The sequence below is a fragment of the Tetrao urogallus genome, assembly GCF_951394365.1.
Source record: "Tetrao urogallus genome assembly, chromosome: 14".
NCBI classification, from domain to species: Eukaryota; Metazoa; Chordata; class Aves; order Galliformes; family Phasianidae; genus Tetrao; species Tetrao urogallus.
In genome coordinates this window covers 17,032,234-17,103,718 of record NC_136827.1, presented here as the reverse complement: position 1 = coordinate 17,103,718, position 71,485 = coordinate 17,032,234, and the positions used below count along the sequence as shown (strand labels likewise).

The window sequence follows — 71,485 nt, the reverse complement described above, 5'->3', positions numbered from 1 at the left end:
TAAGCAAGTCTAATTGGACAATAATTGCCCACTTACACACTGGAAATTAAGAAATAATCCTCCCATTGTCATCACAGCAGAACAAGGAGAGAGCAGCACTCCCATCTCTCCTGTCCCACTGCTCAGCCAAACAGCCCACGTGCAATGAAAGCAGAGGGAGCACGAGAACAGATAAAAGCTGTTCTGTTTTGTTTAACATGTGTTCCCCACTGCTGAGTCACTTCAGGACAGAAAATAGTTGTGCAGTTTCCTTAGAAATGCATTAAGAGACGGTTTAAGTGAGTCCTGCCCGTTTGTGAGATGTGTGTTTTGGAGAAATGGAAAGGAGGTCCTGCAGAGCTGCGGGGCCCCATCTCACACTGCTGCACTCACTGCCTTTTCCTCTTCTCTTGCTCATGGCAGCAAAGCCCAGCACCACTCTGGGGGTGGTGGTGTGATGTCAGCACTGGTTATCCTGAAAGAAATGCAGGTTGCGTGAGGAGGGCACTGATTGCAGCAGCAGAGTGCTCTCCTCAGGGCTGGTGATGCTCCTCACAGCGCTGTCGCTGCAGGACCTGGTGTCAGCTTGGGGAATGGCAGCAGTTGTGTTTTGTGACACCTTGGCAATGAGATCCAGAACCTCTCCTGCCTTCTGCTGCTGCATGCTTCCCCTGTGCTGAGCAGGGAACCGCGGGAGGATACAGGACCTGTGTGCAGCAGCAGGGTGCTGAGAAATACCCCACTCTAAGCCTGATTTATCCCCCAGACATGAGGGGCTGTGAGCTCCCCAAAGCTGCGTCCCCACGGGGATCAGTGTGAGCAGCAGTGCTGGGCACACCTCAGCGTGTCCCTGTCCCCAAAGCTTGGCATGGTGAAGGCAAACAGCACAGGTGTGCTCTGCGTGCTCCTGACCCGCTCCATGGATGGCAGTGCTCACATCTTGCTGCAGGCTGCCCTTCTCCAAGGGGTTCTCTGTGCTCTGTGCTTTGCTGCACGCTGAAGGAGAAACTGTATCTCAGTAGTTTTAGAGGCTATAAAGTAGTCAGTGGTGAAGGAAAGCCCACGGTCACTTGTTAGTCCTGATCCGTGAGCCGACGGCTGCAGGGGATGCAGGGGCTGTGCTGCGCTGGGTGTTTCCTGAGGGCATTCATTCCAGAGCTGAGTGTTCCTCTGCCACCCGTCTCCTTCCTAATTGCCTTCTGCTGGATGTGTGGGAATCCTGGGTTCTACATTGAACTGATTCACAGTTCATTTACTGCACGCTTCCATATGTCTGTGTATCTGCAAAGTGTGTGAGCGTGCAGTGAGACACCGGTGTTGAACCAATAAATAAAGCACTCTGTATAACGTGGTAACTATCTGGGATCTGAAAAATGAACAGGAATATAAATGGAAGCGTTTTATTTGTTCTGACCCCTCCAGCAGAGGAAAGCGGGGCAAAGCAGAATAGTTTAAAGGACCACAACTACCCAAATACGAAAGCATACCTACCCTATGGTTAGTTTCCAATGGAAACACTATGCTAATTTATTTCTTCTGAACATTTAAGCTTTCTTCTACCAAGTAAATAGGACTATTACACAAGTGACAGCCACTATATTAATGTAATGTTTTGAGTATTATTTCCCAAGTGACCTGTTTCAAAACAAAATTTTTTCTTCCAAATCAGCATTTCAAAAGGTGTTTTGATACACAGTGGAACTCGACTTTCAGTGTTATAAATAAAAGAAGACCAGCAGATATGTTGGAGATGTTATGCCTCTTTCTGGGTTAGCATTTGAAGTTGGCTTCATCTTGTTTCCAATTTTTAAAGCAAAATGCCCATTTGAAAGACGGCGCCCAACAATCCGCTGTATTGAAATCATTCATTTGAGTTTTCCCATAGGAAATGAGAAATCCAGCTTGAATTTGGGTTTCTGTGGGTGAGCGTAACTCTGCTGGACGGCTCTGCTGAGCGCTGCCTCTCCTCCGAGAGCCTTCCTGTGGGGCTGCCCTGTGGGATGAAATGCTGAGAAAAACTTCAGGGTGTTCTGTATGATTTTCATTTCTTTCTGACATAAATATGCTGCTCGCTCTTTGCCATCCTCCAAAGGCATTCTTGCAGCATCCATCACGTTGCCACGTCTCCATTCAAAGAAAAGAAGCAAGGCTCACATGTAATTGATTTTTTAATTCACAAAGGCAAAACAGCTGTAGCATTGTGCCCAGGTTATTCACTGTGCAGCTTTTTGATTGAAACTTCGCAGTACCCGATCCTCGCTTGGGGGCTGCTCCTGGTCTCATTTTTCCAGGTGTAATAATGTGGTTGTTGGAGTTAAGTCCTTAATTTGAATCCCTGAGCTCACGTGGTGCACTGCAATGGTGCGTGTCCGTGCAGTGCTGTGCAGTGCTGAGGCAGCTGCAGCAGCTCCTCCTCATTGTGTAGGAGCATCGTGGCAGCACTGCATTGCTTCATGTAGAACGGAACACGTGAAACTCAAAAGGAACGTAATGGTGTTTTCCAGATCTGTATCAAAAATCGATACTGGACGATGTAAAATCCGCTTTGTCCAGAGGTGAATTGTGTAGCGCTAATGTAACTTTTGATTAAATTCTCTACAGGAGATAAATAAATCTACAGAAATCTATTATTTGCAATTAAGCTCCATAAAGCTGCTGTATAAAGTGCGTTCACAAACGGGGAGCTCAGACAGCTCGGCCTTTTGGTGCGCCCTGTTTGGATGGGAGAGCTCCTCCTGATAGAAAGCGATGACAGAAATAGATTTGCTGTCACGGTTGGAACAGCCTTTTTTTAATGCACTCCGAAGATTTCCATGAGGCTTCTGCTCTTTAGATACGTGCTGCAGTACATCAGCGGAGCTCCATGGAAGTCAATACCCCTTGCCAATGAGTAACGTATCAAAACTGATGAGCTGACCTGCTCCTCGCTGAGCTATCCATCTCTCCGGCTTTGTTCTGCTGCTGGGTGCCCCACATCGGGGGGTTTCCTTGGGCAGTGGCTGTGCTGTGCTGGGGGCGGTGCTGGGGGTGGGTGCTGCGCTCCCCCCTGCAGGCACTATGAGGGGATGGCCCTTCCCCTCCCGAGGAGCGAATTGAAGTGCTCTGAAGTTGGCTTCTGTAAATCAATCTGCTCAGCCCGGCGCTGGAGGAACAGGGCTCCTGCTTCTTGCTTACACCAGTGATGCTCGGAGTGGGAAAAACGTGTTTTTAGATTATAGATTTTAATTAAGACTGAAAATACCCTCTCAATTATATAACTAAATTGGATGGAAAATTCAGTTCTGCATACGTCTGAATTGCTTGTTTCAGTGATTTGGGTGATGAAAAGTTGAATTGGAGATGGGAGATATTTGTTACAGGGTATCTTAAGTCCTACTTAGTGCTGTTGTGAGTAAATAAATACAAGTGGTTGTCACAGGGTGAATGAAAGGAGTTACCTGCAGCTCTGCCTCCTGAAAGCACTGCACCACCCAGTGACATAGCTCAGTTTTAAGCATTTTCTAAGTCGCCATCAGTGCTGCCGAATCCTGGAAAGGGCACTGAGAGCTGTGTGCCAACTCCTGGAACGGGGGAGAGCTGAATCTGAGGGGTTCTGCCTGTCCCTGACCTACCAGCAGATCTCCTTCCTCCTGCTGTCTCCTGGGGTGCATCCAGAGGCCTCTGCAGCCCACCGACCTGCAGGGGAGGAGCAGGGTGCTCTGGGCTGTGCTGAGGCTGCCATCAGCTCAGATCCATCATATGCTGAGCATCAGGAACACATCTCCTGTTTTATGGGAGAAGGCAGTGTAGAGTCTGAACCACCTAAGAAGGCAGTGCCTTGTCTTCTCCATCTTCCGTAGTCCTTTTTTTTTATCCTCAAACTGTGCTGTCTTATGTGTAACCGTGCTCCCGCTCAGCTCTCTTGCTCAGCTCACCATGCCCATGCTGACAGCACCTGGATGGGCAGACAAGGTGCAGCTCTGCAGCAGAGGCTAAAAATGAGGTCAAAATGCCTAGGTGACTGTTTCCCACCAACCAGAACTGACTGCACCATTTCTGTGTTTCACCCACAGAGTTTAGTGTTAGAGGTTGCATATAGCACTGTAGCAGAGGGATGTGCCAGCAGGGGCACTGGGTGGCACTTTGCCCCCTGCCCAGCAGCCAGGAAAGGAGCACTGCCATCACAGTGCTGTGCAGGGATTGGATGCAGCTGGCAAAGTGCAGGCTTTTCAGGACTAGAAAGGAGCTGTAAGCCAAATTGCCAGCAGGGAAAACTGGGAAAGGATTGTTTTCTTTCAGATCAAGACAATTTAACCCACATTTCTCAAATAACTTGTGTGTTATGTTTTGTTCATCCTTGTTTCTCCTGGAGAAGGACAAGCTGCCATCCAGCACTATCTGCTCTGGCACAGGGAGCATTATCTTGCTCTGCAACCTGTTCTGCATTTCATAGAGCAGATAAATGAGAGAAGGTGGCTGACTCTGCTATTTACATGTGTACCAGCTTTGTTTCCGCACACATGCTCTGTCTTGAGGGCCAGCCATGGAGGGGCTGCAGGTGCCAGCAGAAGCATAGGATCTTGCACTTCAGGAGAAGAGAAAAGGGGGGGAAAAGTCCATAGTCTGAATGTGTGGAAGGGATCATGGTTTTCCAGATGCATGGAGCATTGTTCAGAATGCCACCTGCACTGCCAGGCTGGTACCTCAGGATCGTGCGGCTTCTCCGAGCTTGTACGATGCGCAGAACATTTGATGGAGTCTCCAGTTTATGGATGCAGGAGGCTTAAGAACCAGAGAATGGTAGATGTGTGCCTGAAGGGATTCTTTGAGATAAAAAGAGGGAAAGGTGTCTGCTTCATCAGAGTAACTACCATTAATTTTTATGACTTAGTGGATGGAATTCCCAAATGTGTCAAACCCCTCTGGCTGCCTGCAGCCCCAGGACGCTGCTCTGGGCACTGGCTGGGTATCCCCATGTCATCTCCCATTTTCAGAGGTGCTCTGCAGAATGCAGGCTGGGGGTCTGGCAGCAGCCTGGGGCAGGGGAGGGCGAGCAGTTCTCCACTCCTTTGGTGGTAGGGATGGGCTGTGTGGTCACTTAAACGATTGGGTTCAATTCTACTCTGTTCTCTGTAATCATTAACAGTGGTTTCTAATCCCAGTGACATCTGCTGATGGATGATAATTGTCCCCCAGAATTGAAATGGATACCGACTGATATCTTCAGTTCAATCCTTATTAAAACATCAGTGAGCGCTGTTTTTTAATACACGTTTTCAGACGTGAAAATTGTAGCTATATGCATTACAGTCAAGCCCTAATGTGCTCAACTTGGGACAAAATATCGTGGAAAACGCATTTCAAGCTATTGCCTGGACTCTCACCTAATACATCTTACCTGTGATAATTGCTTTCCCTTAATAGATTGGGTCATACTAATATCACTGCTAAATTTTAGGAGAGAGAATTGGAAATAGAGAACAGGCATTTTTCCACGCTTGTACTCTGGCGTGCATCAAATCCTGCTTTTATAACTTACTAATGATAAATTGATCTCGGGAGATACTACCTCTGTATTTACAGAGTGTTCAGACGCGCCAGAGGCTGTTTTCAACGTACCAGCAGCTCGGTGCTGATTTAAGCACACAGCTGTTCCTATAGCACGGCATTCGGATCTGGCGCACCCCCAGCGTGCAGTGATGTGAGCAGAGCAGCACAGCAGCAGGCAGCGCATTGCCCCTCTGCTGCTCAGGCTGGGGGTTGAGGCCCGGCTCCGGGTCCCCAGGCAGTGGGGGTCTCCCAGTGCTGTTCCCCAGGTGTGGTGCAAGGGCAGGGCATGGGGCTCGGTCCTGACTGCGTCCAGCCACGTGGCAGCAGTGGCAGCAGCTCTGTGTGGTGTGGAGCTGCTGCTGTCGTTCGCTGTGTGCTTGCAGCTCTGTTCTGCCCTTGCTTTGTGTTTTCGAGGCACGAGCTGTAATGGGAGGTAATGTTCAGCGGTCTTTGAACCAAAGGACTGTGTAGTAATGATGGCAAATTGGTGTCTGGCACAGTGAATTGCATGGCGTGGAGATGTGTCTGAATCACTGCTCCACACAGCTCCTGGTGTCTTGAGCCCCAGCCAGGGGTGACAGCCCTGAGCCTTCACTGCAGCACGAGGGCAAGGCTCTGCCCTCTCCGCAAAGCAGCAGAGGCTGTCATGGCACTTGTGAACCAGCCCTGAATTCCCCCTGAACTTTCAGTGTGATCTTCATTGGGAAAGAAAAGTCATTTAACTTTTCCTGCTCTATTGGCTACTTTAAAACAATCTTTTTGTTGTTAAGCACAGTGAAAACTTTGATTAACAGTGAAAGAGCCGTCAGCACCGGCACAGCTGCCCGGGGAGCGGGGCAGTCACTGCCCATAGGAGTGCTCCACAACATGGAGATGTGCTGCTGGGGTTCGGGGTCATTGGACCTGGTGAGGGGCTGAGGCTGAGCCTGGGGATGTGAGAGGTCTTCTCCAACCAGAATGAATCAGTGACAAAGTCCTTCTGCAAAGGGGCTGCTTTCTGCAGGCTGGAGTGGGATGAATTGTATGAGGTTTCACCAGCACATCTTCATTCCAGATCAGCCTCAATCCCACTGTGCTCCCATGGTCTGCATGTCACGGTCTGAATATTTTAGGCCAACATCTAATTTTTGCAGGGGGATTTATATGGCCTTCCACTTCTTGTTCTGACAGTGAAACCCCCGGATCCCACCCCCAGCCATTTCCTCACAGTGGTGGTTTATGTACATGCGCTTCCTCACATTTATTTTTGATCACCGTTCCTCCTGGCAGAGCTGTGAGCATGCTTGGAGCAGTTGATGTGTTTGAATACCTCCTGGATTTGGGCTGCATGCTTTCAGCAGCCAGAAGAGATCAGGGCCGTGTGAGACCCACAGTGAGTGGTTTGCTGCTCCTACACCTCACAGCAGCCATCCAGCTGCCTGGGGAAACGGGAACTGAGGCCAACAGAAGGGCTGGAAATGACTCCAATTGGTATCTCGTCAAAGATCTGGGAAATATCACAAAGAATAGAACAGGGGCTCAAGAAGGATTTTCCTAGACACGCTGTTATGGAAGCCTTTACCACCCCCTGCAGAGGTAATCAAGACTAATGGGAACATTAGTGCAGCAGAAGGCTGCATATCAAAGAGCCCCCGGAGCAATCACACCCAGCAACAGAGCATCGCTGGCTCCGCTCCGAGCCACCCTCCTGTCGCAGAAATGAGTAAAAGGGTCATAAACAGCAGAGACAAAATTTTTGCCTTGTGACTGCAAATAAGCACCCAACAGAGCTGTTAAAAGTTACTTGCTGAAGAGAAAAATATGATTCTTCCCATTTTATGGGCCATGTTCAGATAGCTCTTACTCCTATGCCATAAATCCCATTCTCACATAGATCCCACAGCAGAGCTGTCCCAGACCCTGTGGAGTGTCACCTGGATTGCCACACATGCTGTGCAGCCAAGCTGAGCCCGGACTGCCACCCACATGTGGGGAAGAAACACTGCAGGGGCCCCTACAGCACTGCTGGGAAAGCACAGTTCTTATGTCAAGGCCTGCTTGGATCCCTCTGTACTTTTTAGATCTGAATTTAATGAAAAGCAACACCAACAATTTCTGCAACCTTGTGATGGAGGTTAAGCTAAAACCACACCTCCAGAGGTGGCCTGGGGAGCACCTGCTGCCTCCAGAGCAACACGGAGCTGCAGGCGGAGCAAAGCCCTGGGCACAGGTGCTGGAGCATCAACTGGGGTGTCCCTAAATGTCAGCAACAGATCCTGCATCCGAGTGGTCTTCAGTGTGTGGTGGGGTGTGCTGTGCTGCATGGTGTGTTGTGTTCCTTGCTTGATGCTGGATGGAAAGAAGCACCCATCACTGATTGGTGATCTGAATAGCTGAGCAGGTGGTTGACGCAGCACGAGGCGTTCTGGGGGTCGTTCCCCACCATGTTTAGAACAAAGGAAGGGATAAATCTGCAGCCCACCAGGTTTTTTTGTGCCCTTTGGCAGTTTGGGAACCCTTAGAAAGATCTGTGCTGCTTGCACTGTGGTCAACATGCTCCTGTCCCTGTGTTCAGCTCAGACCACACTGGGCTGTTACCAGTGCTCAGGGTGTTGTTGCTTCTGCTCTGCACGTTGCATCCCTGCTGGTGGTGGTAACTCTGCCTCACCGTGATTGCTGATCCTCTGCCATGTTTGTTGGGTGCAAAGCCACCAGTGAGTGTGTTCTGTACGGCTGCAGCATTTACAGGGCTTTAAGGGAGGGCTTAAAGACAACTTGACTTTCTAGCTGCAACTACTGAAGTGAAGAGCGACATCCCAGGCATGATAAAATCAGTGGGGATGGGGCGTTCCTTCGCCGTGCTGTGCCCCATATCGCCCAGGGGTGCTGAGCCCATGCCCTGGTGTTCCCCAGCTGCTGCACCCACCGGGAGCTGTGGGGGGGCTCTGGGCAAGGCGTCCTGCTGGAGCAGCGCAGTGTGGGTGCAGCGGTGCTGGCTGTGCCCACAGCTCAGCGCTGAGTGCGTTTCGTTCCCATGAGCCTGAAAGCTTTGGGCTTGAATCTCATGTGAAAACGGGTGGCTAAAAATAAAGGTGGCACGGTTCCTGGAAGCGGCGCTGGGTGTGGGTGGCAGAGATGGGGGATGTTTCTGAGATGTCACCTTTTTTCTCACTCAGAAAAATTCAAATTCAAACAAATTTACCGAAATTCAGCGCTACGTGTTTGATTTTGCAGCAAGATCATCTCACTTTGGTGTTGGCGCATTGAGAGTGTGGGAATTGAATGTTGTTTCTGCATCAGAACAAAATAAGCATTTTGTTAATTTCATGGCATCTGCTACCTTTATTAGAGATAACAGTTCTTTTCAGGGGCCTTTCCACTTTATTGGGGTTCTCTGGTTAGTTTTCATTGCTAATCCCCTAGATAAATCTTTCCCAACAACACATACTCAGTACATAAGTAATATGTATGTGTATATATGTATATATCCATAGAGATTAGGTAAGGTAAGTGAAGTAAATTATAAGCACAAAGACTGAAGCTCCTGTCTGTCCAGCCACCTGAAAAATTTCTGGGCCTTCAGTTAAAGGGAAGCTAGATGTAATAAATATCTTTACAAATCAGAAGCCCCTTGATGTTGGAAAACTACTAGCTTTTGGTGCTGGATAGACAGGACCTGAGTAATAGAGAATTAAAGGGGGAGAAGTTAAATAATTAAAAGCATATATATAAGCTAGTAGCAATTTATGTATAGCCAGCATTGAAAATGTATGTCACACACTGCAAGAGTATCCTGGGCAAATTAAAAGGATAATTTGTTGCATGCCTCAGGGAGTGCCTGAAGAAGGTATCGAGGAAGATCGGGCAGCTCCCTTCTCTACTCCTTGTTTAACAAAGACTCTGAAGAAAGTCACCATATCAACAAGAAGAGTGTTGAGACATCTTGGGGACGACATCAGATAAAACAAATTAACAAGTAATTAACAAATGTAAACTTTCTGATAAGGTTGTGAACCTGGAGTACCCAGCCAGTGGGGAAACAGGGGAGGCAAGGGGGGAAAACAGGGTATAAAGACTGTCATGCTATGTCCATAGGTGCTCCTGCTTGCTTGCCTGCCATTGCAATCACGATTAAAATCTGCTTTTATCAGAAATACCGTCCTGACAAAAATTATTAGGGTATTTCCAACATGAGGCGTTTGGGTTTGTCTTTGGAATGCTTTAAAGTCACAAATGAGCAACAGCTTCTAACGTGTGAGGTCTCTTCACAACAGAAACCGTTTATCCAAAGCATCTGAGGTAGCAGCTCGTCACTGCCCATCATTCACTGCCACGGCACAGCTCAAAATCTGGCTGACCAGCTCCAACGTGACGCCCAAACCCTGCGTGGTGTGCGGCCGCACGTGGGGATGTGATCCGTGGGGCAACATCCACGTGTGTCCCCTAGCCCTGCTGCTCTGCAGCTCCCACATGGAGTTCTGTGAGAGCTCTCTCAGCACAGCACCGATCCATTCGTGGTTTCCTTTGTCTCTGATGTGCAGGCGTTGCCTCCCCCAGGCTGCAGCCCATTCGCACACCAGTTGCATGCTGTGAACGGAGCTCTGCTTTGGGCTTGGACTGAAGGCTTACAGCTCTGATCAGATACTGAGTGCTGGTTGGTGCTCTGCCATGCACAGAGGGCCGCGTGGTGCCTGCAGGTGATGGGCAAAGCCAGAGCAGCAGAAGTTGTTTCCTTCTCCTTTCTGCTATCCTATGTGAGCAGCCTGTGATGTGAGCTGCAGAGCTGGGAGGATTACTTGGCACAGGGAATCTCCAAATACAATGCCTCACTCTAATAAAAAACTGATAAAAGAACAGTACAGACTGTTACTCATAATTAGCCCTATCTTGAACTGTGGAGGCCAACAACATCCAAAACAGCAATTTAACTCCAGAACAGCAAGCATCACAATAGGTGGCACAGCAGAGACAGAGCTGCTCGCTGCCTGGTGCTGGGCTTGGCATCATTGCTCTGCCCCAGCCTGCAGAGATCTGCCTGCGTTCCCCTCCTCCCACAGCTGGAAGTGCTGAGGAGCAGCAGCTCCAGGTATTTCCCTGCTGGGTTTGCAGCACTCACCTGGAAACCTGGATTTCAGCATTGCTGTAGCAGAGAAGGAACCGTGATCAAGGATCTTGCAGTGGAAGAGCTGTGATCTACTTTGAATTATTCTGCACCAAACACAATCTTCAAAAACATCATTTTTGTCTCTACTTGAAAATTGCATTCTCTGCTCTTGAATTAAGCAGAAGAAACACGGAGCGGTGTTTGCATGATGAATGAGAGATTTCTTTACAACGTACAAAATGAAAATTCATTACAAACATAACACAACAACAAAGAAGCAAACGTTCAGACATAGGTAAATGGAAAGTACCTTCAGCAGAAGTTATGCACTTAGTGGGAAATGACACAGCAGCGGGGTGCCTGCATGACTGAGGTGGGAGGCAGCACATCCCTTCAGAGCAGGGCTGCGACTGGCAGCAGCATGCAGGAGGAGCAGAGCTGGGCCCTGTCTGCTGGCTGCGGGGCTGTGCTGCACTGATGGCCAGTGGTGCATCGGGGCTGCTGGGCCAGGCAGCCTGGCTGGGGAGCATCCTGTGCTGCAGAGCTTGGGATCATCAACCTGCACTTCTCCTCCTGCCCGCCCCGCTGCTGCCTGGCAGATCTGAAGTGAGCTGCATAAATCAGCACAGAACGGCTCTCATGCAATTGCTATGCTAGAAATGATCCCTCGGAGGTTTGAGGAGGTTGGTTTCTCTTTGCCCCTTTTAACCTTTTCTCTTCTTACAAATGAAAAGAATTGTTCCAATCAGCTTCTCTTTCTTATTCAGGTGAGCATTCCCATGCTGGGAGATGGAGCCACGAACCAGCGGTGGCTCCGGGGCAGTGAGCGCTGCGGGACACGGCCATGTGTGGTTGGAGGGCTCTGCACCCCGCACAAGGAGGGCTCACAGCTCTGCAGCTCAGATCCCAGCTCGTTGGACTCCGAGGTGCTGATCCTCTGCTGACTGTCTCAGGAAAGCAACAGCCATAGGGGACGTATGAGGCGCTGTGCTCAATTCAACAACTATTTCAGTGTACTGCAGCTTTCCAAGCACCAGAGAGGATCTCACGTAGGGCTATCTCACTGCCTGATAATGAATCTGGTGGAGAAAGCATTGCCATGCATCTCATGCACTTTTAGGGTAAAGGGACCATTATGTGAAGATGAACCATTCTGAAGCACCAACACAGCATGAAAAAGCATCAACACTTTCAGGACTGCCTCTTGCTGCCAGCAGCAACCTGTTATATGGCTTCAGTTAGTTATTTTTGATATACCTGGGGACATTTTCGTGAGTACATTTTGTCATTGTTAATCTGGGGCTGAGAGGTGGTTCAGGGTCACTGCAGGACATTTTGCATTCATCATATTTGGTGCTCATCACTCTGTTCCCTTCTGCATGGAGCTGCTTTGCAGGGGCCAATCCCTGCTCCTGCGGGTCTGACAGCAACAGGACCTGCTCCTTTATGAGTGGCACCTAGGAACAGCATAGGGAAAAGGTCCAACTAATTGTCTGCCATATCTTGCAGCCACATTAGGATGAGATCATTGTGTTGACACAGAGGAAGTGTCTTCCATGGCCATGCATAGATCAGGGGAATATTCTGAAAGCTGTCACATCCTGATTCTGCTGTTCATTGCAGCTCAGGCTCGGGCTCCTGTCGTTCCTGTCCCTTCACTCCATTAATTCTTCTTCCTTACAGCAGCACTGAGCTCTTATCTCCCTCACTGGCTCAGCACATCCATTTGTGCTCAACCTGCCTCGTGCCTGAGCCCATGTAAAAGCCTCTGCACTCAGGGGCTTGCTGCAAGGTTTTCCATTTCCTTTTCTTATTTACTGTAGAAAATTGCTGATGGAAGGAGAAAAAAAAAAAGAAAAAGTAGTTCCTCTTTTGTTCACACAAATGTATCAGCAATCCAGCGTGGCTTCAGGGCAGAGCTGAGCTCCGTTTGGTACAGCAGGAGGGCGGCACCGAGGGGACGCGGGCACTGAGCTGGTGTAACACAGCACTGTGGGCACCCAAACGGAGGCACTGAGCTCCGTGTTGCAGCAGTTCCTGTGCTTCGAGGAACAGCTATGGAAGCTCTCTGAGCCGATTTGATGGGGAATGCTGTGTGGCTGCTCTCTGCTCTCTTCTCACAGATTCTCGTTCCTGATCTGTCACAGCACCTGGAGCCCCTTCCAGTCCTGGCTGGGGAGCTCTGCACTCCGGGACTCAGCAGTGGGGTGGATGGGTGCAGCTGCGTGTCCCATTGGGTCATTCTTCTGGTGCAGATCAGCATCCATTAGGAGCTGTACCCAAATGGCTGCCGAGCATATTTGGCACTCTGTTCTGATGGGAACAGAGCAGCATCTCCTGGGGTGCAATAGGAGCACTAAATCCTGTACAGACACTGCACAATTTTCAGTATCTGTGAATTTTCTTCTGTGTAGGAAGGCACTTTCTGCACGGCAACGTGCTGAACAGTGCTGAATAATTCAAGTGGCCGCAGGTACTGCAGATACAGGCACATGTGCTTCAGCTCTGCGTGCCCCTGGGCTCCTCCCTGAGCACTCCCCTGCTTTACCTTCAGCCCCAGATGAGGCTTCCTTTGCTCTCACCCCATTGCGCACAGCCCCTGCAGTCCCATAGAAGAGCACGAAGGCAAACACAGGAGGTGTGTTGTGAGGTGCTCCCTGGCTGTGTCCCCACATGCACTGCTGCAGCTGCTCCTGCAGTTCTGCGAAGTGGAACAAGCACTGGATTCATGTGTATAACTCTCACTGGAGCACCACCGGCTCTGCCTGTGCCACGTGCTGCGTGCAGAGCACTGCCATCAGCTGAGTCTCCCATGCTTGGAGCACACGTTCCACGCATACTGATAGGATTCCGTATGACTCAGCCCACTTTGTGCATCTCCTGTGTCTGGAAGCCACAGTCAGAGCCCCGGAGCCGCTGAGGGAGCAGTGTTCCCCAAAGAGCTCTGCCCAAACCCCAGCCAGGCGCTCATGGCACCTCCCTCGGTGCTCACTGGGGACAGCGGTAGTTGAGCACGGCCAGCAGCAGTGCTCATTGAAGTGCAGGAGCAGGAGTGTAATGGGAGGTGAACAGTGTTGCGTGTAATGGCTTTTCACATGAATTCATACCAAATTCTGCAATGAACAATGAATACCTTTATGGATAGGTAGCAATAAACCATGCGCTCATTTCATAGGGAACAGCAGAGCTGGGTAAGCCTCAATTCCACAGCTCCCTCACTGCAAGGCCAACAAGCCAGGTGTTTAATTGCTTTTTTTCCTCTTGGCAGACTCAGAAAGCAGAAGAAGGTGCAGCAATGTCCCCAGCACAGGGCAGCTCCCACAGGCAAACCCAGAACTGTGATGGCACCTGCGGGCCCCAGCTGTGGTCTGCAGCACTTAATTTATGGGAAACCTGGGAAAGCAGAAACCTTTTTGTGCCTTTTCTTCAAAAGAATTTTTTTTTTGGGGGGGGGGAGGGATGGGGGGAGGAAGTATAGCTTTAATTTAATACTGCTATTTATTTTTCTCAAATTGCAGAGGGCTCAGAGGGGTGGTAGGACACAGACATCTAGGCAAAATAATTTAAAATAGTGGGCTTTTTTGTTTGTTTTTAATATAAAAATAATTTCAAATCCACCCCCTGGTTTCTCTTGTAACACGTGGGGGGCCAGTGGGGTCCGTATGGAGCTGTGCTGGAGGTGGTTCTGAAATGAAGGGCTGCCTGGGCACAAAGGCTGCTGCTGGAAACAGCTGTTCCTGTCCCCACTCACTCTGCTCTTCTGGGCTCTCACTGGGGCCATGCCTGTGGTTTTCTCTCATGGCCGGCAGCAGCAGCAGCCAGAGATTCCTCCCTGCACCAAACAGTGCAGAGGTGCTGGGGATGGCTGCTGGGAGCAGGCAGTGCCTGCAGGCACAGAGCGCGGCACTGCGCCCTGTGGGGAGGAGGAAGGGACACTTCCCAGCATGGGGAGGACGATTCCAGTCCTTTCTTGGGCAATTTTTTAAGTATTAGCAACCATGGTAACTGAATAGAAATGTAACCCCTGCGCTGTGCATTCAGCTTGACACAATTATCTCTGCAGAACAGCCACGTTAAAAATAAACACAGCTTGCACCAGCATCCCCAGCCACTGCACGGGGCCCTGCCAGAAGAGCACAGCATGCTGCAGCCAGCAGAGCGAGTTTGGGAAGGAAAAAGGGGTTGGGGACTTCATTTTGTCACCAAACATACTGCCATGTAATATTCCGAGCTGTTTGGATTTGAAATTCCTGCCTCACGTTGGTATATTCCCTACAAGAGACAGCAGGATGCGGGGGGCAATCACTACCAAGTTGGTTTGGAATCAGCAGTTCTTGGTTTGTGCATTTCAACCTGCGCTCACCTGATGTGTTTTTCTCATCTGTAAACTGGTGACAAAACCTTCCCCTGTCTTCAGCAGTGGATGGGATTGAAGCAAAGCACTCCATCTGTGAGCAGACCCTGGCTGCCATGCATGCTTAGGAGGGGGTCACCAATAAAACCCCAGTGCCAAACATTTCAGAACACAGTGAAATATACCGAAACCTCTGCTGAGCTGTCGTGGGCTCAAGCGCAGTGCTGAGGGAGCGCTGCCCTGCATCCCTCAGGTGGGGACACCAGGACCGAGTGCTGTGCTGCCCGGCTCTGGGTCACAGCCGAAATGAAAGTGTTAGACAAAGACACACGGAAGAGGGAGAGTGTGGGCACGAGGAAGTAGGAAAAGGATCTTTTTTCCTGTGCTGTTTCAGTACGTGCTGGGGAAATCGAGTGAGAGGCATAGATTGCCAGCTCTTAACTGCTAAAGATATTTGCAAGAGCCATTTCCGCAAATGTCTCCCGTTCCATATATAGATCCATAGAGCCTGTGCTTCTAATGGACTGACAAATGGACCGTAAGCCCCGATGACTGTTGCTTCATTGCTTGGCTATACAGATAAGAGGGATGCTTCCTTTTGATTGAGATCTTAAATCAATTGTTCCCTTACCCAGCGTCTCGTGATCATTATCCAAGGAGAAGATAAAGTTTAGGTGGTAAATTGTTAATATTGTAAGAAAAATGCCTGTTGTGTCATGCTTAAAGTTCCCTGTCTGGATGAAATACACCCTCCTGTAATATTTAAGACTGCACGTGATGCATCAGTGTGCACGCTGGCCCTGCTGCTCAGTGCTGCTGCCTGCTGTGAAGCACAGCGCTGCAAGGCCTGCAGAGGGACCTTAAAACACTGCCTGGGATCACCATCCCTCCTCAAGTTCTGGGAGTGGAACAATCAACGACACCTCTTGGGACGCTCCTCTTCGACTTCTCCACATCCACGTTACCGCGTTCCAGGTTCCCTCTCGGGCAGAGGGCATACACAGTCCCACGTTTGTTTCCGAAATGAGCAACAGATGTAATCCTTCCTCTGCCCCTCTCTGAGTAGCTGTGGCCATCACATTTCATGCTAATCTGTTACTGAACTCTCACCCACATCACCAAAAGATGTAGTTCTGTGGTCTCCTGTTGGGGACTCCTGTTGCACCGAATGAACTTAACCCCTCCGGGTCACCCTCACTGATGAATGTCTGTGGGCTGCCCATGTGCTTACCAGTCCTTGGGCAGAGTGTGTCTTTTGCTGAAGAGTAAAACAATCCAAGCATTAAAATCTGTGCTCCGTCATAGGAAGGTGAAGTCGTGACCCATCCCCAGTGCCGGGCAGCCTGGAGCTGCACTTTAACACAGCAGTGGGTGCTCACATGCTCCTGAGCAGAGAGCTGGACTGACCCAGGGGTGGGGGCTGCTCCCACGTGGGACACCCCCAGCAGTGCCCCATCCCCATCCCTACGCGACGCCCCACTGCTTTCTTCCTTTCAGTACAGCGCTGGCAGAGCTTGCGCTGCTGTCTGTGCCTTTCCTGCTTGGGGAACACGCAGCTGCCTGTTGCCAGCCCAGGACACCTCACCAACATTAAACATGATTTTTTTTCCTTCTAAGACACTTTGGGGATTTTAAATGATCTGTTTGACCTACGTGCTATGCAGCTCCATTGCAGTCACTGCAAATATTCACCCGCAGCAAGTGGCTCTCCTAATTCTTTTCCTACTGACAGTAATCAATAGCAGCAGATATGAGGATGCAGATAAATGTACGTACAGCTGATGAGGGGTGAATGGCCCTTCAGAGCACGCTACTCTCACAGATTTCTGCTCCTCTCTGCCTTGTTACATGCTTTGGCTAAATGCTCTGCGCGTTATCTCGCTCACCTTGAGTGCCTGAGCTCTCCCATCCCTCTCCAATATGCTTTCAGCATTCTGCAATGTCAGATGTTGCTTCCAGCTGCAAGAGAAATTATCTTTTATTCTTTAAAGGGAAAGCAATTCAGAGCATTTCCATCTGCAGAGGCAGCAGCTCCTGCTGCAGCCCGGCCCTGAGAGGCGCTGCCTTTGCTGCGTGATCGGACTCCATCGGAGGCAGCGCTGTGCAGCGGTCATTCACCGCCTTCTCATGGCCCTTCTCACATCCTTGCGTAGTGCCTTTATTATTCATACCAATCTGTCTTTCAGATCAGCTTCCAGAGACGCTCCAGATTAAATTTTCTTCGTTATCATTATAGAGCTAGATGAGTAAGTGGCACATCTGTTCACGAAGTGCTTTATTATCTGTTCTGATGGGCTTCAGGATGAATAGCGGAATGGCTTAAATATGGAGCAGGCAAACGCATACAGGTTTGCGCACAGTCTGAGATGTGCAAACAGCACTGCTAACCCGAGGAATCTGACTCCATACTAAAGAGACAATCATTAACTAACGATCCAGGTCAATTCATCACAAGGGAAAGCTTAATGAAGGGACAAGAGGAGGCAGAACACAGACGTGCATGTGGAATTGCACTAATGAGGACCCACACATTGTGCAACTGGTTCTCATTCCATCACCATAGAGGAAAATGATAAATATTTTACAAACACGGCATTCCAGCCACGCAAAGCCAAATTGCACCAATAAATCTATTTATCCGGAAGTTATTTCCCAATTTCTTACAGCTGCACCGCTCACAAAGGAGGACAGGATCGTTTGTCTCTCAGGCAGAGGCGGCGCTCCCACTTTGCACCCACACATCCCTGCAGTCCCCAGCAGGACTCCGGGTGCAGGCGGGTGAGGGCAGCGGGCACTGCTGGGGCAGCGGGGAAATGAGGCAGCAGGGAAACAAGGCAGCATGTCGCCTTCGTGTTGGGGAAGGGAAATGTCAGTGGATTGTGCATAAAGCATGGGCCCGTGTAAGACGGAGGGCTGCATCATCTTGAGATCCAAGTGACAAATCACTCGAGCTGCAGGAGCTGTCACAGCATACAAGGTTGCCAGGAACAATCAATGAAATTATAGCCCTGTGCTACATGGTTGTTTATCTGCTATTATGGAAATAAGGTACCATCAAAACTGTTGAAAAAAACTTCAAGATTACAGTAGGCACAATTTTGGGAGATGACAGCAACATTTTATCATGTTATTCTGACAGGTCCCGTTAAAAAAAAACCCTGACTTCTGCTGTTGTTGCCTGCATCAAGCCGGGAGGATAACAGGGAATGCTGTTTGTCAGCTGTCGTGCAAGAGCAGACCTGGTGTTCCACGCGGGGTCTCAGAGCAGCACGGTGATGATGTCAGCAGCACAGAGGTGCTCACGGCTGGCACAGTTCCTACTGAGCCCATGGGAGAGCTGAGGCACAGCACGGCCACAGAGCATCACATGTAGGTGTCACACAGCACCTTCTGAAATAACTGAGAGGCGTGGAGCAGCATGCCATCAGATGATGAATCCAGACCTCCCCATCCCCGCTTGGAGCCACACCTAATGGGGTCATTGCAGGAGTCAGTGGCTGAAGTCCCCCAGCGGGGATGTGGGGCAGCCTGAGCAACCCAGGGAGCATCCATTAAACACGATTCTATTGACTGAAGATACCAACAAGTGGATATCAACACTATCAGAAGCAGTGCAGACAAATGATTTGTCCCAAGACTGTATCCTCACCACAATGTTACCTGCATATTTTGAGATGTTTTTATTATCTATTCTCCAGCTTTTATGAATCAGGAAGTCTTGGCTCTGGCTTTTGTGAGGAGGTATGATTTATTATGATTTACACCTGGATTGCTGTTGTTGGAATTTTAAATATTAAAAGCTAATGTTCAGTCTAGATTAGCTCTGCATCTTCACTCCAATGGGGAGCTGCTGTGCTGAACATTTCTGTCTGTTTCTGAGCACAGCGTCAACCACCTCTGTCCTTGACAAGCCCTAAGGAAAGGAACATTTACCAGACTCTATGAGAATGATCTGAAAAATATCTGGAAATAACATTTTATGAGAGAGTGTGCTCTGGCTGGAAGATATCAGAAGGTTGGTGTCTTGTCTTAGAAGTTCTGTTTCCTCCCTATACAATCGCTGTCATCACAGCACCCCCACCTCACTGTGCTTATTTTAGGAGATGCTTTCTCTGTGCTCTCACGTCAGCCTCAGTGGGGAAGCTTCCAAAAGGGGCACGCAGGAGCTGCAGTCTATTTGTGGCTGCCACAGCACCTCCTGCACCACGCACTGCTCCGTGCTGCCCGCAGAGCTGCTGAGCATGGCACCCACTGCACTGAGCAGTGCCCACACACAGCAGATATCGCTGAGTTTGGGCCCAGGTGCCTCTGGAAGTTTCCCCACATCAATCACACGATGCAGGTCTCTCCTCTATGTTCATACTTTAAATTCCCGTGTATTCCAGCCGTGTAACACAGAAGGAACACCAACCATGACGACTTCACAGGGTTGGGCAGCATGATGCTCCCTCCCCTTTTGGCTGCTTCCTGGCTGTCTGTGCTTGCAGGCTCTTAGGAGACCTCTGTGGTTGTTTTGAGGAGTACCCTTCCTGCATTTGTCCATACATGGTCATCTAAGGACGAGCCAGGCAGGTCTCCTCTTGCCAGCTTGCCAAGGAGAATGGTTGTCCTTAATTAATCAGATAATATCAACGGCCAAGCTGCTCTCGTTAGTATAAGCAGCTCTCGACCAAAGGGTTGTACGTCCATGATGATTAGACACAACCAGTGGCCCCATCCTTCCAAGGGAAGGTCGTGGTTTCCACCACATGCATCTCTCCCTTTCCAAAGGCTCAGACACCCCCTGGGATCCATCTGGGGCAGCCGTTGCTCTGGCTGTTGTCTGTAGCACATCCAGCCCTGTGGCACTCACTTCCCTTTCCCCTCCCCATGGTCCAGCCATGGCCCCACATCGCAGCACAGCAGGGCTGGCACGCGCTGCTCCAGCAGCACAGCACTGCGTGTGCAGGCAGCTGTGTGCCCAGGGCCCTGAGCTGACACCGCACGCTTGGCTCTAATAGTAAAATCAGGGGACTATTAAAGTAGATTATGCACTAATAATTATGCAAATATTCCTTCAGTGAAACTATAAAAATCTCATGAAGATTTAGCACCTGGCTATTATATGGAGAGAAATATGTGGAAATGAAAATGAAGATCATTAACTTTAAGGAGTTAGGGGAATTTTTTTCTGCTATCATTTAAACACATGGCTTGGGATGCCTTTGAAGGTTTAACTTGGAGGAGATTATCAGTTATAACACTGCTGAGATGCAGCTGCAGGCTGACAATGGACTCTGCTTGGAGGAAGGAGGGCAGCAGAGAGGAGCCCACCCAGCACATCCCCTCGGAGAGAGAAACAGCACGGCAGAACTTACAGAGAGCTGAACGTGGGCATCCCAGAGCAGTGCAGGAGCAGCTCCCAGGCAGCAGTGAGGACAGAGCAGCAGAACTCAGCCATTCAGCAGCCCTGATCCCCACAGAAGAACCCAGAGCTACACCACGTACTGGGAGATGTGAGGGAATTTGATAGGAGCCACCTGAAGGAGCAAATCAATTACCTGATTGCAGCTGGGTTCAGCACCCAGGTCCTGCCATAACAAAGCACTCCATTAACTTTAAAAGCACAGGAACCTCTGAAAGACTGGATACCAGCTGGTGGGCGAAGCTCAGAGGGGGATGGCTGTCCTAATGGAAGAAATCAAAGCAAAACCTTTATTTTGGTATGATTAAGCACCAGCGTGGGTGCGCTGGGAGCGGGGCACGCAGTGCTGCTCGGTTTTTGGCCCCAGCACGGTACAGCGGCAGCTCCCCGTGGTGCCTGCAGGGGTCTGCGGAGCTCCGAGCGCAGAGCGCCGGCTGGACTCCCTGCACGAGGCCTCTGTGCTCACCTGCTGGGGGGGGCAGTGGGAGGAAGCAGCGCTGCTTCCTTGCCAAACTGGGGGGGCATTGGGGCTGTGATTGGCAGAGCCCACACAGCAGTGCTTGGGAGCTGCAGTCTGACATGGTGCTGTGTGCGGAGAGCTTGCCTGCTGCTGATGGAGGGGAAATAACGCTGTTTATGAGTTTATTCACTCATTAATAAACAGAAAATGCACAGGCAGTTCCCGAGGCAGAAACAGAGACCAGAAGTAATGCCCCACTTGCTCACTGAGCTGTGCTCCTTCCTGAATATTCAAGCTTTCTGGTCTGGTGAGCCTCAGTGCTGCACAGAGCTCTGGGCAGTGGTGACCGCCCCGCTCCTGCAGTGCCTGGGGCTGCCCGACCCCGAGTGCTGGGCCAGGAGATGCCCATCCCAGCTGCACTGGTGGGTGCTGAGCTGCAAGCAGTGCCTTGAGGGGGTTGCATGGAATCATAGAGCTGCTGGCATTGGAAAGGGTGCTTCATGTGCTTGGATTCCATTTGAAGGACTTCAGTGTTAAGAGTCATGGAATCATGAAAATTGAAAAAGACCTCTGAGATCATCAAGTCCAACAGCCAGCCCCTTCCCACCACGTCTCCAATGGAACCATTGCTCCCAAGCTTCTCTTTGGGCCGCGGCTGCTTTATGCACAGCGGTGTCGCTTTGTGGAGCTACGAACCCACTGCCCTCTGCTTCCCACCACCCAGCAGCTGAGCTGCCTCTGCCTCCCACCCCACGGCTGCTGCCAGCACAGCTTTCCCTGTGGGCTGGGGGAGGACTCCGGATTGCAGCCAGGCTCTCCCTCCCCTCGTTTGGAGGGCGCACACTGCACACCATGGGGATTCTCTCCCTGTGTCCAGGCCTGGGCTGGGTCACACACAGCACCCAACACCTCTTTGTCTTTGGTTGGTTTTTATTTACCAATAAACGATACTACAAAACATGGGAAACATCTCCTTGAAATACAGACTGCAGTCACACTGCCAGCCTTTAACCTGCTGTATTTACAGATCTCCCCGCCCCCTCAGAGGAGCTTCAGCCTCTTCTTCTTCCTCCTCCTCCTCCTCTGGGCACTGCTGTGCTCACTGCTCTGTGTTGGGGCACAGCAGTAACTCAGCCCCACTGCTCCGGCCATGGGGGTCAGTGCCACCACCAGGCAGAACAGCCGTGGGTCCATCAGCATAGGAAAGAGATACACGTGCGTGTGCAGATACGTCTGTATATAAGTGCTTTTAATTATATAGTTGTAAGGCAGATTAAAATTATTTTCTGACACCAGCTGGTATCAAAGGACACCACTCCTACCTCCCATGCACTTTGTGCAGTGTGTATGGGAGGTAATTAAGTCTGCAGTAATTATCATCCAGGTACTGCAATCTGAACAGCCTCTGCTCCTTCACTTCCATCCCGTGTGAGGCTCTTGCTCTGTACCCCAGGCAGTGCAGCCCCCAGCACTGTGGGGCTCTGTGCTGCTGCCCCTTGGCACATGTGGGCATCAGGGTAGGTGGGAGGCGATCAGAAGCCCCAAACCCTGGGGCTGTGCTGGGAGGCAGAGGACAGAACTACCTCTGAGTAGGGCTTCTCATTACCACTGGATTGTCCTCATCCCAGCTGCCAGTGAAGGGCAAGCTTTTTATTTCTTTGCACATGAAAAGAAATGAAGACAATAATGTATTCCAGAACAGTACCTCTTCTCCCAAGAATTATTATCAGGGAGCTGGAGCCCTGCTAATTGGCTTTGTTCTGCAGCACCGAGTGGCTCCTCATGCACACAGCCCCGCAGACCCAGACCCTGTGGCACAGCCAATGAACCTCACAGCAGCACCGGGTTCTGGAAAGACCTCCCCAGAGATGAGCCCACGGTGCTCCTCAGTGCTGCTCCAGGCAGCAGTGCAAGCAGTGCAGCAGTACAGCAATACAAGAGGTGCAGTAGCACGAGGTGCAGCAGTGCAGGAGGTGCAGGTGCAGCAGTGTAGGAGTGCAGCGGTGCAGGAGGTGCAACAGTGCAGGAGTATGGGAAGTGCAGCAGTGCAGGATGTAGGAAATGCAGCAGTGTGGGAGGTGCAGGTGCAGGAGGTGCCATCAGACTGGGCTCTGCTGAGGAACAGGCAAGTACAAAAGACTAACAGTAATTTTAAAACCCTTCTCCTGGAACAAGCAGCACACAGGTGCTCAGCTGCTGCTCTTCAAGCTCTTCTGTCCCAGCATTGCTAACCCCATTGAAGTCATGCTGGTGCAGAGCAGTGACTCCGAGAAACCGTGCAGGGAGGGCATGAACAGAAAGCCACGTCCAGCGGCTGCCACCCGGAGGGCCCTGCAGGGGGGTACAGCAGAGGGCTGCTCCCAGCTCCAGCAGCTGCCCCGACCCGTGAATGTGACAGAGCCTTCCCCTCACAGGGTGCCTCGCAGGACACAGGAGAGCTGCATCGTGGTGCTCTTTGGAATGCTCCATCAGGTGAACCCGATGCAGTGCCAGCTGCTCCAGATGAGCTGCAGCTGTGGCGGTGCTCCCATCTCTTAAGGTGGAGGGAGGAGGGCTGCAGCTCACCGTTGCTCTGTGCTGCCTTCAGTTTCTTGTGGGTACAAATGGGGCAAAACAAAAAATGTTGGGGGAGAGTGATCCCCATTCTGCAGAGACCAGGTACGCATGGAGCAGAGTGGAATCACAGCAGGCGAGGAGGCATGGAGGCACCCGTTGTGCCTTTCTGTGTGTGTATGTGGTGGGTGAAGGGCACCGACTCACTTAGCCCTGCCTGCACACTCACAGTACGTGTGCACAGAGCGGCGCTGAGCAGCTGCAGGTCTCAGCCCTGACACAAAGCTGCGCTCCCACCAGCACACAGCTGACACCCCCCCATGCAGGACCATTCCTGCACCACCACACTGTGCTTATCGGGCTCCTAAGGCAGAGCTCAGCTCTCTGCCACAGCACCACCCCCTCCCTGACCCCCAGCACCTCCCCAGAGGGACGCAGCCCCCAGCAGCCCCCAGGCTGTGCTCGGGCACTGCCATTTCCCCCCAGTTCCATGCTCTCTCCTAATCCGTCCCAGGGAAATACAGCAGGCTAAAAGCTACTTTGTTGTTGCTGTTGTTTTTTTTTTTAACATACCACAGTAGAAACAGTAACTGAGTTATATTTGTCAGAGTCACAGCAGTGTATGCGTATTTGCTATTCACAGACCGCAGAATATTGCCAATAACCTCACTGGTGGGACTGACGACACGGAGATACATGCATTCGTGTGAGACCACAACCGATGACGTCTATACTGCGTTAAGCACATTCACTGTTAAACACCTTCCAGTCACATCGGTTCCTTTACATTTGTCGTTAAAACTTTAGTTTTTTTCTTCCACGATTAAGCACAAAGTAACCTGTAAACAAGTTGACATTACACTTATATACAAGTGAACCACGTCGGAGAGTAGAAGAGGTAATTCGGTGGGTGCCACTTAACCTACGTCGATGTGCAATAGATGGACCCCGCCGCAGCGGAGTCACTGCGTGCCCTGGGAGGCCTGGGCTGGAGGGGGAGCGGGGCCAGGAGGCACAGCCCACAGCCCCCACCGCCCCACCACGGCCCCCAGAGCCGCATCCCGCGCTTGGTCATTGCTATAGATTAAAATCTGCAATAGCGTCCTTACAAACTGATTTGTAGCTAAGTGATATCGATGCCAAGAAAAATAAAGAATGTCTTTTCGTAATATAAATAATTTAAAAGTGCTTTTTTGTTGTTGTTGTTGTTGTTGTTGTCGTCGTTGTTCTTTTACTATTAATCTACAAAACCCCGCGGGGGCATAATCTATCCATAGGACTGGACAAGTAGTTCGTACCATGGTACACATGGGGCTGACACGTCAGGGACTCAGAACACCGCATGCAGCAGTGCTGTGGGGCAGGGGGGGGGGGGGAGGGGCTCCCTCTTGGGCCTGGGGGCACTTGGGGGGCGCCGGGGGGGTCCCAGCTACCACAGTGTCTGCCGGCACCGGGCAGCCCAGCACTGCCCTCTGCACACAGCTTTGAGAAGAAAGGAACAAACCGACTCCCAGGCTGGAACTAAAACCCCACAGACTGTCCACCGGAGCGCTGTAAAGCATCTTTGTGGTGCATATAGGAGAAAAATAGAGGGGAAAAGTATAGGGGGGAAAAATTATTTGGTCCACATAGGTCTGTGCTCACCCTCACCAATACCCTCCTGCAGCTGCACCATGGGTATGATGCTCTGTTCACACAGCCCTTATGATCCGCCTGGCAAAACAAAAGCTCCCCAATTTGGGAACAACAGAGCCCTGCAAGCACAGAGGAGCCCCTCACTGAAACCGCCTTAGGATCAGCAGAGATAATCTGTGCACACTGACATCATTTCCCACAGCGGACTCAAACTCAGGAGCTCTGGAGCCTGGATGATGCTACATAGGTCTGAGACAAGCTGCCCATTCCAGCCAGCCCCATATCTGTATGTTTCACTCTTTTTGTGCTGTCTGACAGTGAATAATTTCTCTGAGCACCTCAGTGCTCGTTCCTCCCCCTGCAGCGGTGCCACTCCGCACCCACAACAGCCCCTAGGACACTCCATGCAGTTCATTTCCAGTTCTCTGGAATGCACACAGCTGCTGACCCAGAGACCCATTCCCTTCCAGTCAGAGCATTAAGCACGTCTCATCAGGCCGATCATCTCCAGCATTTGCTTCCATACCAGATGGGAGCCTGCTGTGCCTGCCCCGCCACCAGCATGGGTTGAGCCCATGGCCCCCACACAGCCTGGGGGCACAGCAGGGGCGAGGGACAATGGAGAGACAGCACCAGAACCACATGGAACACAGCAACAGAGAGCCCTGTCCCTGTCTGCGGGGAAATGCATTCATGGTGCCTCAGAAAGGGGAAGGGAGAAAGAGACAGAGCCAGGGGGTTCTGCTGCAGCCCTCAGAGACTGCAAAGAGCCGACCATCCACTGCAGCTGACAGTGCTCTTTCCTGAGAAACTGCAGTGATCAGGAGGGAGCCAATCTGCCAGCAATGTATTCTGATATATATACACATATATACACACGGAGATGTATATACACACATATATATCTATGCACACCCACACCCAGGCGCTGAAGGCAATGCTGTCCTGGCACAGTGCTCCCAAAAGCCCTGCTGCCCCCAGGCACGGAGCTGCACACCCCCAGAGAGCAAAGCAGCATGCACTGCCAGCCCTGCGTGCCCTTAAGGTACTCTGCTTGTGTAAGACTCAGAGTTGACAAAGAAAAACATTTGTCATTGTGCTTCCACAACTGGAAAAATATCATTACCCTACGACTATAAATGATTAAGGTGAGATAGGCAAATTAGGCAGTTCTATAGAGATGGATTGTTTTTTTTGTGACCTAACACATAATCACTATCGGGAATTATTTCCGTATCACTGCGGATCCCACTGTAACAGCAACGGGAATCATCCCACCTATAGGTGGTACTTCCGCAGCAGTTCCGACTGCCAGGGATGCTTTCTTTCTGGAAACCTGTCTGGGATTTTGATCTTGAGGAAATCCTGGATGCACTTCTCCAGCTCCTCCTCGATGGAGAGCTTCTCCTTCACTGCCTTCTTCTTGCCGGCGGTGGACTCGCGGGAGCCCGAGGTGAGCGTCCGCAGCAGGTCGCTCTTGCGCCGGCTCTCGGAGTGCTGCAGCAGCAGCACGGGGCCCTTCTTGGCCGGGCGGTCCAGTGTCTGGATGTTGGGCTGTCGCGTGACGGGGCCGCAGATGACGGTTTCCTGCGGGGAGCTGCCCTCCGACTGGCTGTCACAGCTGGACGTCGACAGCTCGTTGCAGGACGTGCCGCTCTCACCCTCCTTCTCGCCTTTGCCGTTCTTGCAGCAGCAGTCGCAGTGAGACGAGGCCCAGCGGGACGGCTCACCTGGAGGGAGAGAGCGTGGTTAGAGCCTGCAGCAGCTCCCTGAGCCCACGGTTCCCCTGGAGCGGAGCCCTCGGGGCCATCAGTGCCACAGGTCCCATGGCCACCCACTGATGGCACTGCCCCGTGCCCTGGGCACATTTGGGATGCTCAGCAGAAACGGATTTGCTGACGGTGCAGGGAGGTGGTTAAGCAGCTCCATGAAAACTGAATTTTTCGGGGCTGATGGCTGCAGTGACCGAGGCCCTGTGCACAGTCCTGCTCACTGCTCTCCTTGCATGCACTGCCTGGAGCCACGTGTGTGTCCAGTGGCACAGAGCATTAGCACAGTGCGGTGGTCTGATGGGAACAAAGCATGCAGGGAATGCCATTGCCTGCCCAGGGCACTGCTCGCTGTCACTGCAGCCTGTGCTCACTGCAGCTTCGTGCTTTCATTGGATCCAACGGAACTACTTGTTATTTCTGAAAGTAACAAATCAAAGCCATAATGCTGAATTGGATGCTGACATCCACCCTGCAGCAGGAAGGATAAACAGAGCCCTCTCCAAAGGCCTCAACTTGGCATCACAGAATCACAGAACCATAAAGACTGGAAAAAACCTTCAAGATCACCAAGCCCAACCCCAACACATCCCTGTCACACCCTCTGAATCATGTCCCTAAATAGAATCCCAGAATCATCAAATTGGAGGTCTGGGAAGCAAAGCGCGGCTCTGGGGCACTCTGCCCTCAGGCCATTCCTTTTGCAGCCCAAGCACAATGCACATCATGGGTATAAATGGGGAAAGAAACAAACAGCTGAAAGCCTCCTCCTGTCTGCTTCTTGTGCAACAGTGGAGGAGTCTCCCATTCTGTGTCCCTGTGCCTGAACTGAATTCAAGGCTTGCTTCAAGACCTGCTCTTTGTCTTGTCTGATGAAAGTCAATAATGGCCAAACTGAAATTTCTCATCATTTGCTTGGCAGTGACAAAGGCATGGAACCTTCCACCATGCAGCCCCCGTGCCCACGTCTCATCCCACATAGGGCAGCCCTGCCACCCCCAGTGCTCCCGAGCAGAGGCACACGCCTGATGCCCCATGCACAGGGCAGTGCAGGGCAGCTCTGGCCCCCCTGCAGCCCCCATCCTCGCAGAGATATGCACACTGCACCGGTATGACCGCGCACCTCGGTAATTACCGTCTGCCTGCTCAGTGATGCTGGGATAAAAGGGGCTCATTAATCCCAGCCCGGCTCTGCTGCCTCTCTCCCTGATCTTAGAACATTTCTCTCCTACTGCCTTAAGTATAATTACTATCAGAAGGTTCTGAAGCAGCAGCAAAGCCTCTGATGTGTAAGTGACACACAAGTATCCGTCGCATGCTTCTCCTCTCCCTCTTAGAGCAAATGCACTGTGAGCTGGGAATGGGAAACCTGAGCTGCTGCATGCAGCAACCCCATGGACAGGGAGCACTCATGGTCCGAGATGTGCACGGGGCCTTCAGACTGAAAGCAGTGAAAATGTGTGGGTTTCCTGTGGATCTTTGTTGTTGTTAGAAATGGTGCACAGACACCAATTCCAGCACCGCGCAGCCCATGGCAGACACAGAGCTGGAATTCTGCAACCTGAGCGTGGGGCACGTGGCCCCATGGTGCTCCTCCTGCTCCTGTCCCCCAGCACAGCCATACTGCTCTGGGAGTGCTGCCATGCTCCAACACCACCCCGCAGCATGGCTGCAGCACACGGGGCATCTGCTGCCCACCTGTGTGGGCTCCGAGAAGCGCGATTTGTGCCAGCTCACCAAAACATCAATTATTCAGGTGCGAGTGCCACCAGTCCCCAAGGGACCCCACAGCAGTGTGGTGTGAACACACAGACAGTGCCAGGGCCACATCTCCACGTGGCCCAGCAAGAGCAGGAGACCCTGAGCCAGCCTTGAGCCCATGGCTCCTGGTGAGCAGGGCTGACAGGATGGGCTCTCCATGGGTGAGTCCTTGCCACTGGCACTGCCTCCTGGAGCTGCAGTATTCCAAAAGCAGACGGTGGCTTTGATGACATTTGCACTGGGAAAGCACTCAGCTCTTCACCACCTCCCTTCTTTTTGACATCTATCTTATAATATTAGTTTTAATACCACACTACGTACAGTCAATTTTCTTTTTAGTTTCAGATCTATAAAACTCATAATGTTGTGATATTTCGGAAGGAAGCTGCCACAGATTACTAAGATCACCAAGGCCAGACTCCAGCCTACCCCCACCATGACACCAAGCCACTCAATAGAACTTCAGCCCAGTGCCTCACATCCCACTCCTTCCCCTCCCAGCTCCAGGGCTGAGGCACTGGAAACTACCACACATTATTTCAGACAGGCGATGGTGGCCCAGTGACAATTTGATGTAAATCACTCATCCTCACACGCACAGTGCCTCAAATGGGTTCTGCATCCATGCATGAATTAAAGGTGTTGTGATTGATGAGAGACTGAGGTCTAATTGGTGTTTTAATAAATACGTTCTGAGTTGGTAAGCTAGCCAGATCAGCGGAAAATGCCTCTGTCCAAATAAAATCACCAAGGTAAAGCTCAGGAACAGCGACAAATGCTATGCAGTGATTGGCTCTGGTACCAGCACTGGCAGCAGGATGGATGCATGGCAGATTCATGTGCATTTTGGACCAAGGACCCTTCAAACAGACCAGGGGAGGCCCCAGCAGTGACAGCACTGCTCTGAATGTGCTCATCTGCGCTCTGGCCAGCACTGGCCGAGCTGTCTTCTCTCCCCCACATCCTGCTCCCTGCCAAACTCACCGCTGGGCTTTGAGCTGCTCTCCACATAGATGCCTGGCTCCTTCCCAATCCTTTTTAATGCTTTTGAAGTTCTGTCTGTAATGTGCTTTTACCATATACATTTTCTGACGTGGTGTAAAAGCAGCAACGTTTGCTGAGGTCCCTGTGTGGGGCCAAACCACGTGCAGGATGACACAGCCCCAGCCTGTGCACGCACATCAGCCTCCCAGCATGCTGCCATTTATCAGTGCTCCCATGGTCGTGGAAGCACAGTACCGTTCAGGTTGGAACAGACCCCTCAGATCGCCAGCCCAGCCCACCTCACCATGCCCTCCAGCCACGTCCCCCCATGCACATCCCCACGTTATGGACGCCTCAGCATGGTGACCTCTCACTCCCTGGACAGCTGTGCCACTGCTGATCACTCTTTTGGAGAAAACATTGCCCCTAACATCCAACCCGAACCTCCTGTTCCCTATAACACTGTGCTTGAAATGCAGTCCCTTTCCTTTCCAAATACTGCAAGTGGAAACAATATCTGGCCAGTAGGACTGTGGCATTAATCTTCCTCCAAGAGAATTACAGTGAAATGAAAAAATGGTGCAGAAGTTTTCTTCCACCAATAGCATTTACTCTTCCTGCCCTCTCTCAAACATTTCCACCTTGTTTAAGTTGGGTGCACCAGGAATCAGCAGCTGCCATTACTACATCTTCCCTTACATCCAGCCCTGCCTCCACCCGTGTAAGACCGCTCTGTATCTTTATTACTATGGTTTTAATATTTTATCTTAATACAATCCTGTTGCTTAAAATTTATACTCGAGTTCTGGAAAGTGAAGTTGGAATAAAGGAGCAGGGGCTGCCCTGCCCCAGGGTACGGAGGCGGAGCATCCAGCAGGATGCAGACCCCCAGGTCAGAGCCCAGCGATGCAGTGCAGGTGGAAGGTGGATGGAATCCTCAGACATTCAGCGCCGACGTGCTCCTGCTATCTATTGAGAAAGGAGTTAAAATCCTCCATTAATTAAAACAGAGGTAAAACCATCCAGGCTAACCAATCAGAAACAACACCCCTCTCAGTGCCCTAATTTTAGAATTACCCACACGAGCATTGCTCCAGACTCCCTCAGTGCATAATGCAAACATTCAGAGCCGGCTCAGTGCCACAGGGCACCACGGCCCCACTGCGGGCACTGCCTGCACTGAGCTGCTGCAAAACACCAAGAGATGCACACGTATAAATACATGCATTTGCACACATGCAGGTGGAAACTCACTCCCATGTTTTCCTTTGTTCTGCCCTTCACCATTTGCATTTGATCTTGAGCCCCTTCTAGAACCTGTTTAATTAGCAAAGACAAAGCACACGGGCGTCCTGCTTCTGGAAGACTTATGCTGCAAATTGCCAACAGATGGTTATGATAATATGGGAGCCACAGTTTCTGAATTTTTAAAAATTAGGACTCATAACAGATAAATGCTCTAGAGATATGAAGGCATCATGTCAATCTATGTTGTTCCAATTAATTGCAATCAATTGCTAATTGAGAGCTATTTTAAGACTCGTCATTACTTTGAACATAATGTGGAATGATCTGTGTGGATCCCTTCACCTCCTGCAGGTGCCATCGGTGCAGAGAGCTCTCAGGACAGAGAGCAGAGCAGCCCAGCAGTCTGCCTGCTGGCAACCCTCTGCTTTATGGGCAGAAACGGCCAAATGTGCAGCTGTGCATTCCAAACCTTCAGAGACGGGGCACCTCAGTCTCTTGTTGGATTTCTGCTTGCAAAGCTTTCCAAAGTGGCAGCTCTGATGTTACTGAACAAATATATCTGCCTCCTCTTTGGGTTTCCAGATGGCACCAACATCTCTTTGGGCAGCTGGACCAACATCTCCAAGGACACTCAAGCAGTAACAGTGGCACGGTGCTAAAGGCAGGAGGGGAAGAGGAGCCCATTTTTTCTTATTACAGTATGGGAAAGGGTTGTCCAAAGACGCATCGCAGATTCTACAGAGAAATTAGGGATTTCTCTTTGCTTTTGCAGACAGAAAAAATACCAAAATAAGCCCATACTTGGATGATGTGTTGGCAATGGCAGCACTCATACAGGGCCCAGCAGCCACCAGGTGCCAGAAGGACACAGCAGGAATGGCACGGCTGTGAGCAATGGGTTTGCTCAGTGGTGTGCTATGAACCATGGAATCATAGGATCATATCATAGAACCATCATGAAATGGCTGGATTGAAAGGGGACCTTACAGCCCTCCCAGCCCCACCTCTGCCATGGGCTGGCTGCCCCCCAGCTCAGGCTGCACTGCTCCCCATCCATGGCCTCGGGCACCTCCAACTCTGGGCAGCACTGCCAGGGCCCGACCACCTTCTGAATAAAGAATTTCCTCCTAACATCTGACCTTAATCTCCCTTCTTTCAGTTCAAAGCCATTTCCCCTCGTCCTATCACTATCTGTGTGTAAAGAATCACCCTTTCTTTTCCTTATAGGCTGCCTTTAGGCACTGAATGCAAAGACAAAACAAAGTCCACAGTGCTATTTACACGGCTGCTCATGCGCCAGTGCTGGGCCGCAAGGATGTGTCCCCAAATGGCTTTTCTGGTCACCAGGAACCAGTGCAGCAAGAGGACAGCTGAGTGCAGAGCTGCCAGCAGGGTCTGCAGGGTGCTCCCCACCCGTGGAGTGCTCAGCATCACAGAGAGCTCTGTATGGTGCAGCACAGCAGGTGCAATGCGTAACTCACGTTCTTTGCTGGTGCACTGCATTTCCAACAGCACTGAAGCAAGCTCCATTTTTGAGAAATGTCTTTCTCCAAGTGGCACTGCATGGCTCTGGCACAGCAGCAACTGATCACCTGCTGCTGCCATCCCAAGCTGGCCCCACTGCCCCAAGGCCCCACTGCTCCACGGCCGCACTGCTCAGCCCTGGCTAACATGATGCTACCTGCCCATCAGGGCACATGGAGGTGGCCCTTTCAGGGCTGCTGCTCATTATCTGGAGCCCAGCTCTGAGAAGCAGCTCTCTGAGGCAGCTGCACTGAATAAAGTGGGGAGTGGAGCCCTCAGCACCCAGAGCTGATACTGTACTTCTGGAGGATGGGAGAGCCCTGTCCAGAGGGGCACACTTGGTTTTTATGAGCTATTCAAGGCACTCTCTCTGGAAGCTTTTATATTTTTTTTTCCTGTCTGAACCTCATAAAACAGCCTTCTGCTCTGTAGAGATAAATGTGGTTTATATGAGAGAAGCGTTCCCAGCCACTGTGGGTTTTGCCTTAAACCCTGTATCTCGCAGTTTAATCTTGCTGTGGGTTAGCTTGGTTTATTTACTGTCCTATAAGTGGAGAATTGAACTTTAGGAAATGAATGGCGTGGTTTATCCATTTTAGCATCTAGAGCAAGGCACTTTCGCATTAAATGAATGCATGCAGAGGGATGCCCTCCAGACACAGCTTGGAACAGCCCAGCACTTTGCTCACAGCGTTGCCAGCAGAAGCACCAGGCTGCTGCAGGCACCCACACCCTGTACTCCAACAAGGGCACTCCATGGGCCAGCACAGTGCTGAGCAGGTCACCGTGCCCCGTGGCACAGCAAAACCGTATCCAGCCTCTGCTCTGCATTTGCAGGAGAAAATAGGGTTATTTTTGTTCTTTTGCTGCAGAATCAAATAGATTATCAGAAATTTTCTTCAATGTGTTTCTAGTGGAGGATGAAAAAGCTCTTTAGGGATTGTTTAGCGGCTCCTATTGAACTCTATAGGGTTTTAGTGTCATTTAAGGAGTGCCTGCTGCTATCTGCATTATTAAATCCCATATAACTCCTTCATAAGAAAGTAGAAAATCTCAGCGATTATAAACCCAGCATCTCTGCAGACGAAAAATGTTCTCACAAGAAATCTCAGAGCATTACAGATGTATTCAAAATAATAACACCAGAAGGACTTTCTACAAGCCATAATGTGGAAAGCATCAAACACGGAAAAATGGGACTAAGTGTCCTTTGACCCAGAGGAAATGTTGGAAATGGAGCTCTCAGCTCCGTCACGGCCTGATCCTATCCTTGTGAGAAAAATGTGAGCACTGCTGCTGACTGAAGGACCTCAGAGGAGCACAGGGCTCAGCTGCAGCACGGCGTGCACACACTGCTTCCTCAGAAGTCACTGCACTTCTTCTCTGCCTGGAAGCCAGCAGAGCCCATCTCAAGGCAGGTTGAGCTGGGAAAAACACAACTCTGGATGGCAGCACTGCAGGGACAGCCCAGCCGCGGGTCTGCAGCAGCACTGTGCTGCCCAGAGCAGGTCAGAGCGGGGCTGTGCCTCCAGGCTCTGCTTAGAGAGTCAGTGTCACAGAACGGCTTGGGTTGGAAGGGATCTCAAAGATCAACTAGTTCCAACCCCTCATCTATTGCTGCAGCCCAGGACACAGCTGGCTGTCTGAGCTGTGAGGGCACAGTGCTGGCTCATGGCAGAGTGCCACCCACCAGTAAAGCAGCACGGCAAGGCAGCAAAAGGAACGGAGCGCTGCCAGCCAGGAGCTCGCACACGCTCTGCCTTCTCACAGCTCTCTCACTGCATCCGAAAGCCATAAAATAAGCACCAAAGTAATTTACTTCTGCTTCAGAGCCCCTTTACGGAGTCAAAATGATTGATGGGGCCCCGGTGCACGTGACCGACAGCTCCTTAATATTTAACTGCAGTAAAAAGTAGTGCACAAACGATGTGTTACGGAGCCGCTTTTGGCCTACAAACACATTAAGGTAACTCTGCGTACATTGCAACTGCTCAAATATTAATCACTGAATAATTTAGGCTGTGAATTTATTTGTTTAAAGAAATACTTCAGCAGATATATCCATCCACCTTAGTGCAAATCCATATTTATGATACGGTTATTGGTCTAACGTGTTTTCCAATATCCTTATTTCGGGATGTTTACTGTAAGAGTCAAACCCAGCACTGGGAGTGCACCCAACTCTTGGGGCCCCGCTCCCCCAGCTCTGTGCCAGGTGCTGCTCACCCCCCTGTCCCACACAGGCACTGCACTCACCCTGGCAGCCCCACACCCAGAGCTGTCCCCAGCACAAGGAGCCCAGCAGAGCCGCCCTCCCCGCACCCCACGGCACCGCAAGGCTCACAGCAGCGTTTTGCTTGTTCCATTTTATTTCTTCATTATGAGCCTGCTGGCAGCGCTGGGATGTTGTCTTGGAGCAAGAGCTTTCTCCCAGGTTGAATGTGCTGCTAAAACCATCCCAAAGATTGCTGAGGAGAGAGCTGGAGGTCCGTCTGGGGCTCAGAGCAGAGGGCTCTCCTCAGGGCAAAGCTCCTGGGAAGCGTTCCCAGCCTGTGCCAGCACTGCATCATTCAGACATTAAAATCAGGACTGACAAGCAGCAACAGCCCACAGCAGCCCTGGAAATGCTGGCATGGGAAGCTGGAAGGTGGGGAAGTGTAAGAGGTCCCTGAGCTCCCCCCCATCACAGCAATGAGGCCTGTGTTCTGGTAGGAAAATACAAACTTCATTTTAGGTCCCCTGGGAAATTCTGCGAAGCGATTTATCATGCAACTGATGAAACTGCTATTTAACTTCAAAGCCCTACATAGCGTTAAGGAAAGCCTTGAGTTCAAATGAACGGTAAAGTACTTGGCACCTGACATTATGGTAACAGCACATAGCTCTGCTTCCCCATTACCTGGCAGTGCGGATTGCTGTGGGGGCTGGCATTCAGCAGGTGGGTACAGAGCCCTGCATGGGCTGAGCCAGGGGGGCAATAGGATACAGTGCTCAGCCAGCGAGTGCTGATTAGAGCAAAGCCAGCTCACATTCATAGCATGAAAAGGAGGTTCTGCTCTCCCTGAGGCTGGAGGAAGGAAGGGGACAGACCCTTTAGGAGAGTCCGAATGATGGGACAAAGGAAAATGGTTTCAAACTGTAACGGGAGATTTAGATTGGATGTGACGAAAAAGTCCTTTACGATAAGAGTGGTGTTATGGGCACGCTGCTGAAGAACAATTTCCAGCACCATTGAAGAGATTTGTGATTAAACCAGACAGAGGATAGCTGAAAATAGCTAAGGTGAAGTTGTGCACAGCCAAGCTCTCTGGCAGGCGTGTTTTATTTCAGCCAACCAGCAGCGATGGCAGGAATTCAAGCTTTGCAGGTGCCCAGATAGGAGCTCAAATCCCCTCCTAAGCCTCCATGCAATCACGGCACACAAATTGCACCCTTCTCCATTGCTCAGATTTAGGAAGGATTCGTGGTTTTCCTATTTCAGACATGTTTTAAAAGACACAAACAGCTGCTCTGTGTAAGATGGAGCGGCAGCAAACGACATTTGGTCCTTGAGAGTCGTATGTCCTCCATTCTGCACCTCTATGATTACTGCGTTGTTTTATTGGCTCTTTTCTTGATTAAGTGGAATCAGAGCAACAATTGTGCATCCTATCACTACTTTCTAAGGAACTCTACAATTACATATTTTAATTAATATTCTTGTTCATTTCAGAAAAAAAACTTCGGTTTTAAAGCTGCTTTTTTTTTTTTCTTTTTTTTTTTTTCAATCAAATTGCATCCACAGCACAGAGTGAGGGCTTTCCTGCTGCAGCCTGGGACAAAGCACCAGTCCCAAGGAGTGCCATTCAGGAATGATGGTTTTCCACAGTAAAACATTGGATTGAGGCCATGCAAGCAGAGATCCACCCTTCCCAGCCGTCCTGCAGTTACAAGGCTGCAGCAGGTGCCAGTGGCAGCAGGCAGTGCCCTCAGCTCCCTGTGTTGCAGGGCCCTGCAGTGCTGGTGCAGCCATGGCCCGGCCCCAGCAGTGCTGGGTGCTTCCACTGTGCACAGTGCCGAGAGCCATTCCTTAATTGCTTTGATCTGTGCCCTTGTGAGATCTGTGCACTGTAATTATATTCTTGCTTGAAAAAGAGTGAAGAGGGAGAGAAAGTGTTATTTTGATGTTTTAGTGTTTGTTTCTCAGCAGCATGTGCTTGAAGGGAGCTACAGCGATTTATCGTCCCCAATCCCTGCTCTCTACATCTGAAAAAAAAATAATAATAAGGGGAAGAGCTGCTGTGCATTTGCATCTCAATTTTAGCTCAAGCAACGTGACAAGGGTTAAGCTAAACGCCTTGGCACAGTTAGCAAGGAAAGCACTGAAGTAATCACAGAATCACAGAATCACAGAATCACCCGGGTTGGAAGGGACCTCAAGGATCATGTAGTTCCAACCCCCCTGCCTAGCAGGGCCACCAAACATACACATTTAGATCAGGTTGCCCAGGACCCCGTCCAACCTGGCCTTGAACACGTCCAAGGACGGGGCATCCACAACCTCCCTGGGCAGCCCGTTCCAGGGCCTAACCACTCTCCTCGTAAAGAACTTCCCCCTAACATCCAACCTAAATCTTCCCTCCTTCAACTTGGATCCATTTCCCCTAGTCCTGCTATTGTCAGCCCTTATGAAGAGTTTACTCCCCTCCTGGGTGTAGGTTCCCTTCAGGTATTGATAGGCTGCAATGAGGTCGCCCCGCAGCCTTCTCTTCTCCAGGCTGAACAAGCCCAACTCCCTCAGCCTGTCCTCATAGGGGAGGTGCTCTAGCCCCCTGATCATCTTAGTCGCCCTCCTCTGGACCCTTTCCAAAATCTCCATGTCTTTCTTGTACTGAGGGCTCCACACCTGGACACAGTACTCCAGATGGGGCCTCACAAGAGCCGAGTAGAGAGGGACAATCACTTCCCTGTCCCTGCTGACCACCCCTCTCCTGATGGAGCCCAGGATCCCATTTGCCTTAGTAAAGTAAACAAAACCTCCAGGGATGCCGATGAAAAAAAGCACTGAAACCAGGACCTGCTCACGGAACAGGAAGCCCAGCACAGGGTGGGACCCCAAGTGCCTGGAGCCAGGCCAGGACCCAAAGGCTCTGCACTCACTGCTGCTGGGCTGAGCGTGTGGTCAGATGCAGAGCCCCAGGGTTTGTTCCGCAATGCTCTTTCAAAGTTTCATCTGAAATGGAGAAAAATCTCTTTTTCAATTCCTGCAAGTTAAAAACGCTGACTGTTTGCAGGTTTCTGGGGAAAGCATTATCCAGTACGGACCACAAAACCCACCATGACAGCACTATTTACAGGTTCAGACACCTGTTTGCATCTCACAAAGAATATGCACTGCATCCAGGTCTGGGGCCCCAGCACGAGAAGGACACAGAGCCGTCGGAGTGGGTCCAGGGGAGGGCAAGGGGGTACTCAGAGGCTGCAGCACCTGAGGAGGTGCAGGGAGGAAGGCTGAAGAGGCTGGGGATGTTCTGCATGGAAAAGAGGAGGCTGCAGGGAGGCTTCAATGTGGCCTTTGGTGCCTGAACTGATGAACAGCAGGAGAGCGACTTCTTACACAGGCAATAGGTTATAAACCAAAAGCAGAGATTAAGGCCAGATGTCAGGAAGAGGCCGGTGAGGCCCCTGGCACTGCTGCCCAGAGCTGCAGGTGCCCCAGACTTTCCCACTGCCTGCTGCCCCCACGCCTGGGGGTGCATGCAGGTGTCACAATGTGATTTCTCCTACAGACCACCGCAGATGTACTTAAAGCTTTCACTGCAAACACCTCACACCCAGAACAACTTCAATTTCTGTTGCTGTGTTGTATGGGAGCTGCTGAGTCGTGGCCTGAACCACTGATGGAGCACCTGGGAAAGGACCGGGCAGCCCTGGGAGCACAGGTGCAGCAATTTACCTGTGTGACAGGAAGGGATGGAGCCTGGCTGCTTCTCTCTTAGACCTCATTTAAGGGCTGGCTGCCAGCAGGGAAGGATCTGTGGTTGGAGATCCCTCTTTGGTGGAGCTTTCCTCTGTGAGCCTGGAATCTTCTAATGCAGGTAAGCAATCTTCTTCCTTTATAGAACCTCTCTATTATGCCAGCCCTTTGTCATCACACCTTTGTTATAATGCCTTTCCCATTGTATTGATCTGTCCCATTGCTACACTGTACTAATAAATGCTTCATTCAAGGCTTGGTTTTCCCCAGTGCATCTCAGGACAGATGTTTCTGCAAAGTGAGATAGGGCAAGCAGCACCAGCAGCTATGGGCTGCTCCTGTCAGAGTGCCTGAATAACCACTGTTCTCTGAGGCATAGGGGAAGAAAAACTTCAGGCACTATTTCATAAAATACCTCAGAGCACACTGAGCTCCAGCAAACAAGAAGCTTCTCTCCAGCAACAGATTGCTTTCTAATTCACAGAATGCAAATGCAGATGCTGTTCTTGGCTCTCAACCAAATTATTGCACATGTTTGTTTCTAAAGTAGCAGCATTTAATACAGTAACGATAAAAGGGAAAACAACATCCCACATCCACCTGTGTGTGCATGGCTTTGTCACTTCTGCATGGCACTATCAAGATCCCGAACATAAGGGAAAAGCCAAAGCTGCAGAATCTCAAGCTGCCCACCTGCAAAGGGCAGACTGGGAGAAAAGTAACATGCCCTGTTTTGGTACTGGCTGTTAACTGCAAGGGTCCCCCCTATTAAGCTGCACATAGCAATTCCCCTGGCTTTCTCCCCCAGGGTCAGCCCACAGCCCTCCATCAGAACTGTCCCCTCCACTCCGAGGTGCTGGGATTGCCAACTCCCTGTCACCTCCTGCAAATTGCATCTTATTGAGGAAGCACAGAAGTACATAATGCAATTACTCAAAGAACACTGTTCTGCTGCCAGAGACAGCATTCTATGCATGCCACTGAATTTACAGCTTAAGAATAAATACAGTCAATGAGCACTAATGTGATAAAAGTTCCTCTGTGTTTTTTCTTCCTTCCTCCCCCTTCCTAGCTCTGACTCGCACTGACTGCAGCAGGACCCAATGGGGGTGAGGTGATGCCCAGGGATGCTCAGCAGCCCTGCTGGGGGGGCAGCGCCCACAACCCACAGGCAAAGACCCCCTGCAGGGCCCTTGGGCTGAAGGAGAAGCCCCCCACAGCGGCTTCCTGCAGCAAGTTGCACAGGAAAGCATTCAGGTGGGTTTGACTCTCTCTGGAAAAGAGACTCCTCACTTCTCTGTGGGCTGCTTGCAGTCCTCATAGCTGGGCTTTTATCTGCCAATCTCGATTTATACAAATACAGTAAGTGCATTTGCCTCGAAAGGCTGTTGTGTTGATGGGCACTGTTTGAGCCCTAAACATCACTACTAATAAAAATATCAGCTCAAAAATCAATTAAGTCCCATGTAACCAAGCTCTCGGCAGAGATGAGCCAGTTTATTTCTGCTGAAGTCAATTAAGTTAAACTAATTTACACAGCTGCTAATGCCATCCAGATTTCTGAACAGTAATAAATAGTCTGTTCTCTCCTTTATTTAAACAAAAATGCATTTCTTGTTTAAATAGCAGAAGACCTTTCTGCATTAGCTGTGGAGATTTTTGCTTACATCAGATGCTGCCTTATTCATTTATTTTTAAACTGACAAGCTAAAACTGCTCTCAGAATTTTTCACCTTCTGTAATAGAAACTACACTTGATGTGGTCTTAACAAAACCAACGCCAAAAAGGCAAAGTGTCCTCCTTTGGTCTCTGACCGCTTTCGGGATGGAGGGAGCATGGCTGCAGGCATTGCACTGCGCAGGGCTGTAAGGAAGGAGCCTGCTGGAGGCCAGCAGCTGCTGTTAATTGTACCTAATGAAACCTCCCACATTTTAGGGCCCTGTGAGATCTACCAAACCAGGTCTCATGTCCACTTTACCAGCCTGGGCTACAAACTGTGGCAGCTTAGGAGGATAGACACAAGTGCTCCACTGCTTGTGCCAGAGCAATGCACACCCCAGCAGAAGGTGTTTGCTTGGAGCACAGCACAGCCAGGCAGAGGCCGCTGTGCACTCACAGCCCTCACGTGCCCCCCAAATTTAGGTATTTTGTAGAGATGAAAGCTACACCTCGTCACGATTTAATTACAGCTGGTTAATGGAGATTCATAAAAATCCCAAGGTAGCATGAATAAATGTAACAAGAAACTTTTGACAAAAATACACTAAGATTGAGTATGCTCTGAGTAGAACATTGAAGGTCTGCTTAACTAGACACATCCGGGTTAATTAAATCACAGTTATTAAGAGCTGCTTTTTTTGTTTGTTTCCTGTTTGTTAGAGAACACACTGCCAAGCACGCTCCCGTGGTGCTACACATTCAGTAATCATACATACATTTTGATAACTTTTTGTTTTAGCCTTTGTAAACTTGGGCAACTGAGATGAGAGAATGTTACACCAGCTTGCATCCTTCAGAAGCTGAGATGCTGCTCTTGGTTTAAAATAAGAAGCTATGAGCACATTGCCAGCTCGGGGTGAGCCCAGAGCAGCTCCCCAAACACCCACACTTCCCCAGGCTGCCAAATCCCAACAGAATCATGGAATCACAGAACCATGAAGGCTGGAGAAGACCCTTCAGATCCCCAGCCCACCCCACCGTGCCACATCCCCACAGCACTGGAGCACCTCCAGAATGGTGCCTCCCCACTCTCTGAGCAGCTGTGCCAGTGCTGACTGCTCTTCAGAGAAGAAATTGTTCCCAACATCCAACCTGAACCCGCACTGGTGCAACATGAAGCCGTCACCTCTCGGCTCGCCAGCAGAGCAGCTCTGAGCAGTGGCTGCTGTGTGTGGCTGCTGCACGGGGCCACTGCTGGGCTGTTCCAAACAGTGTAATGAATTGGCTTTTTGTTACAGTTAGCAAGATCAGAATGAGTTTAGTTGTGGGAAAGAATAATTAGGCACTGACTATGAAATCTGAAGGGGGATGGAGATGAGGATTTTATTACATTTATCACAGCTATAACATTATCTCCACGCAGGCGATGGGAGCTTTAAACTGAGTTTAAACTCTTCGGTGGGCTACAGAGCAAGTTAATAATGCTCTTAAGATGTGGTGCTGTGTATCGTTTGTGATCTTTGAACTATTATCATAACATGAAGCAATTATCAACACGCAGAACTAGAGTAATTAGCACACGTTAACAAGTAAAACAGGGTCAATGAATGAAAATACATTGTAATTACAGTAAAGAATCAACGAATTATAGAACTTTGGGTTAGAAGAACTTTGGGATAGCTTTGGGTTGGAAGGGAGCTTAGAACCCCCAGCCCATCCACTGCCCTGTGCTGGTTGCCCCCCACCAGGTCAGGCACCAATGCTGTTCTGCACAAGCACCATCGGTGCTGACCTGGCAGCCCATTCCCCGTCCTTGTTTGTGGTCAGGGGTTGAAGGCATTGGATAACATGAGTGAAGGACAGAGCTGAAGGGCTGAACAGCATGAGTGCAGAAAATAAGGATGAAATTTGAGACCTTATCGCAAGTCTGCTGAGGCCCTCAAAAGCTTTTTAAGCTGAAGGTCTACTGCGATGCCCGTGGCCTTTCTAGAATAACAGCTTACTGGCATCGATTGTTTTTTTAGATCCATTTGTCCTGAACACTTGCTAGGGCTATAAATGCAAATCAGAGCAGCAGTAAATGGAAGGCAGCTCCCTGTCTGCTACAGGGGACGGGGTCACCTCCATCGCACTGAGCCCAGCAGGAACGCGCCGTGCCCGGAGCTGGGGGCAGTGCGGGACAGCGAGGGGCCCACACAGCCACCAAGCGTGTGGAGCTGCCCACCAGCACGTCTGCAGGGCGCCCAGTGACCTGGATGGGGAGCAGGAGTGTGTGTGTTCCCACACAGAGCTTCAGGTGACACCCATGGGTAGGAGGCATTTCTTTATGGAGTGTCAACTGCAGCCATCCGGAGACCCACGCGTTTACAAGAGGCGTTTGGAGGATCCTCTTCACCGCCTTTGTTAATGCTCTGTGCAGCTCTCAGAGAATGACCTGCTTTGTCTTTGCCTTTCATTTGTTCCTGCAGAACTTCATCCACCACCCCGTCTTTAATGCATTATCTGTGCCAATGACTCACAGCACAGCTTCCAGCTCCAGAACTTTCCCTTCCAGCAAAGGCTGCCCTGCTCCGTCCCAGGGAGCTTCACCCTTTGCAGCCAGAGGGACTTGGAGCATCTCCACCTTCATGCACCATCATGCACTTCACTGCTATGGCCAACATCACGACCATATGAGCAGCTCTATGTAAGCAAAATTCTCACCCCCAGACCTGCAAACTCACCCCTCCAGCTATGGGGGATACATGGGCTGGGGCACCCTCTGGTCCTGACACCTGCAAACAGGGACCTGAATGGGAAACAACCTCAGCAGCCTGAGTGAGCCCTAGGAACACCCTGCCAGCCTGCAGCCCTGGGTGACATCAGCCAAGCTACCTGCTGATCCTGCCTGTTGTTATTCATAGGAAGCAACAAAGAGAATGGCAGGCTATAAGGCAACTCACTTGGGACTCATTAAAAACCATGTGTGCGGGGGGCGGGGAGGGGGGTGGGGGAGGTCCTTCCTGTGTATCCAGTGCAAGTAAAAGGAAAGTGAAGCTTTTGCATCTTTATCACTCAGAAGCCAGCATCCAAGAAGAGGATGTTCTTCACGCAGCAAAGAAACTGACACAGAATGAAAAAAGACACTGGAAAACAAAAGAGGAGATCACATGCTGCACTGCATGGCCAAGGAGAGGGGAAGGAGAAGGAAAGTGAGAATTAAAGAAGAGATTCATGATCTGGTTTGTTCCTTTTCAAAAAAGGAAAAAAAGGAATCTTAAGCTGGAATGTTTTTGGCTCAGTGCTGAGCAGTTGCTCACCCATGTGCTGGCACTCCTCTCTGCTCTTCCCACTCATGGGGAAGCTGCAGCCCAGGGGGCAACGCCACCATCAGTGATGGGGGAATGCACTGCTGCTGCCTGTGCTCACCTGTACCAAGGTGGAAACAAAGTCATGGAAATTCCAATCGTTAGGGTGAGGAATGATTAACAATCAGTTGATGAACACAGTGTTAATTTTCCAACACATTTCCTACAAACTGTTTCCTGAGGAATTTTCCCCAGAGCCCAGAAAGCAGCTCCATGGAGCCCTCGTTAAGAGCTGCCTGCTGTGGGACCGTCGCGCTGTGGTTGGGGCAGTGTTCCCAGCGCAGTCTGACCGGGGCTGATGTCTGTTATGGGCAAAGCCTCTTCTGCCCCAGAATGGAGGGGTGGGGGAAAATTCCCAACACCAACAAAAGGCATTTTCAGCCCAGAAACAGAACACATCAGAACACATCAACAGAACAGGATCTCAGAAGGGAGAGAGCAAGGTTGAGAAATGGGCTTGGTGTAGAACATGTGTTTGTGACACCCGGCAGGACAGGCGCTGCTACATCTCTTTCTTCTGAATGAGAAAGCATCAACTTAGCAACGAAACCCATGGATAAATGGCTCAAAAATAATGTCATTTTCCAACATGATCTGCACTGTGTGCTGCAGCTCACGCACTACACGCTGAGGGAATGCCAATTCCCCGATTTTCCAAGCTCTGTAAGCTCATAATGAAGAGCACACGTTGGGGATTTCAGTCAGCTGCAGAAGCTGTTCTTCCTCTCTGGCTAAGAGGGTAAAACCACAGCCGTGCACTTCTGCACTGTGTGCCATTGGTGTCAGACTGAGGCCTGGGATGCAGCGCAGCAGCAGCAGCCCTCGTCCAGCACCCAGCTGCAGGAGGAACTGGGGAGCTCTCTTTGGACACGGGTTTCCCCTTTCCCTGAGGCCCCCTGGCACAGACAATTCCTTTTCTGCCACTTACAGTTTACGAGCTGATTTCCAGTTTTCCCCAATAAAGAAGGATTTCCAGGGAAGGCAGAGAAGAGCAGCACAAGAATACAGGAGCTGCAATGCTTCCCTTCTTTTTCAGCTACTGAAGGACACCGGCGGCAGCACGGCCCTTGTGCATCACTCACAATTACTGGGGCGTGACATTTATTTCCATGCAACACAAACACTGTATGGAGGAGGGAAGAGCGACCAGGTACATCTGCTATGCTGGATTCAATTTTCCTGGTAAGACTCTCTGTCCAACATCGCTATTCTGGCTTTTAATAATTGTAGTTTGGAGATGAAAAAACACTTTTTTCCTTAAAATTAAAATTCGCTGATGATCCATTCAGCAGCTACACAGCTCAGCTCTGCTCATCATCATCAAGAAGCATTTGACTGATAAAGCTGAGTTTAAAAGCCCTGATTAGCACATGAAACTACAGAGAAAAAAATAATCAGAGAAAAGCAGAGCTTTTCCCCTACATACGTGAGTCCTTGTTTGTGGGGTATTCAGCATGAGAGAGGAGGATCCCCATCGGGGGGGAAAGAGCAGGGAGATGTTTCCAAGTGTGCTACACATCAGCCATGAACGTAGCGGACGTGGCAGCGTAAGGTGGCAGTGAGCTGCAGTCGATCTTGTGATCTACTGAACAACCAGGGCCCATTCCACGTCCTTGAGCACCATCCACCTCTGTCCTGAGGCCCGTGCCTGGCACCAGCACCCTGCCCTGCTCCAGCACCCCCAGCACAGCCCTGGGAAGCAGTGATAAACCCAGGGTGGTGGAGGTGACGGAAAAGCGCCTTTTGTCCCCTCACATCTTCCTGCAGGGACTTAATGAGTGCAGCAGAGCAAGAGAAAAAAGACCTCATTCAGTTTTAAAGACATTTAAAGCCTGTTGTTCCTAATGGATCATCACGCTTTAAAGTCAAACCAGCTCAGACGCATGCAGCTGAGCTCATCCCATAGCACCAGCAGCTTTCAGAGCTGGTCTCAGGGCGCTCCCATTAAAACCCCATCAAATCACTACCATCCGTTTGGCTGAGGACAGAGTTTTAACCTTACATTGCATAATTCGGGGGAAAACTCAGACATGTGGATGCAGCCCATTCAGGGTATTCATTTGTTCTGCTGCCTCTTCCTGGCTGTACCTGGAGTCTGCACACATGGGCAGGGTCAGGCGCTGCCGCTGCTCCTCACAGGTTTGTTGATGACCTCAGGGCCCCAGCTGGGCACGCAGAGCCCCCAGGATCCCAATGAAAGGTTCCATTCAGGCTCTACCATGCAGTGCTACAAACCCGCACCAGACGTCCGTTCCAGATGGGCCCTTGCAGGGACAGGGGGCTGCACAGCATCAGGGATTCACCCAACCCTTCCCACTCCAAGAACACTGAACTGCTCCATCTAAAGCTCCTCTACATGCTGCCGGGGTGGTCCTGGCTTTGCAGAGATGCACAGTGGAGGCCCCTTTTAATTTCAGCCCATGGATCACACACTTGTTTGGATTTTAATATTGAGTCTACGTTTCAGTGATTTGCATTTAAATGTGTTGTCAGAGAACTTCCAGAAATCTTTAATAACAAGAGCGATTTGCATTTTAATGTGCACTTAAAGAATTTCAAGAAATCTTTTCATGTGAATTGTGTTATCTGAGCGGCGCTTCTATTTGAGGGCCATGAGAGCTGCCAGTTTGTGAAGTAAAAGTCAAACCAAACCATTTTTGGAGATAGCCCAGATTGGCTGTGCTCTGCTTGAGAGCTCCTCGCTGAACACCGTGCTCCCAGGGGAGAGGTGGGCTGCTGCTGGGGGGGCTGCAGAGCCCAAAGCACTCCATTGCACCTCCCTGCCTGCAGCCCTGCACAGCCCCTATGTGGGAGCTGCTGAGTCCCAGCCTAAACCACTGATGGAGCACCTGGGAAAGGACCGGGCAGCCCTGGGAGCACAGGTGCAGCAATTTACCTGTGTGATTGGAAGGGTTGGAGCCTGGCTGCTCCTCTCTTAGACCTCATTTAAGGGCTGGCTGCCAGTGAGCCAGGATCTCTGGTTGGAGATCCCTCTTTGATGGAGCTTTTTCCTGTGAGCTTGGAATCTTCTCATACAGGTAAGCAATCTTCTTCCCTTCCCTTATAGTGCCTTTCTATCACGCTGATCCTTCCACCATCACACCTCTGGTGTGACGCCTTTTCCTGTTGTACTGATCTGTCCAAGCACTACAGCCCTGCTCCTCACATGCAGTCTGGCCCCCAGGAGGCCTCAGCACCTCTGTGGGACCTCCCAAAAACCTTCCCCAGGGCAGCCCCAGAGGGACCTGTGACCCATGGGTGGCTGGGGAGCGGCACAAGGCTTCACAGCCAGTTCATCACATTGATCATCGTAAGCAGCATGGCTTCAGAAATCAGAAGACTCCGCTCTTCTGCCTATCAGCTTGATCTCATACATGCTCTTATGTAGGAAAGAGCCCCTGAGGTGGAAACAAGTTTTTCCTTATACTGGCAGTAGCTTCTTTGGCTTGGATTTTCTTATGGATACTTTGTACGTGGCTACAGATGATGTCAGCAGAAAGTTAAGTTTCTGTTGCTACTATGGCAATAGCTGCTACATTCAATAGAAGAAATCAGACTGGTAACTAACAACAGGTGGAAGAACTTGAAGCCCATCACATGATACAAATTAGCTCTTTTTAAGTGTGTTTCTAGGTTATAAGAACACAGAAAGCAGATCACCCCCAGCAACACACATACGCTCAAAGTACTGAAGAAACCCAGAGTCCAACCACAGCTCCAATTCGTCCCCAGCACCAACCCCACTCCAAAAGGTGGCTCAGACCTCATAAAACGCAGCTGCAGACAGAAACTGAGCCACCACAGCAGCTGTGTTCAATAAATAGCTGAAAGCGAGCTCACATGAGCAATAGGTGGAGGACCTTAAGGACCACTGCATGATTCAAAGCAGCCCTTGTGAGATACCTGCAGCTGAAACAACGCCCGCAGAACGCAGGAACTCCGCACTGCTGCCAAACAAATGCAAGGCTGAGGCATTTATCAAAAATGAATGACTTCAGGAAAGCAGGGCACTATTTTTAGAAGGCACAGTGCTGCCTGACAGCACTGCCATCAGTTTGCATCACTTCACACAGACTTGTGCAGCTGTGACCCTCCCCAGGGCATGTGGGCTCACACACACACACACACCGGCTGCTCGCTGTGGCCACCACCCTGTTCTGTGGCTGCTGCTTTTGCTTCCTTTGGGTGAACAGAATTGCTCAGGACCAGCATCGCTGCGATGTTCTCACAACTTGAGTTGTGCTAGAAACCTGAGTGCTCCTGAGCTGTGCACGCACCCGTTGGTAAGCACTTACAAACAAGCTTGCTTTCCCAGCAGAGCTTGCAGCCCGCAGCATTGCGTACCTGCAGATACTTTACAGTGCAATCAGAAGTTAAACACCTTAAATCAGCAAGGTGGGGATAGGTGTAAGGAGGCAGCACGATTTGTGAAAGGCAACCAGATATTTTGGAGCTTAAATGATCTAACACATAATCCGTAGGTAAGTAAGAATATTTGTTTATTTGCTTTCTGTGGGGTCACCCATTGCTTCCAGGGAACAAAGCTGTCAGTGACTCTAAATGCAGCAGGCTTCTGTTTTCCAGCCAACTATTTGCTCACCAGAGATCAGAGCATCAATAAAAATGAGCAATTAAAGCAGTTTTTGATCGTATAAAGCTTTGTTTCTGTAGGATTTTGTCATATTCTTTATTGCATAGAACATAAACAGAGCACTGCCTATGCACGGGCATTGCCAACTCGTCGTTTGTCTGAGTGCTTCATGACAGCTGATGCGTGTCCTCATCCACCTGGCTGGAGACACAGCCGTGGTGGGTTTGGAGGATTGGGGATGTTTTTAAGAACAAGTGACTGCCTGGGGACACATGAGTGCATCCCTGTCCCACAGAGGGGAGCAGTTCTGTGTGAGCCGTATGCAGGTAGACGTGCACAGAGCTGCTCAGCATGGCTGTGAGCCATGTATAGCCAAACAGCTCCTGGCAAGTTATGTCTAGGTGGGTTTTTCAAAGTGGCCGTGTCACTGCACACAGCACAGGATGTGATGGAGCTGTGGTGACGGGCAAAACTATGGAGGAGCTCTCTGACGAGTACACAAGCGTCTCCAAGTTTGCATTTTCAAATAGGAGTAAAGGAAAATGCTTTGGATTAGAAATGAGGTGTCTATAAAGGTCTGTAGCCTGCAGGCTGCATCCTCACAGCCCTGGGGGTAGCAGAGCTGCATCCACAGAACCCTTCAGAGGAAGGAAGGAGGTAGGAAGGAATGGAGGGGAAGAGAGCAAGATTCAGGCACCAGCCCTGCCTGCACCTGTCCTGCCTGCACCATCCTGGTTGAAGTCACGTGTTTGTGAATGTAGAGCTGCAGGATTCGGGGCCAAGAGGCTGGTGGCTGTGCCCTAGCAATGAGCACGGTTGACACGAGCAATGGGAAATGCAAACCATCAGATACCAGTAACCTTACGCAAAGCAGTTTTAAAAGGAATGTGATTTTTCCCTAAGAAAACATTCTTTAAGGTTTAACTTCATCTGTTCTCCTCAGTTACTTTGTCCCTTGGGAATAAGCACATTATAACGACGACGATCCGTACAAGCAAGAAAAGGCATTACAATGCCATTATCAATACAAACCAATTTAGAATGCTTCCAGTATTTAGGGAAGAGTTACAGCAGGATTGCAAACAAAACCTCTGATCATTTTTTTAAACAACACTTAATCTGTTCTATAGCCATGGCTCTGTAAAGCTGCAAACAAAAATTACAGTATGTAACCGAAGTTGTCACCACAGCTGAGTAAATGCATTCCAGCTAATATTTCACATATTTTGCTTCTTTCAAATCTATTGAAAGCCATAGCTTTGCAGTGCCTCAGTCACTGGCTCTGCCAGGCTGCTCCATACAGCTCTGCCCTGCAGGAGCAGCTCTGGGAGCACAGGAGAGCCTGAACGTGCTCTGTGCTGGGCCAGATGTGCAGGGAGCAGTGGGTTCCTGAAGGCCGTGCACAAAGTGCAAGGCATTATCAGCACTGAGCTTTTCATCGCCTCCCTCAGAAGCAGCAACACAGCTCTGATATTTCTGCATCTGGGGGGAGGGCAGGCAGTGGGGGGATGTGTGGTGGTCCTATTGATTCTCCATATTCTGGTAAAAGCAGCACAGGAAAAGCATAGTGGCTGCAGTGAGGAAGCACCAGTGCATGTGCAGTGATGTCGGCTGCTTCACATACAGTCTTGTAATGGCTTTTCATGAAATATTCATTATTCATCCCACCCCCATCAGGACGTGAGTATCACAAAGCTGCAGAATAGGAGTAGTTCCGCATGGCCTTCTCTGACCCAGCAGGGCCAGGCAGCCACTTCTTCAGGTGCTAAAACAACCCTGGCACCATTGGGCTGCTCAGCTTCATCCTGGCCAAAATAACTTCGAAAAATACTAATTATAAGTAATAGGTAGGGGGCAACAATTTCTGCACTCCAGGAGATCCTGAGAGCCCCAGGAGCATCATGGCTGCCCTATGGGGTGGGACGGGATGGGTCCTGGGGAGGCCCCCCCACCCCCTGGGCATCATTCCCTGCTCCAGCCGCAGCCTTTTGGGGTGGGAGCAGCATCTGAAGGCTGTGGGTCTGACAGGCGCTGCAATGCTTGCTGTTTGCATGCAATTCACTCAGTAATGACAGCAGGTATGAGGGAAGAATAAATGAACCTGATCATGCCTCCACCTGCAGCTGTCGGCTTTGCCATCCTGCCATATGTTTTCATCATCTTTCGTGGAAACCTCTCAGCCGTTATTGCCAGGATGTAAATGTGAAATGCATCAAGGACAGGCAATAGATGAAGATTTATTTTTGCTTGTCCCATCACTTGACCACAGGCAAAGCTCTTGCTCTCCCAGGTTAGCAGTGAGCTGGGTAATAATGCCTTCTCAGTCCAGGGATGGGAGCAGTGTACCGATGATCTTCAGAAGGAAAGAAGATAAAGAGATGGGGAAAAGGCATGTCAGGTGGGCTCTGGAGCCCACATTACCTGGAGACATCTGGGGAACAAGAAGACCCAGAGCAGCAGAGCCTCATCCCTGCTCCTGATTACCACCCTGTGCTAGTGGAGCCAGATGGAAGCACAATGGCACGTGTGGGTGGAGTGTGGGGCAGGGGCAGTCGGCAGCAGCACCAAACAGATCCCACTGAACAGCCACAGTGAACCACAGGCCCTGGCAAGACAAAGGCTGGCACACGCACGAGTCCTTCTCTGAGCATCAGACACGAGCCAGAGAGCAGAGTGGGAAACTCATGTGGGTGGTTCTGCAGAACACTGCTGGGGACACAATGCGGTGCGGTACAGGGGGTGCAGAGCTGCCCCTTCCTGCAGCTCTGCTCTGTGAGTGTCTGAGGGGAAGTGAGGGGCAGCAGGGGGGAGGCAGCTCCACAGGGGCTGTGGACAGAGCAGGGTGCTTTCAATTTACGAGGAAAAGAGATTATGAGAACACGGGCACATGTGTGCACACAGAGAAAGAAGAAGCGATGAGGAGAGCAGTAATAACAGTCAAAAAGTAATTTGTTCTTAACCTGTTCAAAATAAAAATAGCTGGTGTACAAGTTCACTATGTGGACCATCTGCATCTCATAAGCATAAGTTAAAATCCTGACACCATCTGTTCAACTGGAATTTTAATACTGTACCAATATGCCAAATCACAGTTACGTGAGCGAGGACGGCAGTCTCCTCACTCACCCACAGCTCCCTGCCATGCCTAAATGAGGCAGGGAGCTAAAAGCAGCCCCTGGGAGCAGAACTCAGTAGCCCAGCAAAGTGGAATGCGCAGAGCTGGTGGGAGGACCTTCAGCAGGTGCAGGTGGGATGTCTGGGTCCGGTGGGCATGGAGAACACATTGCCTGGATTCTCACAGCATGTCCAAGAGTCACAGAATCCCAGAACCATAGAGGTTGGAAGGGACATCTGGAAGGGAGCAGCCCTGGGACTCTCATCCTGTCCACATCAGGACGTCCTCCAGGCCCCCCATCTCTGCACCCTCCTCTGGGCTCTCTCCAGCAATCCCTATCTGCCTGCAGCTGGGGAGCCCCACACTGTGCTCCAGATGTGCCCTCCCCAGGGCAGAGCAGAGGGAAGGCCCTCCTTCACCCAGTTGCCATGCTCTTTGCGATGCATCCCTACGTTCTCAGTGCCAGAAGCACACTGTCCTCCTCCAAAGCTTGCTACTCCAACAAAGCCCTCCCCAAAGAGAGGTCCATCACCACTGTGCATGGCTCTAGCCAGCCGGAGGGCTGCTCACTGCAGCGTACGGTGGGGCTGCTGGGAAAGCTGCAGCACCTCAAGCACTGTGCTGGGATCCCAGCGCAGGGCCAACGGTCAGCACTGGGAATTCAGGTTGAGTTTGAAGTCGGTGGCAAAATAAGTGTTGTGAAGTGTCTAGAAAAAGCCCTACCTTGATAAATGAGCCCAGCAAGACCTACGCCATCTTTTTACTAATTAGTACTGGAGAGGCTGTTGAAAGCTTTCACATAAATTTTATTGGTCCTAGTGGGAAAAAAATCCATTGTAAAATGGAAATGAATGTAGTACCCATCAAGCCTTCTTCTGTTTTGGGGGGATTTTTCTTAGCAATCCTGTATAGTTACAAAGCACATATCGTGTTCTTTATGTCTTAGGATCAATTTCTTCAAGAAAGAAAAATAGGAACGCATTCCTTCAGCACTGCAGGATGTAGAATGAATGAAACTGGCACAGGAGAGGGGAGGACGGCAGAACACTGCCGGGTGAGTAAATCTCCAAGACATAGCACACGTTTGTTTCCTGATCAATGGAACTACGTGAGCATGAGCATGAAATTTAATTAAGTTCTGCGCCTCAAAGAAATCTATGTGCGATAGCTCCCTGCAATTATTTATTTACTGTCTGCCATGTAGCTTTTAGCTTTCATCCAGAAAATGACTGGTTTCCCACGTGCCCGTCAGCGGGCGGCGGTGAGGAGGCAGCATCCCACACAGCTGGGAAGGCGCCCGCCTGCGCACCGCAATCTGTCGCTGGGTTCAGGCGGCTTCAGACAGGCGCGGTTGGTGCTGAAGCCCTCAGCAAAAGTTCCCTCTGCAGACACCTCCAGCCCTGCGCTCTGCCCCTGAGGCACAAAGTGCCCCCAGCCCAGGCTCTCAGAGTGGCACACAGCGGAGCAGCCGCCCCGCAAAGCCGATGACTTTTTATTCCCTTTTGTTGTTATCTTTCTGTTTTTGAACTGCCATGTTTTCATGCAGCAATTTTTCCCAAAGGAGAAGATGTTTAGATCCAGAATTTGGTTTCAGGCGCCACAGGGGGTTTGAACTGTCAGCTTGGATTGGGTTTCAACAACCTCATCTCTTTGTAGGATGCAGATCTGTAGCGCTGCATCAGTTCAGCTCGTCTCATCTGTAACACCCAGCTCAAACCAAGAAATAGCTCAGCAGCACAGGGTGCAGTTTGGAAGAGAAATGAATGAAAGAACAGCATCCAGCTCCGCCAGCAGACACAGGTGCTGTGGGAGCCATGGCTCCTGTTTGCATCCAGGGTCGGTTTGATCCTGGGTCTGTTCCTGCCGATAGCAAACACGAGCGCATCTCCGTGTATTGCAGGGAACCTATTTGGGCACAGCAGCCGGAGCAGCAGTGTGCAAAGCCTGGTGGAGGGAGGTGAGAGCGGGGCCTGAGGCTCCCCACCCTGCCCAGTTATTCATACAGGTGTTACATTTAGTTTAGCTGATGACCTGTTTCCACATTTTCATGTGAGTATGCAAAGAGTGCATTTGTAAAGGCTGCCTTTGCCTTCCAGGCTTGAGCTCAGCCTCTGCAATCCTTCTGTTCCTGTACGGAACAAAATGCTGAATTTCCCCACACTGCTGGTGCAAACCCTGAGCTGAGAAAAGACCAGTAAAATTCTCTTTGTAGGAGCACAAATAAACACATTTTCAGGCTCTCTGATGGCATGTTTGTGCTCAGTAAAGTTTTGCTCTGAGTTTTTGGCCTTCAGAACATTTAAAGCGCAATATTCAGTCAAAATCAGCACGTTCCTCTGGGTTCTATTTCAGCCTGCTTTAATTCTGGTGCAAAAAATACATTCTGATTCATTTTGATAGAAATTCAATCTGAAGTTCTTAAAATAAAACTCCTCCAAAAAGAGAACGAACTTTTCTACAAGCCGGGCTCCCAGCCCTGGCCGAAGGTGTGCACAGAGCAGAGCACCGCCGCGCTGCACCCACGGCTCCGCCAGGCACTGCGCCCGTCCTGCTGCCCTCAACCCGAGTGACCCCATTCTACAAACACAACCCAAAACTCCAACTCGTGATCCTGTGACCATGAAATTAAACATCTGGGGCTGCTGGATTTGTCCCAGGGCTCCCCAGGGCAGCAGGATGCCAGGCCGAGCCACCCCCACTGACCGAGCACGGCAGCAGTTGGTGCTCACCGTGTTTTCAGGTGGATTTACAAAGCAAGACAGACACCGATTTCTCCACTCTATTTTGGGTAAGGGAATATTTTAGCTGCCTTAGCAGCTAATCAATGAGCTCCTACAAATTGCTGATCACTTTGTTAGTAGACTCAGAAGAAGTGCTACAAATTTTTTAGCAGCAGTAATTTACAAACTAGCTTCCAAAGCCCATGCAGTTCTTACAGCTGCACAGCGCTCACACCAACGCTCACTTAGGGACAGAAGGGTGTTTCTTTCACACAACAGGCAGTCAGTACAGAGTGGTCAACAGGAACAATCAAACAGTTTATATTTATGGGTATTTCAACGTTCATAACCAGCTATCGAAATGTAAGAAGTATCATCACAGCCCCAGGCTTCTCACTTAAAAAGACATGTAATTAGAAAACTAACACAAGAAACTAATTTAGAAAGCAGCCTACATGGTACTCTGCTGTCGTTTTCCCCTACTTTATCCATCCAGCCCCTTCTAGCAGAGATAAAACCTCTGACTCCAAAAGAGAAGTGCAAAGTTCTTGCAGGGCCATTGGCTCTGAAATAAATCCAGTCTCCTACACCGGACCAGTAAAATGAGGTGGTATCTTCTGTACCAATCTTGGATACAACATTTGAGTCATCAGATTTGAATCTGTATGGACTTGCAGAGCATTGCAGGTGTTCAGCACTCCTCACGTCACCCAATAATCAGCTCAGTTACACCACCGGGTTTAAAGCTCCGCATCCATCACTCCTTAAGACTCACCCTGATGAAGTACATCAGAAACGTGTGAATTGAAGCAATTGGTTTAACATTATGATAATGTATGATAATGGCCCAAATGTTTTATTTTATTGATCGTGCCTTCTGAAAACAGCTGGGCAAAATCTCTCAACCAACTCATTCACCATTACACTTCAGAAGCAACTGAATTCCACCAAGTCTAACTCCTTTAGGTCTATTTTCTTCCTTAAAAAAAAATCATTTTGAGTAAGATTCATAAGAGATTTCTCTTAACTCTTTTCAAAGATGTAATTTAGATTTTGCTGCTTGTCTCTATATTTACTGTACGTAAGTCTTGAACTTGAAAAGCTGAAAAAAAAAAGGAGAAGAAACTGAGAAAATGTTGTGGTTACAAATTTAAACAAATCCAGGATGACTTGAAAAGAAAACCAAAAAACCAACCTGCTGCAAGGAAGTGTTTGTCTGCGTGTACAATATGTTGCTGATATTCACTGAATGGCAATATCTGTGTTATGTTTTCATATTTACACTGCTTGCACTTTCTGATTTTGTTTTCCCTAAGTGACAGCAAGTTTTAAGGTCTGAACTCATCGGGCACAGTAAGGCTGCAGAGTGGCTGCTGGGAGAACCCTTCACTCTCAGCTGTGACATTTTCCCCTCCAGCTCTGCAGCTCCATGTACCCATTGCCAAGCTGTCCCCTGGGGCACGGGGCAGTGCTCCCTGCCCCTATGGCCCCAGACCAGCAGCACCAGGCTGGTACATACAGACACGTGCCTCCATTTATTACAGTGAAACCCTCCCCTGATCAGCCACCTACAGGATCTGTGTGTCACTCTTAGCACCCAGCTCGAGCTGCCCAGCCGCAGGCACGGCACAGCTGTCCTACATGGCCGCTCCACTTGGTTGCCCCTCTGTGTGCTGCAGCCCTTCTCTGCCTGCGGAGCAGCACAGCACAGACCTTACAGGGCAGGGCAGGTTGCTGGGACCATCCAACCCGGTGCAAATATCCTCATTTACTCCCCTACTTGTACAGCACTGCACAGCCCTCCTGGTGGTTTGAAAAGACAGGAAAACCACAGACATCGAGCAACTTCACCAGGCCAAAGCCTCAGCCGTAGCTCTGGTTTCCTCGCATGACCTCAGCAGTCCACTGCGTGCAGAGGCCTGAGGGACTGAGGGACAGATGGAGCAGTGCTGTGGGCAGGAAATCTGTCAGGCTGCCAAGCAGGGGTTGCAGCGGGGGAAGATGTGCGCCACTGAGATGCTCCTTAGAGCAGCAAGAAAACAGATCTATATAGCCATGCCAAACATCTCTAACAAACATCCGGACCAATGAAGATCATAGCAAAGGGATGGGGAACAGCCAGCCGTGCCACGAGCACAGGGGAGGGACACGGGGCAGAACCCCAAGCCAGCCTTGCTGGTCTCCGAACATCACTACTGTACATCACTGGAATGAACTCAGAGCTCTATATCCAACCGGTCTTTTTTACTGAGCTGTGCTTCAGTTATCCACTGAGCTGAAGATTCTTAGACTCAGATTTGCTGTTATTGGTTTCCAATAGCATTTTTCATCTATGGAAGAACTCTAATCAGACTGACAACCTATGCAGGCCACGACAAAGTGGGAAAGCATCAACCAACACTCAGATATGACCAAAAAAGCTGACAGCAAGGTTCTTGTACACCCACAAACACTCTAACAAACCCAGCACACTGCTCTGCACCCCCGCCATGTGCAGACGAGCATCCATGTGAGAATTCAGAGAGGTTTGCTCAGCAAGATGGACCAGATTCACTGACGATGTCAATAATTACCTGGAAAACAACAACTCCTGTCAACAGGAAAGGAAGAGTGCATAATTCACTGGATTAGATTTTATTCTGTTATCTTTTGGTCATTTTCTTCTTTGCCAATTTAAAAACAGAACAAATTACTAGAACGTAAAATGGTATCCTTATGAAGATGCAGGAAAATAGGCGATACTCATGTTCCACATCTAACCATTTGACAGCAGAGCTGTGGGTGTCCCTGTACAAGAGGATTCAGTCTTGTTAGTCAGGTTTCTACCACGCAGTTCATTTATGAGTCAGCCACATGTACATCGGCGTGCGATCTCTCAGCTCTGTTCACACGTACTACAGGGCTGGCTGTGGACGTTCTGGCATTCGCCTTTCCTCCTGCCCAGCCCCACCCAACAGAACTCGTCTGTTTATCCCAGCAAAATCCAAAACCTACTTCAGAAATATCTCAGCCTCCTAGCAGGCAAATGACAACCACACACCACCAGCATCTTCTTGAAAGAGAAAGGTGACAAGGGCAAAATGCACCCTGCGCTGGAGGCAGCGCACGACCTTCCGGAGCAAGAGCCTTGTCAAGTCATTTTTTTCCTTTCAGAGCTCCACTGCCAGGAATACCTCACAGTTCCCTTGCATCATTTGCAGGTGCTTGAGCTGCTCTGAAGGATGTGAAGTGGCCGGCATAAGGCAAGGCGTAAGAAACCAGGCCAGTTGTTCGTTTTTTTCCACACTTGCTCAGACTTGAAAAATGGCCTCCGGAAGGGTAGGGGCAGCCATCTGTCTAAATCTCTGCATTCTTTTCTGTAGTGAACTTGAAGGAGGTTTTCTCAACCCGTCTCCACCTGCTTGTTGCAGAGAAACATTTGTGATAAACTGATGGCTTGACGCTCCTAACAAATCCTCCCTCCCCACGCCCTGGTATAGCTGTCAGTACCTCCATCTTTTCCCTAGTTCTTTCCCCTCCAGATTGAGTGTGAATTTTCTATCTCTTTTCTCCATCTGCACTTCTATATTTGATCCTTTTGCCTAGCAGCTCTCCTCTCACCTCCTTCGTTGCTCCAGCTGAGCAGAGGGCAACTGGCTCCTCATGGTGCACCCTGCAGCCACCGTGAGCAGGGGCAGGGACTGATGTGACATGCTGGCACCAAAGTCTCCCCTCTGTACCATGAGCTGCTCTGAGAGCCTGCCATGATGGGGAGAAAAGCAGAGAGAAGGAAGGGATTCTGGGGGAAACAGCAATACACAGTGGGGCTGTGCTGCAGTTTCTCCCCGTCCCATTCCACTGCTGTGACGCACTGCAGACACCTGCAGGCACCCAGCTGTGATGCTGACCTGCTGCCTGAAGCCAAAGCCTCCTCCACTCCCAACCTGTTGTTTTGCACTCTGGCACTCACAGTGTGCGTGTGCAGGACTGTCACCAGCAGTCCTGGCAATGCTCTGTGCTGGGAGCCAAGCAAAAAGGGCTGCTGTGTAAGTTATGGGAGGAGGTGAGAAAGAGCCTGCCTCTGCCGCTGTCAGGGATAGGGCCTGGCTGAGCCAGCCCGTATGCTTTAACACCACCGCCCCCCAACATTCACCAGTTGTGCCAGTGAGCAATTTTGATTCATTCCATTGTAAAGGTTGAAAACATTTTAAAATGTAAATCCCAGCACAGGCGATAATCCTCATCATAAAGGAATGGTTGGAGATGGGGCTTTACTTCAAGGCTTACTTTGCTTTACTTTACTTCATTGAAAAAACAGTAGAGAAAAACGTAACAGTGTTCAGTTGAGAAACCCAACCTTAACTGTTAATTTTTTAAAAATTCCTTGACGTAAGAGAATCTGGAGGGAAAGAAAACGCATGTGCAGAACTCCTGCGAGCAGATGCGCAGGCTGCGGCTCCTGCCTACCCACTGCAAAGCTACCACATTTCAAAGAACTGCTTAATTATGGGCCTAATTGACCCGCACTGCCTGTCTCCAAATCGTCCTTTGCCTCGGCCTATTTGAAACTGGAGTGATGCCCAGCTGCCCTCCCAGGATTGCACTGTCATCCTGTGTGCAGGCTTTGCAGCCCATTTCACCACTCACTCAGCAAAACAGCTGCAGGTTTGCTGTTCTGGATACTCCCTGCTTGCCCTGCATTTCGGGAAAATCTCCTCCAAAGAGAACACGAGTCTCCCATTAGCGGTAGGAGCGTCTGAACTTGAACAAGAGGAGAAAATGTCATACAATATTAATTGTCCAGTTTTGTTAATAGCACACACTGCGCCCACGTGAATAGCTGCATGATTTACGTCCTCGCTGGTCCATCTGCTTCGCTTTCAAAAGGATTTGCACATGAAGAATGGTCTTTATCTTCAAGCCAACCACAGAAATTTGCTTCCTGAGGAGTATTTGGAGCACATGATGCATTTGGTGCATCAAAACATTGTTGTCCCCTTCCATTCCTTCTCCTCTGGAAACAATCATCCTTCCCCAGCTCTGGACTCCCTCAATTGCACATTTCACATGAGCTACTGAGCTGCTCTGCAGAAACCACCTTTGTACCTGTCTATCCAGTCGTATTAGGCACCTCCCATGCTTAGGACCATTAACCTGATCACAACAGCTTGATGAATTCATCCTTATACAGACACAGTTGGCAGCTTCTAATTAAATAATTATGACTAAACAGCTGCAGAGAAGTTGTAATGTTCCACTAAAAAGCCAGATGTCAATTTTATTGGTCCTCAAAGTTTAAAAAGATACGGCTCTGGAAGATTTGGAAAGGGACTTCTGCCACCACAGGTGAATGCTGGAGGCACTGCGCTGCCCTTCTGCAGCACTGCTGGTGAGCCCTGCAGCCCAGCAGCAGCTCTGTCAGAGCGAGCAGCAACCAGCATGAAGAGTAACAGAGACATCTGGGTCAAGATACGAAAGAATCACAGTCCTTGCTTTGCCTAGGGAAGGATCCTTCGAAAAACCCATCTTTGAAAAAGCATCAATGTCAAAAATCCACAAAATTGGCATGAGCCAAATACGAAACTTATTGAACTGGATCAACCTTTCCAGGAATTTGTAGGGGAACTGCTGAATCCCGGCCTGCACCACTGACTGAGCACCTGGAAAGGAGCCAGTCAGCCCTGGGAGCACAGGTGAAGGCAATTCAGCTGTGTGATAGGAAGGACTGCAGCTTGGCTGCACCTCTCCTAGACCCCATTTAAGGGCTGCCTGCCACTGGGGGTGGATCTCTTTCTGGAGATCTCTGTTTGGTGGAGTCTTTCCTGCAAGCCTAGATCTCCAGAGGCAGGTGAGCACCTTTACTTTCCTTTGAAAGATCGTCATATCTGCACTGGCCCCTTTGCTGTTGCATTCCCATATCACCCTTCCACCACGTCAAACTTTCCCATTCTAACAGCACCTCTATTGCATTTGGAGTTCTCTGTGTTAGTGAGAGAAGATTTTGTGCAGTGTGTTGAAGTTTCACTGTCCAAAATTTGTGAGGTTCTTCTTATCTTGGTACCTTAACCATGATGATGTGGAAGCAATGAGCAATCCTTGAAGGTAAAAACGTGAGTAATATAGAAGTTATTAGTCCACGTTTCCTAACTGGTGTCAAACCTACTTTCATCCTCTCTTCAATTAGCAAAACACTGGGCCTATTAAAAACTTTTCTGATTTTATATTTAAGTAATTCATTCTAATTCATCTGTCTACACAAATTGTTCTCCTCTGTCTTGCACAGGGCTGATCTTCAAACATAGAATGGCCTGGGTTGAAAAGGACCACAATCCTCCATCCTTGTTAGCATCCTTTGGACCTTTTGATGAGGAATCCATCCAGAAAACTAATTTTAAGTAAACTATGCACGTCAAAAATACATACGGCTTTTCAGGATGCTAACTTAAGCATCATTACATAAGCAGATTAGGGCTGCCTGTTGAGCTGAGACACGAGTAGATGGCACTGAATCCAGTACTGCACACAAGCCATTCAATTCCTGATATATCATCTTTCACCTAAAACTTTCGTCAGCTCTCCATGTTACCAAGCCTGCCAAATGTAAGTGTTGCACACAGTGCAGCAGGTCTGCAGGCTGAGTAATTTTTATCCCTCTTTAAATCCTTTTGACCAAAGCTGCAGCTAGCAAAGCCCATTTGTACAAACAACCAGTGAAATGTTCCATTCTTCACTCTCCTGAGATGAAAATGGAGAAGAACATCCTCACAAACTTCTTGCACATTCATGCATAGCAGCTGAGGAATGATTTTCTGATATAGGAATATAGAATCAAAATCATCCTCGTGTTTCCATTGGTAACGGTGCCTCTACCTGAATATCAACTTAGAAAGTTAATGAGCCTGCTAGAGCGATCAGCTAAAATTACCACAACAGTATGTGATCCGATGTGATTGCAGGAAGCAGGGCAGATACTTCTCATTATGAGGACTGTTTTTCATAGGCGTGTTGCATAACAGGGCACAGCAACTCGCCTCTCTCTGCTCTGAGCCCTCATCTCAGAGCACATCAGTTGGATCTGAGAAGGCTCCCTGTTGAAAAGCAGCCAGGGGGACAGGATTTTTTTTCCCTTCCCTGCGTGTAAGTGTGTCAGGCGCACTGACAGATGGTTTGCTGGCTATGCTTGACTATTATCAAGCAGCTATTACCTCTGTAAATTAAACCCAATTTGAAGGTTTTCTGTAATTAAATCTGCAGCGTGTTTGCATGGCTTACATTGCATCCTGCTTGCACTCAGGAAGTGTGCAAGGCTGTCAGATGGCTGATTTACACAGCCAGAGACAGCAGCATCCTTCAGGCACAGGGATGGGGTGCTTTTGGCAGTCTGTGCTGCCACCTAGCCAAGACCAAGCCACAGAGTTCAGCCTGGCCTTATAGTTTGAAAGCTTAAACTGAAGCATATCACCTCAGATCAAAATAAAGCTCCCGTCTGCAGCAGATACAAAGAAATCTGCACTTCTCATGCTTTGCGAACTGCACGGTCAGCAGAAGAGACAGGCTTCAAGCAGGCAGTTACGTTTCCCTCAGCAATGTCTCGTACTTACGGTAGAAGACATATTCAGTGTAGCTGGACCAGACCTTGTCATCAGTGTACTGATTGACAAAGGACGCCGTCACAGAGGAGTTGCAGGCCACCATGTGGAATCCACACTCAGATAACATGTCAAAAGCCCTCTCCAGATGCTTGAACTTGAGATAAAACCTGGAGGTGTACCTTTCCGGAGCTCTGTCTGGATCTCTGCTTTCATTCAAACTTTCTCCAAAGACCTCTTTGACCAAAGCGATCCTTCCACAAACCAAAATCCTTGGGACCCTCCTGAACTTGGCATCTGCTTGGCTCTCCCTGCCAATAGTGCATGACCCGCGGTACCCAATGGTAATGAATCCCCACTTCCGATCTGATGGTAAGAGAGATGGAGGGGGGCATATTCTCGTGTCACTGCCTTGGGAGACCTCTTCGTAGTCGCTGTGGCAATAGTCATCGGGGCTTTGCTTGCTGTCATCAGGAGTCAGGAGTTTGACCAAGTCTGGGAGCTGGAAGTACTCAGCCTCCCTCTTGAGCCTTCCCTTTTCAGGGAAGTGGTCAGGCAGAACCACTTGCTTGTCCCTGAGATAGTCCAGAATATAGCGAAAAAGGAAACCATCTCTGTCGATGAAGAATCTTCCCTTGGAGTCCTTGGCCAGATCGTTGGCTGTGTCTCTTTTTGGGGTGAACATTTTCCACAGCAAGGAGTGAGGGGTGCCAACCAAGGTGGAGTGGCGAGTGAAGTAAACCTGGCCACCCACATTTAGCTCCACAACCTCCGGGAAGGATTGCAGCCCAGAGCCCTGCTCCCGGGCAGGGAGGTAAGTCCTGCAGTTGCCACTTAGTGCCATTGTACTTTAAAAAAGAAAACAGCAGCACGGAGCAGGAGGATGGTCAGTCACATCAAAGTCTAGAATAAGGCTCCCAGTATTAAGGAGAAATGAGGGGGAAGGGGAAGTGAGGAAAGAGAAAAAAAACCCAAAAGGTATGCCCAAAAAAATATTTGAATTGTCCATAAGTAATGGTGTGGTAGAAGTGTCTTATATCCTAAGCCATTGGGGCTGGAGAGAAATCCCTTCACGAAACACAATCACATCATCAGATCTTCCAGCAAAGCCATCAAAATCAAGGTCAAGCCCAGCCTATGGTAATTCACTGGTCTTCTAAAAGGGAAAACAAAATAAGATTCAAGTTAACCTCTTAAACATGCCAGCAATTGCAATAGAGAAAAACAACTCATTCTAGGAAGCTGGTAGCCTTCCTGCTAAATATATCTAATTTTTCCAAGTTCTCCCCCTTCTCTTTCAGAAATACTAATCAATGGAAGGACTCGGAGTGATCCTGCAGTTTAAAGAATACGCACAGTTTATCTTCAAACAAACATCTAATTTAAACATGCAGATGAGACAGTGAGAACATCAGCTCTTACCTTGGTTACAAATAATGCATAGCTCTTGTAAAGGAAAGCAAGATTTCAAGACACTCAGAACACACATACAGGCACATAGAGTCCAGATAGTATCGGATCCGATCCCAGCAAGGGACAGCAAAGGCAAGAAAAGTGCTCTTAACAACATTCACGTAGATCTCGAGAGTTAAACCGAGTCACGAAAAAAGTTAACCGTGGCAGGTGATGAGAAAACAACACACACAGCACGAAGGGGGAGAGGGGGAAAAAAAGCACAAAAATCCCAAATAAATCCGATCGGGTTCCTTGAGAGCGGGGCCAAGGGAGAGCGGGGAACGCGCTGCGGGGGACGCAGCCTCAGATGACTTGCAGAAACCCCGCAGCCCGCGCTAAGGGCTGAGGCGCTCCGGCGACTCCCGCGGCCGCCCGGGCAGCGCGGAACGCGGCTCTCCCACGTCCGCCCGCCGCGCTCCGCCGCGCTCCGCCCCGCCGCTCCGCTCGGATCCGCTCCGCTCAGCGGCGCGGGGACGGGAGCGCAGAGGGCGACGCCGATTGCATCATCCTAAAGGAGCCGGGACCGGAGACGGCGCCGGGAGCCCGGGCGGCGCCGGCACCGCGGACAGCGCCGGGCCGCGCTCCGCCGAGCGGGTTGGCCGCCCCCGGGGCGCCGCCGCCGCGGCCCCGCGAGCCCGAGTTCGGGCAAAGTTCCTCCCGCTCCGCTCCCGTCGGCGGCTCCGGGCGGCGGCTCCCGGCCCCTGCCCGCCCGCCGACACGTGCCCGTCCGCGGCTCCGCGCAGGCGAGGCGGTGATTTCACCCAGCGACGCAGGCGGGCAGGGTGGGAGCAGCCGGTGGGTGGGCGCTCCCGGCACGTTCGCCCGAGGCTCTCCGGTAGGAGCGCGGTTTTATCGCGCCGCTCGCGCTCCTCATCTCCCCAGCAGTGACCCAGAAAGGGCAGAAGCCAGCAGCGAGGCGCCGTGCGATTACCGCGGGGACGGCGGGGAGGAGGTGGGGCGGTTTGGCAGGAGCGCTGCAGGACTGGCTTCGTTTGTCGGACTGTGATGGGGAGGGGGCAGGACGGGGGGCAGGACGGGGGCAGGACGGGGGCAGGAGCTGTAGCCGCGCCCCGCGCTCCTGGCGGCCGTGGCCGTGCTGGCACCGCCATCTCGCGTCCAGCCCTGGCCCTGCTCCCGGCTCTTCCCGCCCGCTGTTACCAGAGCAAACGCTGCGGGAAAGGCGAGCTGAAAAACGCCGAGAAAATGGGCTTTCGGAGCAGCGGGCTGCTGCTGCCGAGTGTGCGCTGCGGCCGCAAATCGAGCACCCTGGGATCTCCTCAGCGGGAACTACTCGTCTCGGGTTAAATAAACACGGTATGCGGCATAAGATGAAAGGAAGTGACCGGGCTGCTCAACTGGCTCACAAAAACGGCACCACAACGTGCAGTCACCGATGATTTCACAGATAATTACACAGTGGTATCAGAAAAGTTCAGTGTATTTTGGCAGACATCAATTCTCGTTAAAATGGGGATGCTCAGAATGACGAACATGTGATAAAGAGCCCTGCGTTCAAACGGCAAAGAAAAACCAACGGGGAAGTTTTAGAATGAAATCTTTGTGCACGGAAGTTACCGAGCTGTCAGTTTCTGCTGGCTGCACTGAAGCTGCAGATACTTCAGGAGGAGCGAAGGAAGGGAGGGACGGAGGACACTGACTTAAACGGTGCAGTCCTATAGCCCGAGGGAGGAGAGCACTGATCTGTGTACTTACAGCTTCTCAATTTCAAGCCCGAGAGTTAAATAGCATATCAAACCCTTGCTTTTGACCTTAATCGATTCATTAATTCAGAAGCAGCTGTGAGGCTCCTGAGCAGAGGTTCCGTTTCTTACTGCTGGACTGACCTTTAATTTGCAAACCAGCAGAATATGGGACTGCAGCAGGGGCAGTACATTGCATCTCAGAAAACAACAAAGTTTTGTGCATCTTCACTTGCTGTTCCCACGCACCAGCTGAAGAAAAACTTGTCCGTGCTGCCAAGAAGTTTAGAATGAGGATTTTAAAGGGTTGGTGTGAGGACACGTTAACTTAGATGCCTTCATCACATGTTTAGGTCTGGTAGAGTCAAAGCATACAGGCTTTAACATCTCCATGACCAGACAGATGAAATGATAGGCTTCCTTTAGGATTTATACTCGTTAGTGCTGCCTTGGTTGACAGAAAGGAGTATTCTATCAGCTTTTTCAAATACTTTAGTTATTAATAATAACTATTAACTTAATTAATAATATCTAAATCAATTTTCATGAAGCCAGTGCTGTCCTACTGGCAAGGCTTGGAGAATCAATTCACTGTGCCCAGTAAAAAATCGATCCTGTCCAAGCAAACACTGAAGTCATTTGTGGTCATACGGCATGATTAAGATCTGAGACCCCAAGGGAGGCTGATAGGATCCCCTGGGCAGAAGTCCTGAGGGCAGAGTGGAAACAAGGCAGGCTGGATGTGCAGGCAACAGCACGGGGATGAGTCTAATAAAGAGCTGTGATTCCTGACGAGGTGCTGTGAAGTATTCTGGCATCAATACTGTGTGATTAGTGAATACAGACGTATTTAAACTACAAGGCTTTTTGAAAAATTATAATCAGAATTGTCCTTTGAACAGAACAAAAACCTCAGAATTTTAATCACAACAGCTTTAGAAAAGCATCTGCACTTTTCAAATAATAAATGAAAGGAATTCAACTCCTACCTTTATTTCTTTACACAGGACGTTCCAATCATTTCACTGTAATACAATTCCCTTTGATGCAGTGATTTCAATTGCAGAAGCATCACGCGACGCTGCCTTGCTAAATAGAAGGCAGTGGCCAGATCCATCCAAACGCTGCCTGAGACAGGAGAACCTTGAAAACCTGGGCCAAACACACCAGTGACCTCAATGCAAAATGTGTGTCAGCACCACTAAGGACCTTCCTATTCAGCTGCGAGACTAAAGCAGCTCATCTCCAGTGCAGTTATAGTTCTGAGACGGAAAAGAAAAGCGGCATCTATCAGAAGGAAGAGGATGAAGCTTGCCCCACTTTTAGAGGTGCCTGTGTAACCTTCGATTTAGCTGGGGAAAATTTAGTCCAAGCTTAAAGTGCATGTTCCAAAGGTCACAGCAGAGCTGTGCTGAAACCCAGCACACCAGTGATATGACATCGTTCACAGGTTTGAGGCCCTTCCTTACGAAGTGCTATGTTAGCACTGCAGCTTTCACTAAGCACGGGACTTCTGACTTCACCAAACTTCGTGGCTGCTCAAATAGGGTCGGCGTCTTTAAAGAAGCAGCAATGAATGTTAGGAAGGGCAGCACTCAGTTTGGTCTCTAGTAGCAATGGTACGTTCACATCTCACCTTCCATCTCGCAGCGCAAAAGCACAAGCTGTAAATACCAATCAGGCCACCCACGCATAATGAGAAATGTAGGAGCTGTTTATCAGCATTTAGCTGCACCACGCTGAACTTCGAGGCACCCAGGGATACAGCAATAATTTCTAGTGGAAATTGAAGGAGTTATTCTGAGAAGAAAGAAACACTGAAGTTCCAGACCGATGCTCTGCTTTGGAAATCACTTGGCGGTGCCACCCAAGGAGCCCTCAGCCACATATTCTGTCACTGCCAGTGCTCCTCAGCAGCCTCCTGTCTAAATACCAAGCCAAAGCAGCACTCCACCAGGGCAAGGCTCAGAGAAACCACAGAAAAGAGTGCAGTTGCTGAGGAGAGTGGCGTGACAAAGAGGAGCAGAAATGTAGGTCCTCAGCAGGTGCTTTAGGCTTACCGTCAGAGCACTGTGAAGGGACACTGGTTGCAGAGAGAACCACCACCAGATCCTGCAGGCAGCTGGCAGCACTTCCAGTCCAATCTCAATCCATAGCCACAGACATTAACCACGTCCTGGTAGGAACTCAGCTGTAGCAGAGACCTTTAACCTAGATGCTTTCATGAAAGGTTTCTCGTACTTCTAGAGTAGAGCACTCTTCACACCCCTCAGGCAGCTCGAGTTCCCTAGAACTGAGGCAGGCAAGAAAAAGAATAATAGTGAGATAAAACAACTCATCCACTGACCCAGCAATGCGACTTACACACAGTGCAGATCTCATCTGCTGAAATCCAGCAGTTGGTGTGAAGTCATAACAGATCTTTCACTTTGCAGAATAAGCAGAAACACTAAATGATAGAATCTCCCCAGAAAGAGGTCTGCTAGCAAAAGAACGAGTGCCATAAAGTAGGGTTTATCACAAAGAACATGGTAAAACATTATACAGCTTTGCCCTTGATCTTTTATTTATTACTCAAGTGCATAATGCATTTTCAACAAAAAAGGCAGAGGAAGAACAGCTTTCATGGTTGCTCAATGTGTAAGAATGGGCAAGCTTAAGCAAGTGTAAGCAAGGCAGAGAATTCAAACAGAAAGCATGAGACAACAATTTTTTTCCCTTATCATATAAGACACAGAACACAGCTGCAGCAAAGAAAACAGTTTGCACCTTTTATAAGACACCAAATCCAAAGCAAACTCACTGTACAAGGTGCAATATTTTCAAAGGTGGAGCATTTCAAATCTGCTGGTAAACTTCATCATTAGTGGATCATCTCTGAGTGTCCTATAGGCAAAAACTTGTGAACTATGAGGCATGCACTGGCAGAAACTGATGCTTCTCCTTAACTGTGCTGAAGCTTCCCGTTCATGCAGCCCCTCACAAAATCATTTTTATTTTGCTTTACCAGAAAATGAAGGGTTCTCTCATCTGCATAGCTCCAGAGAGAATATGTTGGTGGAAAAGATGATGACAAACTTCACTCTGTTCCCATCAGCACTGCCTAGCATGATGCACTTTCCAAGTCATGCAAGTAGGAAATGGTTGACTAAGTGCAATGTCTTGCCTTCTCTTGGACCCTCAGGCCTGGACCAGACTACACTCTGATACAGATGAGGACAAATTTGTCCTGCAAAGCTGAAGCTGACAACTAATACCCTAAAAATATGTTGAGAAGCTCAGTGCAAACAGAGAGAGATAATTAATGAAAGCTCAAACCTAAGCTGAGAGTAAATTCTAATAATCTAAGCAAATCCAAATAGATTTCTAGCCAAAGAGCATTTCACCAGCAAATCACAATTAAACAGCCCACTGCTTGGGATTTGGGTCTCATTTCACTGTCTAGTGAACTGCAACAAAGTCACACAGTTCAGCAAAGTGGCACTAAGCCATCAGCATCAGATGCAGCCTGCACACTCTACAGGTCTTCCATGAAAGCTTGGATCTTCTCAGACTTCAAACACTAATTTACCTAAAGTATAAATCTGTGGGAAGCAGCTTATACCACAGTCACTGATCTCTGCATTATGTGTGACTGTAATTCCCCCATCATTATTTCATTCAGTTCTACAGACATGCATGTTTTCTGTGAGGCTGTTCTCAGGAGATACTGCATACACTGCGCCACGTCACATTTTTGCAGAAGCTTATAACAGAACTGTAATTTGAATACAGTAATCTCACTAGAAGAAGATTATATCCAAGAGTTCGTAACAAAATGACTGCAATTGTGTCTGATGAATTAAAATAGATGAATAAATAAAATGATAGCAATAAGAAAATAAAGGAAAGAAAAAGAAAAAAATGTACTACAAAACAGGGACTCACTTTTGCAGAAGTATGTGTACCCAAGGGAAAGATACTGAACCTGGAGACAAAACCGCCTCATGTAATTAAGCTCTGGCCTCGGAGAAAAAAACAAAATAAAATGTAGAACCAGCAAAACAAACAAAAACCAACACCTTCAGCAGACAAGGGCTGAGGCGCGTGGCACATGAGCCCTGCTGCATCTCTCCACAGGGTGAGCCCAAGTACCAGCCCAGTGCTCCTCTGTTCTTGGGCAATCACACATTAAAATGGGCTTCACTGCCTCTCCTCACTGCTTGCACAGCTCTGCAGACTGAGGTACAGCCGCACACACAGCACTGCCCTGCAGCACTGCCCTGCAGCATTCCTGTGCAGCATTGCATTGCCCTGCAGCATTGCTCTGCAGCATTGCATTGTCTTGCAGCATTGCCATCCTGCCCTCCATCACCCTGCACTGCCGCCCAGCTCTGCGTTTGCTGAAGCACAAATCAGGGTTTGTTTGGGCGCTGCTCATCCCTGTGTCTGCCCCATGGGGGCACAGCCCAAATCGCCCGCTGGGCTTCCGTGAGCTTCTCACAGATTAACACAGATAAAGGGTTTGTAACCCAAATTAAAGAGTTTACTTTTCATTGGTGGCTCACCAGGGGAGAACACGATGATACGTGGCAGCGATTCGGTGCGTGGAGCTCACAGCTCACCTCCCATCAGCTCTGCTCTGCTCCACAGCACAAGCAGAGCAGAGCAGCACAGGAGGCTCGGAGTGCTGAGCGCCCCACAGACACAGCTGGGTGGGTCACGCATGTCTGTGAGCCGAGCTTTTGCTTCCCTTCAGGTTTTAGACCAACTGCCAGGTCCTGCACTTTGGCCACAACAACCCCACGCAGCGTTATAGGCTTGGGGACAAGTGGCTGGATGATTGTGAAGAGGAGAGGGACCTGGGGGTGTTGTGATGCTCAGCTGAACGTGAGCCCACAGCGTGCCCAGGTGACCAAGAGGGCTAGCAGCATCCTGGCCTGCATCAGAAATAGTGTGGCCAGCAGGAGCAGGGAGGTGAGCATCCCCTGTACTCAGCACTGGTGAGGCCGCACCTCGAGTGCTGTGTTCAGTTTTGGGCCCCGCACTGCAGGAAAGACGTTGAGGAGCGTGTCCAGAGAAGGGCCGCAAAACTGGTGAGGGGTCTGGAGCACAAGGCTTATGAGGAGCGGCTGAGGGAGCTGGGGTTGTTCAGTCTGGAGAAGAGGAGGCTCAGGGGAGACCTCACTGCACTCTGCAACTTCCTGAAGGGAGGCTGTGATGAGGAGGGGTTCGGCCTCTTCTCCCAGGCAACAAACAGGACCTGAGGAAACAGCCGCAAGTTGTATCAGAGGTTGGACATAAGGAAGAACAACTTCTCTCAGTGGTCAGGCACTGCATTGGCTGCACAGGGAGGTGGTGCAGTCACCGTCCCTGGCAGCGTTCAAGAGGTGCCCGGATGAGGAGCTGTGAGATCTGCTTGGTGCTTGTGGCGGCAGCGGTGATGGGAGGACGGTTGGACTGGATGATCTTGCAGGTCGTTTCCAACCTTGTGATTCTATGATTCTGTGATTACAGACAAAACGGTACGAAACAGAAGCGAAGCTTCAAGGCCTCCGATCTTACAGGGAGACTGGAAAACATGAGGAAAACCCCGCGGGGAGCAGTGCGGCGGCAAGGAGCCGACCGAGCCCAGCAGGAGCAGCGCCACGGCACCAAGCGGCCGGCCGCCATCTTCTCGCCGCCCCGCGCCTCGTTCCCACGGCAACGCGATACTTCGCGGGCGCCACGCAGGCAGAGGGCGGTGCCGCGAGCGGCGCGTGCTCACGGGGGGCGCCCCGCCGCCTCTCTTCTGCGCGTGCGCGAGGTCACCGCCCCGGAAGCGATCGCGCGGCGCGTTGACACGTCGCAGGGCCGGGCGGGCGCGGGCCGCGCTGAGCGTTCGTCGCTCCTGTCCGGCCGTAGCGGGGAGCGGCACCGGGAGCGGCTCCTGAGGCTGCGGGAGCGCCCCGAGGGCCGCTGCCCGTGTGGAGATCCGCGGGTCCCCCGGGCCGAGCGCCCCGCGGCTGGCGGCGATGTCCGGGTTCGACAGCTTCAACACGGAGTTCTTCCAGACCAGCTACAGCATCGACGAGCAGGCGCAGCCCTACGAGTACGGCGGCGGGCGGCCCTACGGCAGGTAGCGGGGCGGCGGGGCCTTTTTGTGCTCATCTGTTCGTGCGCGGTGCTTCCCTTCCTTTCTGCGGCTCGGGACGCGTCGCGGGCGCGGGTCGAAATCTCTGTGTCACGCAGTCGGTGGCTGCGGTAACTCGGGAGTTTGTTCAGGGGTGGGACGTGGCTCTAAGGAGGCTATTCTTTAATGAAAGAAACGTGCGCCAATATGTATTCTTACGTGTGTGAAATCTACAAGGACAGCCTTCCGAAGGCAGCAGAAATTGACTTAGTAGTGAATAGCTGAGAAGATGTGAAACAGAAACTGAAAGGCTGCTTTTCTCCCGTATCACAAACTGCAGGTATGCAGTGCTTGACTTCGTCAGTAACTCCTTCCTCTGTGTTGTAATGCTGACGCTCGTGATGCGGCAGTGGAAGGAAACGGCTTTTCATTTCATCTTAACTTTTTGTCTTTAATGTCCTTAAGCTTTAGAGTGGGGCAGAAGTGATAATGTGAGCTGATGATGGCATCAGATGAGATGTCAGTAGTGATTAAGGTACACGTTAATTAGTTTCTGACAGTTTTCCTGCTCTTACGTGCAGCAGTAGTAATTCTTGATTGTGCAGGCCTATGACTTGAAAGCAAAAAGGATGCTACACACGCAGCAGTAGTTACTTGTTTAGCTGATAGCAGCATGTTTTCTTTAGTTGATCAGTATTGTTTGTAAAGGCTTCAGTGGAAGAAAGCAGCCAAATGCCCAGCAGATCTGAGGAGGGATTGTGGAAGGTAACTAAAACAAAAAATGGGCAGGACTGTTTGCTTACTGTGTGTGAGCTTTGATTTTTGCATGGAGGTGTTTCCAGTCAAATTCTTTATCTGTCCATGATCTGATGTAATTCTTTATAGGCAGTATGGAGGCTACGAGTACTCCCAGCAAAGTGGATTTGTCCCTCCCGAGATGATGCAGCAGCAGCCTTACACAGGGCAGATTTACCAGCCAACACAGACATATACTCCAAC

General features: G+C 50.1%; 2 protein-coding genes across 2 annotated transcripts in view; one reads left to right on the top strand and one right to left on the bottom strand.

Moving 5' to 3' along the window:
- Window positions 1-26,275: 26,275 nt before the first annotated feature.
- Window positions 26,276-62,084, bottom strand: KCTD16 (potassium channel tetramerization domain containing 16; the record flags this gene model as incomplete). The annotated part of the gene is made up of 2 exons (XM_079542567.1): window positions 26,276-26,727; window positions 61,253-62,084. 2 exons carry the CDS (start codon window positions 62,082-62,084, stop codon window positions 26,276-26,278), a joined length of 1,284 nt encoding a protein of 427 aa, XP_079398693.1.
- Window positions 62,085-70,388: 8,304 nt separating this feature from the next.
- Window positions 70,389-71,485, top strand: part of YIPF5 (Yip1 domain family member 5) — a gene marked incomplete at both ends in the record, with an annotated part of 5,697 nt that continues 4,600 nt past the window's right edge. The window contains 2 exons of the mRNA XM_079542633.1: window positions 70,389-70,492; window positions 71,372-71,485. The exon at window positions 71,372-71,485 is cut by the window's right edge and continues 56 nt beyond it. Of these exons, the coding sequence (XP_079398759.1) occupies window positions 70,389-70,492; window positions 71,372-71,485 (218 nt within the window). The remainder of the gene's footprint in view (window positions 70,493-71,371) is intronic.